This window comes from Mustela nivalis (genome assembly GCF_964662115.1).
Source record: "Mustela nivalis genome assembly, chromosome: 4".
NCBI lineage: Eukaryota > Metazoa > Chordata > Mammalia > Carnivora > Mustelidae > Mustela > Mustela nivalis.
This window is the reverse complement of record NC_139023.1, coordinates 126,258,288-126,330,376: the sequence shown is the minus strand read 5'-3', so window position 1 is coordinate 126,330,376 and position 72,089 is coordinate 126,258,288. Positions and strand designations below refer to the sequence as shown.

At 34.4% G+C, this 72,089-nt stretch overlaps 1 pseudogene across 1 annotated transcript; it reads left to right on the top strand.

Annotated features, from left to right (window-relative positions):
• Positions 1-51,891: 51,891 nt before the first annotated feature.
• LOC309863899 (cell cycle progression protein 1-like) lies at positions 51,892-55,337 on the top strand (annotated as a pseudogene). Its single transcript has 4 exons — positions 51,892-52,313; positions 52,951-54,692; positions 54,889-55,008; positions 55,231-55,337. The product of its transcript is annotated as a cell cycle progression protein 1-like (transcript).
• Positions 55,338-72,089: the final 16,752 nt, after the last annotated feature.

Here is a 72,089-nt window from a genome sequence, read left to right as displayed (position 1 = left end):
TTTCTTGTTTTCATGGATTTTAAACCTGCTAGCATTTATGATATACTAGCATACATTATCTATAATTCGAGTGTGAAAGTGTCCATGAGCAGAAGATGTAAACATAAACAGCTGCAGATTGAAGGAGGTTTCTAGAATATGGTTATTTGGCACAAAAATAAAGAAAGAGAGAATTTTGGGGGGGGGGAGCTAGGAAGCAAATGATAGATCTGTAGCAATGAAATAGAGCCTTAAATCTGCATGACCTAAAAATACAGGAAAAAAATTAGAAGACTGAGTTTCAATTAGTGGCTGGCTGAGTGTGTTTTGATGACTGCTTGCTATGGTCTCTGCATTGTTCTGGGGGAATGGAAACAGGTGCTAGGTTACTAAGGTGTATTTTTTTTACACTGATTACAAATATATTTTTTGAAAAGCAATGGAGTACAGTAAAACTGAAATAATGTTTATTCTGTCATAGTAGTTTAGTCTGCCAATCAAATAAAAAAGACTTATTCACAGGATAATACATTCCTTTCAAGAATCCATTTAACTCAAAAAGTAACAGCTTTTTTCTTGGTATCATTCCTGTGTCTGTAGAAAATTGGTTTTGATAACAAGAGATAGCTAGTATAGGTTTTAGTTCCAAAAACCATGAAAATATTCTGATTGTCTTGGGATCCACACTGGAATACAATTCTAGTAAAGCTAAGTAAACTGAGATTAAATGACGTATTTTCTGAAAAATTAACACAAACACACAACTCTTAGGTTCACCAACAAATAATAGGCTATTTTCTATGCCAAGACAAGCAGATGAAAAAATATTTATCATCTTTTTATCTCTTTCCTATTACCATCCTCACATGTCCACTTCTCACACCGTATTTGTCCACCACGGATGAGGCAAGTACTTACACACATGTCTCATATGTTGCCTATAATAAAAGCAGTTAGAATTTCAACAGTTAGAATAAAGCCATGGCTTAGGCATGACTGGGCCCATGTTACCTTTAGTTACTAGCTATAAGTAAAGATCCACGGTAATGATTGTGCTGGTTTAAGTTGCAAGAGTGGATTGCTATTTACAGGTATTTTCTTTTTTTTTTTTTTTTAACTTTTTATTTTTTATAAACATATATTTTTATCCCCAGGGGTACAGGTCTGTGAATCACCAGGTTTACACACTTCACAGCACTCACCAAAGCACATACCCTCCCCAATGTCCATAATCCCACCCCCTTCTCCCAAACCCACTCCCCCCAGCAACCCTCAGTTTGTTAAGTGGGTAGGAGAAGAATAAATGAAACAAGATGGGATTGGGAGGGAGACAAACCATAAGTGACTCTTAATCTTACAGGTATTTTCTAATCGGATTCTCTCAGGCATGAGATATAGATGAGGAAGAATGTTTTGTATATCATACTTGTAAAGATAAGAAAACAGTATATTCAGTTTGCTGCCCATGTTCAATCATCAAATCAGTAATAGACATGGGCTTAAAGGAAGATCTAACCTCTCCAAGCACTGGACTTTATGACATCACACTGTTATGTATTCTCTCCCTCTAACTTGTAACACATTGTAATTATATTATTTGTAAATATTTTTGAATGCTATGAGTCAAAATAAAGAATTAGGCCAAGGTGGATAAATAAATAGTAACTTGTAGCTAACATTATCTCATTGGAAAATTGTCGTTGTTCATAACGGCAGCAATTCTGTTTTTGATGAAGTTACTATGGTTCTTTTATTTTGCATAGTCTCAGAGTTTATTTCCAAACAAATGGCCAGCCTTAGCACCTGCTTATTCTGCACAACATATTGTTAAATAAGCTTTCTCAATTTCTAACTATGTTCTAATAATGAAACTTGGGGAATTAGCTAGTATCTAGTGATTAATCTAAGGTCATTCTGTAGGTAAATTGAGATTTTAAAAAATCCCAGAACTTCTACTATAGTGCCTAGTTCCTGAATCACATTTCCTTTTGCTACATTACTTAACTGGGCAAAGAGCTGTGTTTTTTGAATGAAAGATCATGCTGTTTTGTGATGCTCAGCATTTGTAATTAATGCACAAATCATTGCCAGTATATATTTTGATAAAGATTATTTTAATGGGACCAATGAAACAATTAAACCTTGATTTTACTAAGTGCAGTCTATATGTTGGCTACTTGAAAATTAATGTAAAAAGAATCATCAGTACTTGAGTTTCCAATTTTCCACATGCATAGTTATAACATTTTGAACTAAGCTACTTGGCAAAATATTTCTTTGGAAACATTTCTTCTTCTTAATGAAGATAGGAGAGCAGATTATGTTCTTAATGAGAAATAGTTAGGTTGATGTGTTTGGATGGCATTTATTAAACTAGACCATTTAGACAATCTTACTTTATATGATCTACTTAAACATTAGAAGAAATTTTAAGCTATGTAACAGTACTCAAAATAATAAAAAAGGTTCAAGATGCCTGTTAATTCAATCTGCATAACCTAAAAATACAGGAAAAAAATTAGAAGACTGTGAATATGTTGGAATCTTAAATATATATATTTTTGCTTTAGAACTTATTTTGATTAAGAAGACAGTTCTTTTTTAAAATTTTTTAAAATTTACTTTAATTTAATTTCTTTTCAATGTTTCAGTTAAGAAGACATTTCTTTTTAATTCTTTTTTTGTTTGTTTCAAGAGAAAAAAATTATATTGAGAGAGGGGCTCATTTCAGGAATACAACTATTATTTAATATGTTTTGTACCAAAAGAAAACAGATGCCTTTTTTTCATCTGCCATATGAGAATTATAATGTTTGATCAATCCTTTCCTTTCTAAATATTAGTGAATATTTCTCAGATATATCCAGGTGAATTTAATTCACATAATCCCACTCTCAGTGAATAATTAACAAATAAAAAGAACATTTTAAATGAAATGACATAAGGGAGAAAACTTATCTTATACTTTAAAAGCATAAATATTTGAATTTTAATTGAGGAATTACTGGGAATCTTGATGGCCCATGCTACTTTTTGTCTTAGATTCAAGGCATAGTGTTAGAGAAGTAACTGAAGGTAAAATCAAGGTGTTGGAAGGTGCTAAGTCAGACTTGCAAGGGGGTGAATCCAAATGAGTACTAAAATAATTAAACTTATGAATCAAGATCATTTTTAATTATTATTAACTTTTTTTAAACCTCTGTTAACCACTATAATTGCCCTATATATAGTAACATGGAAGTATTGACCAAGTCCTCATTCCTACAGAATTCCCAGTGTGATATTAATACATACTGGGAAACATGGGTAGGGAGTAATGTTGTAATAATGTCAGATATATATTAAATATATTAATATTATAATACATTAACCTATAATATATATTATATTATTATGTAATATTATATATAATTTATATATTATATATCTTTATATATAACATATAATAAAAACCTTAGATATGCATGTTAACTACAATGGTTATAGATTACTTCTTTAATTGACATTTTGAAACATGAGTTTAACAGTAATATAAGCTGTTATGTGTCAGATCTTCATGATTTAAATTCCTACCCCCCTACAGTTGAAAACAATCATTTATTTATTTATTTATAACATTTTTTAAAAAATTAATTTCAAGTTTTCATTTAAATTCCAGTTAGTTAAAATATAGTCTAATACTAATTTTAGGAGAAGTTAGTAATTGGCCTGTGCTCATCATGATAAGTGCCCTCTTTAATACCCATCACCCATTTACCCCATCCTCTCCACCCATCTCCCCTCCAACAACTCTCCGTTTATTCTCTATCCTTAAGAGTTTCTTTCCTTTTTTTTTTTAAAGATTTTATTTATTTATTTATAGATATAGATCACAAGTAGGTAGAGAGGCAGGCAGAGAGAGAGGGGAAACAGGCTGCCTCCTGAACAGAGAGCCAGATGCAGGGCTCAATCCCAGGACCCTGAGATCATGACTTGAGTGGAAGGCAAAGACTTTAATCCACTGAGCCACCCAGGCACCCCTCCTTAGGAGTTTCTTAGGGGCACTTGGTTGGTTCAGTTGGTTAAGTGTTCAACTCTTGATCTCAGCTCAGGTCTTCATCTCAGAGTTGTGAGTTCAAGCCCCATGTTGGGTATGGAGCTTACCAAAAAAAAAAAAAAAAAAAAAGAGAGAGAGAGAGAGAGTTTCTTATGGTTTGCTTCCCTCTCTTTTTTTTTTCCCCCTTCCCCTATGTTAATCCATTTTGTTTTTTATACTCTACATATGGGTGAAATCATATGCCATTTGTCTTTCTCTGACTGACTTGTTTTGCTTAGCATAATACACTTGAGCTCCATCCATATCATGAGAACAATCATTTAATTACAAGTATTTACTTTAAGTCATATTTTCCAATATTTTTCAAGCTATTCTCATTCAGTCAGTATTTCTGTTTAAGTTTTTGAAAGTGTAACTGAACACTTTAAGAGCAGGCCAAATAAATACATAGTGATATGGCAAGCAGGGAAGAAATAAATCCAAGTCACTTTCACCCATCCAATCACCCACCAGAAGATGAATTATAGCAACAAAAACAACAAAAAAAATGTGTTTCACCATTGGGTGATAAAAAAAGAAATATGAAGGTAACAGAATAATTGGTCTTAGGACAATTTTATAACAGCCACTTTTTTCCCTACCAGTTTTCCCCCTTTGTTCTCCCTGTCAGTTCTGCTGGGCAACTACATCACAGTTGCAAATAAATATGTAACCAAAGGTGATCAGGAATTGTTAGAATTGTAGGTTAAAATAAGGAGTCATCCATTATATAAGTTCCTGGATGCCATTATTCTATTATCTCAGTGGCAAATTGTTTTGGTTTAGAATAGTTATAAGTTAGCTGTTCTTATTGTGTTCACTGTTTGCTACTGAACACCAACTGCAGAGTGCTGATCTGAACCTTGTCTCCATGGAACAGGAGAGGTATCAGAATGTAAACGAGGCAAGAGGAGGGCACCTTGGGGATGTAGAGGCTATAGGGATTAGCACTGAACACAAATCATAGCTCCTCAGTAAATAAGCTTCATGGTTTTAATTTAGGGCACTGATCACTGGGGAGCCTCAAATACTGGTGAAGTGATAGTATTTAGAAGTGACAGGACTAAGGAAAATGGCTGGAATCTCTGTCTTATATTTATTCCAGTGGTTTTTTTTGTTTGTTTGTTTTGTTGTTATTGTTGTTTTTGTTTTCTGAAATCCTCTAAAGAATCTTCAAGAGGAGATTATGTAAATTCTTTTTTATTTTTAGTCTGTTGTTTTAAATAAAAGTGAGTAGGATGTGAGTGGATAAAGTATGTTGGAAAGCAGAAGTATTTTTTTTTTACTCACTAAAGTGTGGTGATAGGTCTGGGAGAAATTGCTAAATATGAGACAAATATGTATTATTTATAAGTACATTGGAAAAGTGCATTGGCCAGGATATTACGAGTAAAGGTATTATGCTTACCTGTCCCTGGTAAGCAGCTATGAAACTTGATAAAAAAAAAAACAAACATATATATATATGTATTTTTTATCAAGTATATATATATATATATACACTTGATAAAATATATATGTATATATACACATACACACATATACATATATATGTGATAAAATATATACACATATATATTTTTTATCAAGTGTATATATATATGTGTATATATATATATATCTGCAATCCTTTCAGGTATTAGAAAGCACTCTGATGTGATCCTTGAGAGAGTAATAGGTGAGCTACACAGTTACTTCAGTTTCCTGCCCAGAACATATTTCAGACCTTGCACAGGGGACTGGATCCCAAGCAGAGAGTAGCAGAATTTCTGGAAAGAGGAAGCAGAGATCAGATATTAGGGTTACTGAGGTGTCTGGATCTGTGGGACAGGGTAGCAAAGATGAGTTAACTCTGCAAGAAAAAGAGCCCAGATGTCTGAAAAGGTGTTTCCTTGAGTGTTTGGCCAAATACTAAACTATATACCCAGTCAGGGTAAGAGTCCATGAGGCCAGGAGGAAACAAACAAACCACTCTAGAGGTCTCTGAGATGAATGGAGATCTTAGAAGTTAAACAGTGCTGGAAAATTCCAGTCAGAATGGAGAGATCTTGGGTAACATTTCAAATATTCAAAAAGCTTCTAGAAGAAAGGAGGGCTACTTTAGCCCAAAGGTACAGTCTACTCTAGACTTGTCCTTACAAAATTTAAAACTTAAACCTGTGTGGTTTTTTTTTTTTTTTTTGGTCATCTATATGTTTTATTTTTAACACATACAAAATTTATAAATAGTTTAATTGAATACATTTCTTAATTACTTAAAGCATAATTCATTCTATGGTTAACCAACTTATATACAAATATAGTCCTTTCTTATATGATATTTTTTTAAAATTTTTTATTTTTTATAAACATATATTTTTATCCCCAGGGGTACAGGTCTGTGAATCACCAGGTTTATATGATATTTTTTAAAGCAAAACAAATACCTTAGTTTTGATAGATTAAAAAAAAAAAAAACAGTTTAGGGAGAGGAGGAAAGATGGCAGAGAAGTAGGAGACTGAAATATTATTAAGTCCCAGGAGTTCAGCTAGATACTTATCAAACCATCCTGAACACCTACAAATTCAACAGAAGATAGAAGAGAAGAGCAGCAATTCTAGGAACAGAAAATGAACCACTTTCTAGAAAGTAGGATGTGTGGAGAAGTGAATCTGAAGCAACAGGAAAAGAGACTGCGGGTGGAGGGGCCGGCTCCTGGCAACTGAGAAAGCAGCAGAGCAAAAAATCAGAACTTTTATAAGTCCGCTCCACTGATGGACATTGCTCCAGAAGCAAAATAGGGGGTGGAGCCCTTGCAGGGCAGTGTGGACTCAGGATTCACAGGGTCACAGAAAGTCTGGGTGTGTCTGAGTGTGGCAAAGCTGCCAGGTATTGGAGTGAGGAAGATGATTGCAAAGATGGAGTCAAGGAGGGGATTCTCAGCTCAGGGTTACTTTAAGCCATGATCTGAGGCACCATCAGACCACTGCTCTTCAAGCAGGGGCCCCACAAGTGGCAGATCCAGAGAGACACCCTCCTTCCTCCTTTGGGATGAGCAGTGTGGGAGCATGCAGCAGGAATCTGCAAATGGGGCCATGTGCCAGAGATAGAAATGCCAGGTCACACGCTGGGTGGGCATAGAGTGTAACAGGAGACCAGGGAGACAGGAGGGATTGACTGCTTTTCTCTGAAGGTACACTAAAGAGTGAGGCCCTGAGCTCTCAGCTCCTAAAGGGTTGGAGATTGGGAGGCCACCATCCTCATTCTTGTCCTCAAGAGCTGCATGGAAAACATTCAGGGAACAAAAGCTACCAAAGCGAACCTGAGCAGATTACTAAGCCTAGCCCCTGGCAAGGGCAGTGCAATTCTGTAACAAGCAAAGACACTTGAGAATGTCTGCAACAAGCCCCTCCCCCAGAGTATCAGCAAGAACATCCAGCCAAGACCCAGTTCATTTATCAATGAGAACTGTTGAACTCCAGAGCTAGGGGAAAGCAACACATAGAATTCATGGTGTTTTCCCCATGATCATTTAGTCTTTCAAAGTTAACTTTTTAAAATTTTATCTTTTTTTATTTAAAAAGAAATTTCCTCTTTCCTATTTTAACTTTTTTTTTTTTAAGATTTTATTTATTTATTTAACAGAGATCACAAGTAGGCAGAGAGGCAGGCAGAGAGAGAGATGGGGGAAACAGGTTCCCTGCAGAGCAGAGAGACCAAGGCAGGACTTGATCCCAGGACTCTGAGATCATGACCTGAGCTGAAAGCAGAGGCTTAACCCACTGAGCCACCCAGACACCCCTATTTTAACTTTTTAGAAAATATTTTATCTTATCCATACCTTTGAAAAAAATCTTTTGAAATTTTCATTATTATATTATATTTTCATTATTGTAGTCATATTCTATCCTTTCACTGCATTTAACCTTATTTTTTGTATAAATATAGGTTTTTTTCCTTAAAATTTTGGGATATAATTTCTTCTAATACATCAAAATATACCCTGAATCTAGTGATGGCTTTGTTCTAGTCTCCAGCCAGATCACATTCTCCCTTTTTTTTTTTCTCTTTTTCCAACCAATGTCTTATCTTACCAGTTCCTTTTTTAGAATATTTTAAATTTTCATCTTTACAGTCATATTCGATCCCCTCATGGTATTTACCCTTATTTTTGTATATATATAAGTTTTTTTCTTTAAAGTTTTGGGAGTAGTTTCTTCTAAGAGACCAGAATACACCCAAAATGAAGTGGGTGGCTCTGTTCTATTCTCCAGTCTAATATATACATATATTTTCATTCTTTATTTTTTATTTTTTAATTTTTTTCCCCTTTTCCTCTCCTCCCAGTTTCAGGTCTCTTCTGAAATGATTAGCATATATTTTTCTGGGGTCTTTACCACTCTTTTAATTTTATTCCCTAATTCATCTATTCTTCCCTGGATAAAAAGACAAGGCAGAAAAACTCACCTCACAAAAAAGAACAAGAAGCAGTACTGACATCTAGGGACTTAATCAATACAGACATTAGTAATATGTCAGAACTAGAGTTCAGAATGATGATTATCATTGTAGGTGTAGATGGGATTGAAAAAAGCATGGAAGATATTAAAAAATCTCTTTCTGGAGAAATAAAATCACTTTCTGGAGAAATAAAAGAACTAAAATCTAACAAAGTTGAAATAAAAAAGCTATTAATGAGGTGCAATAAAAAATGGAGGCTGTTACTGCTAGGATAAATGAGGCAGAAGAGAGAATTAGTGATAGAGAAGACAAAATGATGGAGAATAAAGAAGCTGAGCAAAAGAGAGACAAAGAATTACTGGACTAGGAGGGGAAAATTCTAGAAATAAGTGATACCATAAGACAAAATATTTATAGGAGCAATATTCGCAATAGCCAAACTATGGAAATTACATAGATTTTCATCAACAGATGAATGGATAAAGAAGTGGTGATATATATATATACATATATATATATACACTATTTGCAACAACACGGATAGAACTAGAGGGTATTATGCTGAGAGAAATAAGTCAATCAGAGTAATACAATTATCATATGATCTCTCTGACATGAGGAATTTGAGAGGCAGGGTGGGGGTTTGTGTGGGGTAGGGAAGGAAAAATGAAACAAGGAGGGAGACAAACCATAAAAGACTCTTAATCTCATGAAAAAAACTGAAGATTTCTGGGGGGTGGGGAAGTAGGGATAGGGTGGCTGGGTTATTGGGCATTGGAAAGGGTATGTGCTATGGTGAGTGCTGTGAAATGTGTAATCCTGATGATTCACAGACCTGAACCCCTGGGTCAAATGATACATTGTATGCTAATTTAAAAAAAACGGTTTACATATGATCATCAAGGACAATAATTTTACCAAAAATGGAAATCAATCTTTTCTTGAGGTCTTCAAAGAATTACCTTTCAATCCTGATTTGTCTGTATAATTGAATAATACATGCGCCTTTTTCAGATTTGATATAAATATCAGTAAAAAGTCATCAGTAAATGCACTCATTGCTGGAACAAAACTCAACATGCACTAAAAGGGAGAAGAAAAAAACCAGTTCTAAACAGGGCATCATCAGGTAGAGCATAGAGAGTATAATCGATGATATTATAATAGTGGTGTATGGTGACAGATGGTAGCTACACTTGTGGTTAGCATAGCCTAATTTACAGACTCGTTGAATCATTATGTTGTACACCTGAAACTACTGTAATATTGTGTGTTAACTATACTACAACTAAAATAAATAGAGTAATATCCACAAGTCCATCACACAATAAAAAATAACAGACACACAAATAAGGAAGAAAATATGATCTCCACAATGCAATGAATAGAGGGACACCCAGGTGGCTCATTTGGTTAAGTGGCCGACCCTTGATTTTGGCTCAGGTCATGATCTCAATATCCTCAGACTGAGGTGACAAGGAGTCTGCTTAGGATTCTCTTTCCTTTTCCCTCTGTTCCTTCCTCTGCTCATGTTCTATTCCTCTCCAAAATAAATAAATAAAAATCCTTTTAAAAATGCAGTTAATAGAAGCAAACCTAGAGATGACAAAAATGTTAAATCAGCTACTATAAAAATTTCAATATTTTAAAGGAAAAGATGGACATAATAGACAAAGAGATGAGGGATGTCATTAGAAAAATATACACAGGGATGCCTGGGTGGTTCAGTCCATTAAGCCTTTGCCTTTGGCTCAGATCATGGTCCCAGCATCCTGGGACTGAGTTCCACATCCAGCTCCTTGTTCAGCAGGGAGCCTGCTTCTCCTTCTGCCTGCTACTCCCCCAGCTTGTCCTCTCTCTCTGGCACATACATAAATAAATTCTTTTTTAAAAGTGACACAAAAAGGAAAAAATGCAAATTCTAAAGCTATGACACAGCAATATAAGAATTTAAAATAAATCACTAGATAGCCTTAATAGAAGTTTGGACACTGCAGAAGATAAAGTAACTTGAAGACTGACTGATCAATAGAAATTATTGAAACTGCAACACTAAGAGGGAAAAAAAAGAAGGAACCTCAGTAATGTGTGGAATAATATTGAGTGGTCTAGCAATAAGTAATTAGCATCTCAGAAAACAATTAAAGAGAAGTTGAAACAAAAATTATGTGAAGATATGAGTGTCGAAATGTTCCAAATTTGAATGAAAATATGCTCAATATCTCCCAGACAAGATTAAAAAAAAAAGAACAGTCAGTTACATTATAGTCAAATTATTGGAAATCAAAAGTTAAGAAAATTGCATCAAAAAGATAAAAAATACCCGGTAATAAATATAATCAAGGAGGTGAAAACTATATAACATTGATTAAATAAATTGAAGAAACACAAATAACATTAATTCTTCCAAATAATATTACTAGCATAATTAATATTATTAAAATGTTTATACTACTAAAAGTCATCTACAGATTAAATGCAATCCCCATCAAAATACTAATGATATTTTTCATAGAAATAGAGCAAACAATTCTAAAATTCATATGGTATCACAAAAGACACAAAAAGCGAAATTAATCTTGAACTAAAAGAACAAAACTCAGGCATTATGCTTTCTGATTTCAAGTTATATTACAAAGCTGTAGTAATCAAAACTGTATGGTGTTAGCTGGAAACAGACACTGAGGTCAATGGAACAAAATAGAGAGCCCAGAAATAAAATTGTGCATATACGGTCAATTAATTTGCAACAGAGAAGCTAAGAATATACAATGGGGAAAGGACAGTCTCTTCAATAAACAGTGTTGGGAAAACTGGAGAGCCATATGCAAAAGAATGAAACTAGACCACTATCTTACACCATACACAGAAATCAACTCAAAATGGATTAAAGACTTAAATGTAATACCTCAAACCATAACATTCCTAGAAGAAAACATAGGAAAAAACTCCTTGATATCAGTCCTAGTGACAATTTTTTGGTTGTGACAGCAAAGGCAACAAAAGTGGAACTACATCAAAGTAAAAAGTTTTGCACAGCAGAGGAAGTCAATAATATGAGAAGGCAACTTACAGAATGGGAGATAGTTTCTTAAGACATATATCTGACGTAGGGTTAATAATTAAAAGAAAGAATTCCTACAACTCAGTAGCAAAACACATAATTCCATTAACAAATGGGCAAAGGATCTGAATAGGCATTTTTTTCCCAAAGAATACACAGGTACCAATAGGTACATAAAAAAGTGCTCAACACCATTAATCATCAAGTAAATGCAAATCAAAACCACAATAAGTTATTACTTCATACCTGTTATGATGGCTTTTATTTTAAATTCAATAGATAAAAAGTGTTGGTAAAGGTGTGGAGAAAGGTAACCTTTGCATTATTGGTATAAATTGGTAAATTAGTGCAGCCATTATTAGAAACAGTATGGAGGTTTCTCAAAAAATTAAAATGGAACTCCCATATAGTCTAACAATCTCACTTCCATGTATATACCCAAAGGAAGCAAAATCAGAATTGCAGAGCGAACTGTCTGTACTCCCAGGTTTATTGCAGTAATCACAGTACATAAGATATGAAAACAATTGAAATGTTTGTCATGAGTAAATTAAAAAAATGTGGTATATGTATAGAATGGAATACTATTCAGCCACAAAAGAAGGAAATCTTGCCATTCATGACACCATGGATGAAACTGGAAGACATTGTGGTAAGTGAAATAAGCCAGACATGAAAAGACAAATATTGCATGATCTTGCTTGTATGTGGAATCTGAAAGAGTTGAACTCAGTAAGAGAAAATAGAATGGTGGTTATCTGGAGCTAGGGCATGGGGGAAAGAAGGGGATTTTGACCATGGTACAGGCTTTCACTTATAAAATGAATAAAGTTCTGGATACTTATATACCAATATACAATATGATAACTATAGTTAATAATTTATTAACTAATAATTAATAATTTATTTTTAATTGAAATTTGCTAAATGAATAGATTCACGTGTTCTCACCACACACACATATATTCAAAGGTAACTATATGATGTGATGGATATGGTAATTAGGTTGATTGTCATTTCACATCCACTGTATATTTATACCAAAACATCATGTGATCCATGTTAAATATATATAATTTTGGTAATTAATACTGCAATAAAGCTGGAAATGATTATGTGTACATAAAGACACTAATAGAATAGAAATGAAAGGGTAATATATATATATATATATATATATATATATATATATATATACACATACACATGCACCTTAATCATAAGACACCTGAGGTAGCTATATTAATATCAGGTAAAATAGATTTTAAGAGAAGAGTTTTACCAGGCATAAAATGACATTTCATAGTGGTAAAGTTTCATCAGAAGACATAACTGCTTTGAAGAAAAGCTAAGAATTACTTTAGTAATACAAGAAAAAAAACAGGATATTTTGTTTCTTTTGTTATTAATACTCGGAATTATTTCTCAGACAACCTATACTTACAATTATATATCAGTTTTAGTAACTGCCTAAGCTTTCTTTTATGATTTTTATGATTATGGCACACATCTTGGTCTGCATACTAGTCATTTCCCCTGTCTTCCTTGCTCTCTGAACCTTAATTTTGTTTGGATGGCAATATGGCCCATCCCAGAGGATAAATCATGATGAGACTATCACTCAGAGCAATCTATTTCCATTTTTTAAATGAAGGGGAGTAGATATGACCTTTTTTCTCTTATGGCAAATAGAATTTAAAAAAAAATATGTTACTGTGAAAATTTATCATTACATATAAGGGAGTCCTGTATAGAGAAAACTTTTCTGTTCTATGCCTTTCACTCCTATTTGGGGGTACTTGTTTAATGACATATTCAGAATCGCAACAGACATTATGAGGCATTGGTGAAGGCATTGACAGATATCTGAGTGGAACAACAACAACAACAACTACAAAACAAAGAAAAAGCTGTGGGGTCTTTAGTGAATGAACTAAACTTTAAATGACCTATTTCCAGACATTTTGTGGTATGAAATTATTAAATGGCTTCCTCGTTTAACTAACTAATTCTTGAGAATTCTGTTACCTTCAGCAAAGAACTTAATAATATTTAAGAATAACATTAATAGGGCTCCATGAGATATCCAGTTATATTTTGGGCTGTAAGCAACATGAAGAGTCTAGGGAGATAATATATCTAGATATTTCATATCCCATCCAAAGTTGAAAAGGCTGTTAAATAAACATGAGGGTTTTTTTTTTTAACTTTAAAAATATACTTCATGTATAATACTTAATCCACTAAATATTCTTACTAGTACATTTTGAAAAGATTGTATTTATTTACTTGAGAGTGAGAGTGTGAGAGCAGTAGCAGGGGAGTGGGCAGAAGGAGAGGAAGAGGGACAAACTTCCCACGGAGCCTGGAGTCCCAGGCAGGGCTTAATCCCAGGACCCTGACTGAGATCATGACCTGAGACTAAGTCAGAGGCTTAACTGAGTGAGCCACCCAGGCATCTCAAACAGTATTTTTTTTTTTTAAATGCCATATATTCATTGAATTAGTTATAAAAAAATTCCCTAGTTTTTGTGCCTTTTATAGCATAATATTTTCAGAATAATTTTGGCTTTTGTATTTATTGGCTACTTTTATATTATGTTATATTATTTTATGTTATATTAGTTATATTATATTGGGATTTTTATAAGATAAGATTAAACAGGTTATTTATATCAACTAGACTAACATGTAACTTGTTAAAGACTGATGGCATAATGTGTCTAATATTGCTCTCTTTTTAACTGATCCTCAAATGGTGGATTTCTTATTATAGTATGTTCAACTGCCTTTTTTGAAGGCCTTTCTCTGTTCTCTTAAACAAATACTTAATATTTTAACTACTATCTGCATTATTTTGTACCATATAAACTCCATGCTCAGTTATTTTCAATGAATTTTCAAAAAACTAAAAAAGAACTACTTTCATTTTCTTTCCTTCTTAAATTTTATTATAGTATATAAAGCTTTGATATATTATTTTATATTTTTATACTGATAAAGATATAACACAAATAAAAAAGTCCCAAAGTCTATATTAATTCATCCATTCCTTCTTTCCTGTATTTGTTGATTTTTGTTAATTTTATTTGACAAATATTTACTGAATGCTTATTATATTTAGTGTCCAGTGAAAACATTACAGATACTATGGTGATTTCTCATATACCATAGCTTACTTTTATGGAGAAAATGAATTAAAACAGCTATAACTCATAAGTTAGTAAACTAAGTTAGTTATTTAATAAATTAGTGAAGTTAGTAATTTAAATACTGTGAAAGAAGTGTGTGCATGGCCTATGGTAAGATTAAGGATAAACATCTGATTTAGTATTTCTGAGGTTAAGAGTAGGAAAGATACAAATTATTTCTTCCAGTGACATTTTACCTTTATTTTATAGGGAATTAATGAAAAAATGTTCAAAGGTTGCATTAGATCATTACTATCCCATAGAATGGTGTCTGTGATGGTGAAAATATTCTATACATGCAACATCTAATGAAGCATACACTAGCCACATGTGGCTAATAAGCACTTTAATTGCAGCTAGTGTGACTGAGGGATTGAATTTTAAACTTTAAGTTAAATTTATATAGCCACATGTGGCTAGTAACCATCATGCTAGACCGTGAAGATCTTGAAGAGGAAAATGCATAGAAAGAGGCATATAAGTTTGAGTTTTTTTGATTTAGGTATGATGTGATAAGATGCTTCAGGAAAAGAGGGTCATTCTTCAAGTTATACATGATCATAAAACTATGTAAGAGAGCTTGAATTTTTACATCCTAAAGGCAATAGGCCCATGAGAGTCTTTTATGGGAATGGTAAAAGCCAAGTTTCAAAACACCATTATGACAGCAGAGGAGGGAAGGATTGAAGTCCAAACACTGGAGATAGTCACCACTAAGACGAATACACAGACTATATTATGGGGGTAAGAAGGAACTAAAACAGAGACAGTGAAACAGAGTTTGGGGGAGCACAGGGGAGGGGAACTGAATATATTCAATTGATATTTGAGAGTGAAATTGGTAAGACTCAGGGATATAGTAAATGTCAATAGTCAGAGAGAGGACATTACTAAGGATGACCGGGTTTTGTGTTCAGGTGAAGGCGTGTTAAACTTTACTTAGATTGGGGCTGAAATGTATCGGAACTTTAGAATAGGATTAACCTCCTACAATATTAATTAACATTTTTGGCTGGCTCTGAAAAATGATGGAAGGCCCAGAACTTAGTACTATCCTTCTCCCCATGCTTTTCAATTGGTGATCTTACCTATCACGTGGCTTTATAAGCTGATAACTGTTAAATGTATACTTCTACCTTGAAAACTCCACTGATCTCCAAACTCACATGCTGGTTGTCTCTTGATATTCTAATTGGATGGGCAAATTCTTGATGACCACCACCTCAATGTATTTCTCCAGGCAACATCATTTCATTCAGATGCTCAAACCCAAAACCTGGAACTCATCCTTGATTCATATATTTCTTAACCTATTATATCCAAGCTATTGGTAGGATATTTCAGTTCTGTTCAAAAAAAGATTCAGTATCTGCCTACTTTTCTATAACTTCACTGATGTTTCCCAATTTTAAGCATCAGTTCTTAAATGAATTGTCATCATATCCTCCTACCTGGACTTCTAACACTTCTTCCCACCCTTATACAGTCTGTTCTTCAGCAAGTAAGCAAGAGAAATATCAAAACAAATCTAATCATTAACATTTACATGAACTAGCCTTCCTTTGGCTTCCAGTTACACACTGAGAAGGAATTCCCATCTCTACATAGTTCTACCACTCTCCCTCTTTATGTACAAGCTTGCTAGGCTTCTTTAGGTTTCTCCGTTTTTCCATATCGCCAAATTCATTGTTCCATTAAGGCCTTTACACTTGCTAATTCTTTTACTTGGAATGCTTTGCCTGTCATTATTTTCTTGATCAATAACTACTTATCATGAAAATATCAGCTCAGTTTTGCCTTTTCTGATAGAGTGACTAGTCTGGTTTAGTCATGGGGACATAATAGTGTGTTGGTTTACTTGTCATAGCACTTAAAACAAAATTCTTATATTCATTTATTTGTTTATTTACTCTTTCTCCTCATTAATGTGTAATAACTGTGTAATAACTGTGAATATATATGTAGTATATATATTAAATAATATAAATTATATTCTATATAATACATATATATATATACACAAACATGCCAATTTATAGGTTCATTTTCTAATCAACATGAAATTAGAACAAATGACGTCCAAGGTTTTCAGTGTCATTTCATACAGATCATCATGATGTACATTCAAACATTTCATCTTACAAGAGAAAAGATATTTCCTATAACTAGTATACTCATGTATCAATATTCTGCTTCTCTTTTCTCTGGTCATGGCCAAAATGACGATTGTACTTTTCTGAACCATACTTCCATATATTTTCCAGGTTCCATTTTTCATCTTTCTTTAAAATATCATGAAATTAAGTGGTGGTGCTCGTTCAAATATCTACTTTCCTTTTCCAAGAAATAACAGGTCAGGTCTCAATATAAACTGATACAATCATTGTAATTCTTAGACAGCAGTCTTATTTCCCTGTTTTCAAGTCTTGAGGGATGCTTTATTATCAACTATATGAACTATAAATATCAATCTGAAAGGCATTTGAATATATAGATTTGGAGTTCAGGAGGGAGGAGTAATGAAAAGGAGCCTTTGGGAATTACTGATACACCTGTCAATTGTTCCTACACTTGTGTCATTACCAGAATCATCTCAACATTTTTTAAAATATAGATTCCAAGAGCTTGTTATAGATACTGTGATTCAGTGGATCTAAGTCAGGAACTGATAATTTATATTTTTATATATTAAAAAAGAAATGCATGTAAATAAGGAGAAATAAACAGGTTGGAGAGGTGGTATCAGGATTTAAGGGAAACAGCTGAACTTTAGAATAGCCTTTGAGGGGATTTGGGCAAGAAACTTGACCACATATAAGGGAAGGTATAACTTGTCAAAATTCTGAACCACTTCTCTAGGAAAAAAAAGTCTAAATTTTGAATGATTTTTCAAATACTTCCAGAAGTAAATATGAACATGTATTCCTAAATACAATTAGTCACAAATTTTCTGTTATTTTTATACATGTATTTGAACAATAAGCTCAAAGAAATATATACTATTTTAAAAAGTAGAGATTCTTGCCTTAAAATGGAATAAGTTAAATTTAAATAAGCCAACTTACACTTTATATTCATTAGAGAAGCTGATTATGTAGGAATATTTTCTTAAGCATCATTTTGTAAAGCAAAAAAAAAAATCTTATAGTCTAAATAATCACCATTTAATGCATTTTTATCAATGTGGCTTTTCTATAGTGAGCATATGTTTTTAAGTAGGTCATACATACCTGCCATGGAAAATGTTAACTAAAAGAAGCTATGGTTTTGTGTATGTGTTTGCATACTAATTTACCATTTATGTTTCTAGTATACAGAAGAACAGAAAAGTATATAAGGTCACATAATCTTATCTCCAATGTCATGAAAAACAGCATTTCTGATAGAAAAGTTATAGCACGTATTTTTAGATATAATTTGCATTCAACCCACATGAAAGCTGTAGAAATCCGCTCCATTTGAAAATTAATTATTCCTGTCCTCAATATCGCCTTTGACAAGGTAAGAAACAGTTGGATTCATTCTAATTTGCTTCAAGTAGTGGTAATTAGAGAGGGTGTGAAGAACAGCTCTCCACTCAATTCTCTCTAATTATTATAAGACACATAATAAACCTCTTAGAAAAGCAAATGCTTTGAGTCCATTACCTCCACCTCTCTAGAAGTATAAGGTAACACATTCTTTATCTCTTCTGGCCTTATTTAAATAGAAATATGGTGAAGAGTCATTGCAGATTTTCATGGGAAATCATTTTTGAATGTTTTTAATGTTAAGAGAGGGAGCCGACTAAAATTCTCTGAAATTTTTCACAAATTTTGCTATCACATCATATCCTCTTTATCTTGTGTTATTAGAGTAGCCTTGTGTTCATTCCTCATGGATTTAATTTGGTTTCTCTTCAGTAGCCTAGCTTATTGAGATATCCATGAATCTGGATTGTTCTCATCATTGTCATGCCCAATTTTCAGACATTTGCAGATACGAGAAGCATATCTTGAACATCTTCACACTTTTTTCACTTCAATAGCACAGAAAAAGTCCAAGCTCTATAATGCTTTACTGGATTTCCCTTTATGTTGACCAGGTGTTAATAGCCAATTTTTACTGGTGTCAGTTGCACGATGTGGTTCAGTTTCACCTAATTGTAGTGTGATTATTCCCTATTTTATTGAAGCTTATATTCTAGAAGAGTCACAGCATGTTTCCAGAGTTTTCTTGTGATCTTTAGAACTGGCAAAGTCCCCAGGCAAGAACTGAAAAGGCAGAGAATAAAGTTGGGATAAGGCATGACTGGGAACCAGGTTTTAGATTCCAATATGTATGATCTTACACAATGGAGTTGTGGAAGGAAAAGTACGTTTCCTCCTAGAATTAGGTAAATGTGTTTAGCCAAAATAGTGGTTTTCCAAAGATGTTGGTGCACTAACTTCTGTTACCTGTGAATATGTTAACTTCCATACCAAAAGGAAATTTGAAGATAAAATTGGGGTTGTATACTTTAAAGTGGGGAAATTATCCTGGATAATTGGGACGGGCTTATTCTAATTACATGAACCTGCAGAAACAGAGAACAATCGTTAGCTGGAAGAAGGCAGAAATGGTATAAGAAGTGGTATCAGAGAGATTCTGAGCATAAAAAGTATTGATGTGCCATTTCAGGCTGAGATGTAGGGAATCACTTGCAAGAATGGAAGAAAGGTTTACAGTTTGTGTAATCTATGTAGCGACAATAGAAAATTAATACAGTAATTAATATCTTTAATAATTTTGATGTGAAGTTTAGTTAATTTTATGTAAGCAAAATGACAATATTGATTTCTTAAAGTAAAGCTTTTACTGAAGCACATAAAAATTTATTGATTGTTGTTTTTATGTTACATATTTACTAACCTTAAACTGAATTTTTACCTCTGATCAACACTAAATATGGGCAATATTTGCAAGCTTCAATTTTTTTTTAAAGATTTTATTTATTTATTTGACAGAGAGAGAGATCACAAATAGGCAGAGAGACAGACAGAGAGAGAGATGAGGAGAAGCAGGCTCCCTGCTGAACAGAGAGCCCCATGCGGGACTCGATCCCAGGCCCCTGGGATCATGACCTGAGCCGAAGGTAGAGGCTTAACCCACTGAGCCACCCAGGCACTCCCAATTTTATGGGAAAATGTTTTCACTGATATTATATCAATTGTTATAGAAATTGAAGAATGAGAATGGGATACTTTGGTTTCATCATGATTAGGAGAGTTTTCTTAAAAAAGTGACCAGTTGTAGTTAAAAGTGTTCTTCCTTTGGGGTGCCTGTGTGGCTCAGTCGGTTAAGCTTCCAACTCTTGAATTCAGCTCAGGTCAGGATCTCAGAATAGTGAGATCGAGTCCTGTCTTTGGCTCAGAGTGGAGCCTGTGAAAGATTCTCTCTCCCTTTCTTTCTGTCTCTTCATTGAGTATCAGGACAGCTGGATTCCTTGATGACTGTGATTCACATCAACTAGTGTCCTTGAGCAACTCTTTTATCTCTCAGGAGGCCAGCTACATTGTAAAACAGGAGAATTTGTAAAAATGATCTGCAAGACCCTTATCAGCATTGAGAGCCTGTAGCTCTGGGAACACTGAAATCAAGGACAGGTTGGGACTGACAATAAGAAACTAAGAGGGGAAACTGTTCCTACTTTATCATCCTTAGAGAGTGGTTGTGAGGATAAAAATAATAACAACAAAAATATTTTCCCTTCCTACCTTCAGGTGTTTTCCATCTGGGATTAGATTTTAATTCATTTGGACTAGCCAGGTGCTCACTTACTGTCCCATTATCTTTCCTGGGCTTCAAGTCCCTCCATATGTTGTTTACTCCACCTTTCTGATATGAAAAATGTTTAACATTTGCTTAAAAGAACTGAAGCAAACACAAGTTTTGATATTTCCCTTGTGTCAGTCATCCATTAACATTTACTTTATTCTCAAATCAGTGAAATCTGTCCTTTTATTTTTCTATCTTCATATTGCTTTTAAAATCTTTTAAAGCATTTTATTGCATTTCTAAAAAATGCCTTTGTTTTATTCTGGAGATAACCTACTTGAATCAGGGACAACCGTCAATAATAACTTTTAGATAGATTATTTACAGCCTGTTTTTACAGTATGCCTAGTTTCACCTTATCATCAAATACATGTAGCTACAAAGGGAGCTGGCATTATATTTATGAAATGAAAACATGACCGGTATGTTAAGTTAAAGAAATGGAAATAAAATTAAATTACCTCAAATGTCTGAATCACTTCAAATTTTGAAAATTAAACTACTATAGAATTTTATCGATTAAATTAACATATCTTGTACAATGTAATAGATTGCCTACAGAGATCTGGGAAATACTGTTAGACTTATTTAATTATATAGCTCCTTAAGGTTGAGATATTCTGTTGCAGGAAGTGTGTAGATTAGGATACACAGAGACCTAAGGAACTGGATTTTTTTAAAAATCTGGATTATAGTGGCCATGTTTATAAAATGTTATTTTTTTCTCAGAATCTTGTTTCTTGGGAAGTGTATGTATGTGAACTTTGAGCTAAATGTGTGGTGTGTTCCTCCTATAGCCTTCTGGCTGTTTAAAACATGACAAAGACCCTCCCTTAATACCACTTAGCACAAAAGCAAGCCATATTAAGGGAGAGTCTTCCCCATGTTTTTAACACTAGGCTATGGTCAGGATTCTATAGCTGCATACACTACTTCCTTATTCATTCCCAGCGGCTGACTTGGGCTTTTATTTGACGTAAATTTTCCTAAACTTCCTGCCAGAAAACCTTTACATGAACCCTAACGACTCTTCCATATATGTGGACAAGCATCCCTTCCACACCCCCACTAACCTGTGTTTTGGAACTTCTCTTCTCACCTCTCGCTATTAGTTACTCTCCTTTCCCTAAGTTTTCCTTTTCTACCTCTTATTTGGATTTTTTTCTCAGACATTTAAACATGCTTAAGTTTCTCACATCTTAAAAAGTCACTTCATTTCAGCTACTTCTTATTTCTCTCCTGATGTCCCCAATACCCCAATTTGGTGTGTACTTTCTATCTTTCTATTTCCTGTTCTTCCTCAATCCACTTAATTATGACTTCTAATATCACCAGTCCCTTTCTAAGGGGTTAAATGCACTGGAAATCTTCTCAGAACTCATTTTATTTGACCTCTCATTGGCACAGGACCCTGAGGTAACTCATTCCTTATTGAAACTCTCTTCCCTTTTCCCAGCACTCTATCACCTGGTTTTATATTATCTAACTGGCTGTCTTGTCTCTTTTGATGGTGAATGCTCTTCTGGTACTCAGGTATTGAAATCTCTCAGAGCTGTGTTCTGTACTCTCTATACTTTTCTTCCTATGTATTCTCCCTACTTCAGACTTCAGTGACATGTACAGAATTTCCACATTCTGTACATGTCACATGGGACATGTACAGAATTTCCATATTCTGTACATGTCACATGGATGCTTGAAACAGATGTCAAATTCAGAATGTTCATGATGAAACCATACCCTTTCATCCTGCATCTGGTCCTTGACTGTGCTTTTCTACCTCAGACAATCACATCACAAGCCATCCAGTTAGGCAAGCCAGAAACCCTAGTTATTTTTGGTGCATCCCTTTGTCTCACATCCTGTGTGTTTTTTCCCTCCTGAATTTATTTTTGAATCTGTAATTCTCTATAATTCTACCAAAATGCATCCTAGTCCAAGCCTCCATCTTCTTTCTCCTGAATGACTATTTTGGCCTCCTGACAGGTAGCCCGGCAACCATCCTGTCCACCTTCCAATTCTTTTATGTATTTCAGTCACAGTACATTTTCAAAATACACATTTTGCCACTTTGGATCATAAACCTGGTGATTCACAGACCTGTACCCCTGGGGATAAAAATATATGTTTATAAAAAATAAAAAGTTAAAAAAAAAAAAAAAAAAAAAAAAAAAAAACTCTTTACTTATTCTTCATAGCAGGGTAAAAAATCCACAATTTTAAATAAAATTAAAGCAGATATCTCTTTATGGCCTGGTCCTTGCTTACTATGTAGGTTTTATCTCATATGATTCTATCTACTCTTTCTTTCCATACCAGATTTTTTCCATTTTTTCACTACTGGAATGTTACAATTTTCCTATAATACCAACAGTATCACTGAGCACATTGTTTCTCTGACGGTTGCTTTTTTCTTCCTCTCATCCTCAGTGGTAACTCCTTACCCTTCAGCTCTGACATAAAAATGGAATCATATTTTTTTTGTGTGTGTTTTTTCCCCCTCATTTGGTGTGGCAGCTAAACTTAGCTTGTACTTACGCAATGATTAATGTGACACTGGAATCACTTCTTCATCCCACTGGACTGTCAAGCCCACAGAAGTTGAAAATATATCAACTTTTGCTTATAACTGAATCTGTTGTTTCTAGGTACTCAATACAAGTTTTTATACTGATTGACTGATTCTTGCCATCCTTAAATTATAACCAAAATTTAAACTTCTCCATATCTCTGGAGTACCCACAATTATATTTTTAAGCTTTCTTACCCACCATTCTCACAGTACTAACTCTTCACTCCTCCTTGTCAATGCTCCCTCATTAGCTTACATTTCCAATACATATTCTTATACTCTTTACCCTTTTGAGAAATTTATTCTATTTGCCTTATTGCTACTTCTTTTGCATCTAGGAACTGGAATCTATGAATAATTTTAATACAATTAAGATAGTCAGGTCTAAAACATTGATTTTGTAGGCCTCGATAAGATTCTCTGTACTTTTGGTTAAAGATAACAAACTACATCACCTTCTTGTCTTTTCCATTGTTGTCATCTGTTGCCCTCCATGTCATTCTCCAACATTCTCCTAAGACTTTGAATTCCATTAATTTATACATTCATTTAAAATAACTGATGAGTTCTTCTCATGCTCTGGACTCTAAGGGCAAACTATTAAACACATAAAAGGCCTTATGTCATCTGGAGATTCTGTTAGCTGGGACATAAAAGGCCTACCTGTTATATGGCAGTGAGGTGTAGGAGAGAGAACATATGGTCAACAGATAAGAAAATTGATTAATGGGTTATTTTCAGATGGTCAGGAAACTAAGAGGGAAAATAATGCAAGATAGTTTAGAAGAGACTGAGGGAGATATGTCGTTTAGATTATTTGTATGGTTGGGAAAACCTGTGAGGAGGTACATGGAAATCTAATATCCTTGGGGCTAACAGTTTTCACAGTTGCATTGTAGAAGTGTAAATTTTAAAGCCCGAGTCCCAGCTAACAGAATCTCCAGATGACATAAGGAGTGAGTCTAGAGTATACCTCTGATTATAGAGTTTCTGATGTTAACATGTATTTGTCTTCTTTCCCGCTCCCCAACCACTATACAAAGAGATACACAAACTAGATGATTTCACCCTTCCCTATGTTTTTGCCTCTTTGAAATGATCTAAACCATGGGGGAAGGAGAAGAAACCAGAGGAAAGCTAAGATGGTTCAGTCTAAGCTCACTAGCTCAAGACAGTGATCTGAAAAGAACCAGGTGGCATTCTAGAAATCTTTCCCTATCTATTCCTCTTCTAAACTGCCTGCCTTTTATTCTGTTTCTAGCACCCCATCCTCACCCCATTCACAAGAGGAATACCACCAACTTCTGGCTCTTCAAAAGAGTTTCCTCTAACTTCATCGTGTGTGTGTGTGTGTGTGTGTGTGTGTGTGTGCACCAGCTTGTAGTTCACTCTCTAGTTAAAAAAAAAAAAAAAAAAAAAAACTAAGAGTTACCTAATTCCACATGAAAAACAGCACAAAACAAAACAAAAACCCTTCTTAGTCCTATTTTTACTTGACCTTGACGTCTTTGTAAGGTTTGAGTCTGCTGACCATGTTACCACTTCTTAGGACTCTCCTATTCATAAAAATTCTGCTGGCCCATTATCGTTTGATCGATGTTTCTAGATAAAACTCAGTGTCTTAAATATTAGCACGTGAGACCCTTTTAGTTCTCTCCACCATGGGTGACACATTCACCACCATGCTGGTACCCAAGGCACAAACTTGCCTGAATCATTAGTCACCAATATGTGACTTGTGTCAGTCTCTTTCTTGGTTGTCATTTGTATCACATGCTCTTCCTTCTGCTTGGATTATCCCTCTTCCCCACCCCTCTCTTTCCCATCTCCTCAGCAAACTCTTTTGTGGGGAAAAAGAAAAGACAAAAAAAGAAAGCAAAATAATATTTGTATTGTCTGCATCATCTAGCATGCCAGAACTCTTTCTTCTGTTCTCACATTTTGACTTCACCTTTTTTTGGTGTGTTGCTCTAGTGTTTACATCTCGTCTTGTGATTCTATGATTAAACTGTGAGCTCTTGAATGTCATGGGCTTTGTTCCTTCAATAATTTGGGGTATATATTGCTTAGTTAATAAACATCTAATCAGTTTAGATAAATCCCATTACATTAATAATTTGAGGAACAATAAATATTTGTCACATGCAAGGTTCATATAGAAATAATAAATTGATAAAATAATTCACATAGAAAAAAATAATGTGGTTTCTTTTTGTGGTTGTTAAATTTCCACTTTGAAGACAACAATATTGCCAACTTGCTATAGATTAGAGACAAAATTTTTGAATTTTTCAGAAACATAAATAATGTTAGAACAAAAAATAGATATCATTGTAAGGCATTTGTTTATTTGTTTATTTTTTATTTTTTTTAGTTTTTATTTTAACTTATTTATTTGACAGACAGAGATCACAAATAGGCAGTGAAGCAGACAGAGAGAGAAGAGGAAGCAGGCTCCCTGTTGAGCAGAGAGCCCAATGCAGGGTTCAATCCCAGGACCCTGGGATCATGAATTGAGCCAAAGGCAGAGGCTTTAAACCACTGAGCCACCCAGGTGCCCCGGCATTTGTTAATTTTTACAAAAAATGTTTCTTATGCACATGGATTTTATAATGGCATATTATAAATAGTCTTTAAATACAAATGTTCCTTGACTTACAGTGGGGTAAAGTCCTGATAAACCTACTGTAAATTGAAATATAAGTCAAAAGTGCATTTAAGATTATGCTGAGTGAAATAAGTCAAGCAGAGAGAGTCAATTATCATATGGTTTCACTTATTTGTGGAGCGTAACAAAAAGCATGGAGGACATGGGGAGTTAGAGGGAAGGGGGCTGGGGTAAATTGGAAGGGGAGGTGAATCATGAGAGACTATGGACTCTGAAAAACAATCTGAGGGTTTTGAAGGGGCGGGGGGTGGGAGGCCGGGGTACCAGGTGGTGGGTATTATAGAGGGCACGGACTGCATGGAGTGCTCGGTGTGGTGAAAAAGTAATGATACTGTTATGCTGAAAATAAATAAATGAAAAAAAAAATAAAAATGACCTTGAAAACAAAACAAAACAAAAAAAGTGCATTTAATATGCCTAACCTACTAAATATCATAGTTCAGCCTAATCTTCCTTATATGAGCTCAGAACACTTCCATTAGGGACTAATGGAAGTCCCTAATGGAAGTTTTAGTTGGGCAAAGTTACCCACCACAAGCCTATTGAATAGAGTTAAAGGGTTGAATATCTTATGTAATTTTTTAAATACTGTACTGAAGGTGAGAAACAGAATGGTTGTGTTTGTGCAGAAGGGCTGTTTAAGTGTATTGCTTATCCTCACAATCATGTGGTTGACTGGGAGCTGCCACTGCCCAGAATCACAAGACAGTATTGTAGTGTGTATCACAAGCCTGGAAAAACATCAAGATTCAAAATTCAAAGCACAGTTTCTACTGAATGTGTATTGCTTTTGCATCATCATAAAGTAAAAAAAAGAAATGTAAACTGAGTAACAGTTAAGTCAGAAACTGTAGTCTCCGTTAGATGAAGTTTGAGCATATTTGTGTAATTGAACAAAAGAGAAGAATCCACCAAAAATAAACATATCTGACTTTCAGCTACCTCTTAACTCTTTGAAAAAATCTCAAAAGCAATTTAGAGGAAGATAAGGTGCCGATAATACTGCAAACGAGGTCATTCATTCCTACACAATTAAACTATTTTTCAAGTGCTTTTGTGTTTGAAAAATGAAGTTGATTAAAAGAAAGTCTTTCCTGGAGGCAAACTAACTAGAACATTCCTTATCTCTATACCAAGGTGGTTGATACACTACTGTTACAGGGACTATTAAGGAGGCTTCAAGTCCAAACAAACAAAAAGATCACTGACCATTATGGTAATCCTTTCCCTCTATCAGCTTGATGTAATAATTTTTTTGTTATTTTCCTAAGGTTTATGAAATATTAATGCTTGCCAGTACCAGTCTAAGTAAGAGGCTCTGCACACATCATTTTTTTAAATAAGAGGTAATTTCCCTTTCATTAATGCGAAAAAGAATTAACTACATTTTATAATTGATTCAGGATTAATCAGTCATATTCTCTAATAGACATTTATTTTGATAAGAAGGTAAAAAAATTTAACCTGGACTAATTCCCTCTTCATCTGATATGCACTCTCATCATGTCAGTGAACTTAGCTATTTTGAATCCATGAAACTACTCCCACTTCAGTTTCTATTACTTTTCTGCATATTTGACAATTAATACTTTATTTCTTACTGTTACCTACGGCTGCACTAATTTTCTTGCAGATGAGGTTTGTCAGTCGCATTCTATTTTTATCCCACTGGAGAGGGACTTACTGGTGTTTCATTTGACAAGCTTCCTGATCCTCAGCACGGTCCCAAGGTGGTTTATGTGAAGACAGTTACAAAAGCAAACTCATTTTAAATCTGCATCCTGTTACAAAGCAATGGTTATTGCTAGAATTTTAAGGGTTCATTTTCAAATACTTGCCCCGGAAGGATATGAAGTCTATGTGGTTATGCTGATTTTGAAGGGCTGGGGATGTTACTGAATGATGGTGTAGTTTTTGCATCAGAAATGAACCCTCATAAATCCTATTTGTCTAATTTATCTGTGCGGCTTTTCTGCTCAGCTTCAGTTAATATAATTAAATTCTTATCTAATTATAATGCAAGCAATCTGACTGCCAGAACTAAGACTGTGTCAGCATTTTCTTTGGAAACTTCTAATCTCAAAGGCTTGGAATAAACCAACCCCAGGAATTATATTGGCTGATACACCTTAGAATGCTAATTCTCACAGACAAAGTGAGTTGTGTGCTGCTTCTTATTTGGAAACATAAATAAGCCTTTACTGAGGTTGTTTTAAATACCTCAAGACAAGCTTATGTATGAGAAATAGAATTATTTTTATGGCAAGATTTCTCATGAGAGGCTGTTTTCATTTTTAAATCTGAAAGATACCATCAATTATTTCTCTAATGTTAACACACAACATTCTCCTTCCTATTGCTCCCTATGTCTCATTCAGATCTTTCATGTCTTTTCAATAGAAGTTCTATGCAAATTTCTGGGCTGGGTGTGGGGAGGGCATTTCTAACTGTAATGTGCAATAAAATTACAAGTAAATTTTTCGTAATCCAAAAGGGCAGGTTTTTGTTAGTTGGTCTAATGTCATCTGTGAAAGTTGTGACCATATTGTGAACTATATAAATTGTGCCATTTGAACTTCCATGAATTACTCAAAATTCTCTGATTATTTTTGTTGTGATATATTTAACAAAACAATGCACAAATCTTACGTGGTCAGTACAAGGAGTTTTATAATAACATATACCCTATAACCACCACTTACAGCAAGATTAAGGACTTTTCTTTCCCTTCATTAAGTTCCCTGATGCCCCTTACCAGGCAATTATTCTCCAATGATCCTTCAACCATTATCTAATTTCTCTTCAGTTAGAATAGTTTGTTTGTTTTATAAGTTTTAGAAAAATAAAATCACATAGGAAGTACTCTTTTGTGCCTAGCTTTTTTGTTTCTAGCAAGTCATTGTGCTTGTCATTCCTTTTATTACTGAATAATATGCTATCTTACACATACAATCCTTCTCTTGGATGTAGGTATAAGATTAACTTTATAGATAAGTATCAAACAGTTCTCCATAAAGGTTGAACATTTTATTCTCCCAAAAATAGTGTAGGAAAGTACTAGTTGATAGTTGGTTTTGTCAGTCTTTTAGATTTTAGTCATTCTGGTTGATATGTATCTGTATCTCATTGTGGTTACAATTTATATTTTCCTGGGAACTGATGACATTAAAAACCTTTGTATCTATTTATTGTCCATTCATAGATATTCTCTTAAAAGTGTTTATTTAAGTATTTTGCTCAATTTTTGTCACATTAATTTTTAAATTATTAATTAGTGCTTTTTCTAATTTCTGGAAATAAGTGCTTTGTTAGACATATGTATTATAAATATTTTTTGCATATTCTGGCTTGCATATTATTTTCTCTTCATGAGCAGAGCAGAAATTTTTAAATTTTAAACATTTGTAATCTATCAATTTTTTTTTCTTCTGGAATTTTAATTTTTTTGTTGTTGTTATCAGTCTTAGAACTCCTTCTTTATCTTCCCTTAGGTTGTGAAAATTACCAGTTTTCTTCTAGAAGATTTATAGTTTTATGTTTAAGTCCAAGATCCATCTTGGTCTAATCTTTGTGGATGAATAAGGTGAGAATAAGGTTCATCTTCCTGGTCCCTATCAATATCCAGTTGTTCTAAGAACATCTGTTAAAAAGATTCCTTTAGCCTATGAATGGACTTAAATCATTTGTCCAGGGTATATTTGGACTCTTTTTTTCCTTTACACTGATCTATTTCCCTTTCTTTATGCCAGTAAAACCTTCTGTCTTCACAATATTCATAGTAGTAATTCTTGAAATCAGGTATTTCAAATCCTTTAAATTTGATCTTTTTTTTTTTTTCTTTTCAAACTTCTGGTTATTCAGATTGTTTTGGCTGTTCAAAGCCCTTTTCTTCCATTTAAAAAAATAAAGTGTTTTAGAATACTCTAATCAATTAAAAAAAACACTCATTAGGATTTTAAGTGAGACTGATACTAATCTGTAGATCATCTGGGGAAGATTTGACCTCAGTGATAGTTAATTTAATGTGTCAACCTGGCTAGACTACACTGCCCAGTTATTTGGTCAAACACTGTTTGAGATACTGCTGAGAAGGTGAGAAGGTATTTGTGGGTATGATTAACATTTAAAATCAGTTAATTTTAAAAGCAAGTCAGAGTATTCTCCTTAATGTAAGTGGGCCTTATCCAATTTATATGTGGGTCTTAAGAGCAAAGTCTGAGATTTTCCATAGAAGAAGGAATTTGCCTTAATATTGCAACATAGAAATCTTGTTTAACTTTCTAGCCTTCTGACCTTCCCTACGAATTCCAGACATAAGAGCCCTAATACCAAGGGAGCCATTTCTTCAAAATAAATCTCTTGCATATACACAAACAAATACATATATGCATACATAAACATGCATATATATATATAAATACATATATATATACATGTGAATATATACATATATTTGTGGGTGTATATATCTGTATGCATATATATATTACACACACACATACATATATATATGGTTGGGTTTTTTTCCTCTGGAGAACCCTGAATAAATTGATGCTTGAATTTTCTTTATGTATTTTCTTTATTTAATTTAATTTTTTTTTTTTTAAGAGAGAGAGAGAGCACATGCATGAGCAAGGGAACGGCAGAGAGATTGGGAGGGAGAGAATTCCAAGCAGGCTCCACTGCCAGTGCAGACCCAACATGGGGCTCAGTCTCACAATCCTGAGATCATGACCCCGAGAACATTACCTGAGGCAAAATCAAAAGTCAGAGGCTTAACCAACTGAGCCATCTAGGCACCACTTGAATTTTAATTTTTGATTGTGTGTTAAAGAGATAGTCAAATGGTTTTATGTAATGACATTTTTCCTTTGGTCATACTGTTTTCGATTAGTTACAATAATCTGTAGATTGTTTTGAACTTCCTATGTATCTTACTTACCGTTTGCAAATACGAAGAGTTTTACCCCCCAAAAATGTTATGCTTTTTATTATTAGGCTTTATTCTACTCATTAGAGTTTTTCTATTTATGTTCATGAGTTACTGTTGTTTTTAAGCATTGTTTTTCTTTGATTTTTGTATTGGAATAATGAGTACTAATAAAAGTACATCTCTACTCAAAGAAAATGGACACTATATCTCAAGTATTTGTATAATTCACTGATGCAACTATGATTGTCTGCATTGTTCTTTGTTTGAAAAGCATTTTAATTTATATTCAAAAATTATAATAAATGCAGAATTATTTCAATTTTTAAAACTTTGACAGCTTTTTAAATTAATGTTTTTCAAGAATTTCCCATTTTATTACCATAACATTGCTCAGAATATTTCTTTATTAATTTTTTAATATCTGTCTTACTACTGGCTATTCTTGCTAAGAGTTTATCAGTATTTTTTAATTTTTTCAAAGAAAAACATTTGTCTTTGTTAGTTTTCCCTATTTTTATTTATTTTCTATTTCATTCATCTTTCATTTACTTTTATAATTTTGCTATTTTGCTTTATCTTCTTAATATGGAACCTTGAATCTTTGACTTTTTTATTCTAAAATACATTTTCTTAGTATGAGCAATGTAAAACTCTACATTTTACTGTAAAAGTATCATTGGCTATATTCTACAATATTATATTGTTCCTTCATTATCATCCAGTTCAAAATATTTTCAAATTTTACTCATAATTTCTTTTTTCTTTTTTTTTAATGTATGGATTTAAAGTGTGTTATTAATTTCCAGTTTGGGGGAATTTCTCTTAGATATCTTCTTGCTATTGATTTTTAATTAAATTCCCTATGGATACAGAACATAATCTGTGTAAGTTCACTCCATTTTAATTTTATTGAGATGTATTTTATGGTCCAATATTTAAATTATATTGGTAAATGTTCTATGTGAACTTGAAAAAAAATATTTATTTCCCAGATTTTCAGTTGTAATATTCTATAGATGTAAATTAGTTCAACTTGTATACTGCTATTTATTTTTTTAATATTTATTTATTTATTTATTTGCTGCATTTTGTCTGATTTTGCTATCAATTTCTGATGGAAAAATGTGAAAATGTTCTATTATTATTGTGGGTTCTTTTGAATTTCTCCCTGAAGTTTTCTCAATTTTGCTTCATGTAACTTGAATCTCTTTGGTTGGCTAGTACATATTTAACAATGTTATGTATTTTTAATGAATTGATTTTTTTTATCATTATGACATGCCTTCTTTTATTTGTCTTGATGTCTATTTTGCCTTTTATTGATACAACATTAATTTTCTTAAACTACGAATTTGCCTTTGTTTGTCTTTGCCCATACTTTTAGTTTCAAGGTGTACGTGACTTTTTAATTAAAAAAGTGGACTCTTGCAAATTGTATAAACTATAATCTTGCTTTTTCTATAATCCAATTTGACAATCTTTTACTTTCAAATAGAGTGTCAGTCCATTTATCTTTAATGTAGTTTTTGACATGGTCCAGTTTAAGTATTCCGTCATGATAGGTATTTTATAATTAGCCTATTTATTACTCTTCTTATGCTTCTCAATTTCTGCTTTATTTCAGTAAATTTTCAGAAAATAAAAATATTCTATTTTATTTCCTACATTGGTGTTTTTAACTATGCCTCTTTGTATTAGCTTTTATTGGTTGCTCTAGAGTACAATGTGAAAACCTATACAATTACATTTACCATTCAACCAGAACCCTTGTTTCTGTTGGCATAAATTTTACTACTGTATATGCTAAAATCCCAAAATAAATTGTTTTCTTTTTTTCTAGAGTACCTAATAGTATCAATAGTTTTTAAAGATAGCTAATAAAAAATGTGAATATATGTCACATGCTATGTATGTATATGTGACATAATATATTTATATATATTTATGTGTACACATTAAACCTTTTAACTTTACTATCTGATTATTGTTGGCAGTAATTTGGTTATATATATATTTTTAAGATTTTTATTTATTTATCAGAGAGAGAGAGGGGGAGAGAGCGAGCACAGGCAGACAGAATGGCAGACAGAGTCAGAGGGAGAAGCAGGCTCCCTGCTGAGCAAGGAGCCCGATGCGGGACTCGATCCCAGGACGCTGGGATCATGACCTGAGCCGAAGGCAGCTGCTTAACCAACTGAGCCACCCAGTTGCCCCTAATTTGGTTATATTTTTAACAAACTTAATTGGACTTTTACTACTTTAGCTATCAAAATAATAAACATGTTTCATGCAAAAGCTTTTTAAAAAGCATTATTCCGTACTGATCTGCTATTTGTACAAGATTTAAAATGACAATATCCTTATTATAAATAAATACATTTGTCAATATTTTCATTTTCATTTTTATTGTGTAATCATTTGTGATTTCATGTGGGGTTCTGCCTGTTCTTTGCTTATGAGGTTATTATTGTTGGTTTGGCTTTTCAATATGCCTTCCAAACTCCTTCTATCTATACTCCAAACCCTTTTTCTTCTGGAGACCAGAAAGTTTAAACTATATTTCTTAGGCTCCCTTGCAGCTAGAGTTCTCTCTGAAACTTAGACTCTACTGTCTCTGATGTATACTTAATAGATTTGGATTTGGAACTGAGTCATAATGAGGAAAGACATAGAATGTGGAGATCTGTTTTGCTGCTGTGAGGCACAGTAGAGGTATCACTGTCCAGGAGGAGGCAGGTACACAGCCAACTTCCAAATTTAGTCAGCAGCTTCCTAATCCAGCAGCCTTTGGATCAAGGCAGGAGCAGTGTAGTTCTGAAGCCAATTGCTTCTTAATTCAATAGCTGTCACAAGTAGCTGCTTTCTTGGCAGCAAAGTTTGACACTGCATGGTATTCTTAATAACTAATTTTAGAGTCCATATCTGTAGCACTTTTGAAGGATCTATAACCATATACTATTTCCTTCACATTGCTGCGATGGATTCTATTCTGTTTAGCAAAATCCTGACCATTACTTGCAATTGGGAATTTCTTCTATATGCAACCAGTTAGGAGTTAAACAATACTAACAAAATTATACTGAATTCAAATACTTTAGAGACATTTTTAAAATGCTACTAGAGGCATGAAACTGAAAAAGAAAATGAGGAATTAAATTTGATGGAAATAACATGAATTAAACACATATTGCTTTATATACGAACGGAGTTATATAGTATTCTATATCACAGGTAGCAAAAAAGAAAAATTAGGGAAGTTGAAATGCTTTCATTTGTTTTATTTGATGAAACATCTTCCCTTAATTGGGTATATCAAATAACTATTGTAAGCCTAAAAGATTGAATAAAATATTTTACCTGCTAAGTCAATAAGGGAAAAAAAAAAAAAGGAGGCGTTAGATGTTAAAGCACTGAAAGGCAGCTATGACCAGACAACCCTGAAGTCTGGACCTGCTAAGTGATTCTCCTGGGGTACAGGCAGTCTCTTCATGCAATATCACAGTAAACACCATAAATGTGTGATGGTTATTTTTTTACTAGTTTTTTGCTTGGTAGGATCTAGATCACTAAGGGATATGTAGGTTGTTGGAAATTTGTGAAGATCTGGGAAGCCATTCGTTTCTCTGTATTTTCTCCTGCTTTATATAAAACTCTTTATAAATTATCATGTATCATTTGCCCAGAACTGTATGTGTCGGTATCTTTCTATCATTATCGCTGTCTGATTATGTATCAGTCCAGCAGAAGACTATATTTCAAATGGGAAAATGATATAAATTTTTTCCAGTTAAAAAATTTGCATTTCATACTTCTTAAAGTTTGCCAATTTTTATATTTATTGCCATATTTTCTATATTATTAATTTCTATTGAATATCTACATTCTGTTTGTATTTTCTTCCTTTGTTGAAGAAATTTGTGCTCAACCAAAATCATGTTTCATTGAGGTCACTAGCATGAATGATTATCTTTAGTGTTCTGTATTTCTTCAGTTATAATGAACATTGTATTATGCATTAGAGACTTTTGCCCTTATATCCTTTATATTCAGTTATATATACATATACATGTGTATATATATATACACAGAGACACAGTTATGTATACACACACACACAAATAGTTTCATCTAATACCTTAAGAGTTACTTTCCTATATTCATATTGATTTTTATTATGTGCATTTCTTTAAAATTGCCTATAGATCTATTGCTCTTCTTTCAGGTTTTGGATAGCATTGAAGATAGATAAACAACTTTTGACTTTGCTTGTAGAACTGCTCCCGTTATATCTGGACTCTACATTATCTATATCTTCCCTATGCTGAATGACTGAATGAGTTCCCTCAAAATTCATATATTGAAATCTACTGCTCAATGTAATAGTGTTAGGAAGTGGGAACTCTGGGAGCTGGATAGGTCACAGTGGAGCTCTCATGAATGGGACTAGGGCCCTTTATAAATGAGGTCCTACAGAACTCCTTAGCATCTTTTCCCATTTGAGTACAGTTATAAGATGGCCATCTAGTGAGTCCTCATCACACACCAAATCTGTGGGTTCCATGACCTTAGACATCTCAATCTCCAGAATTAAATTTGTGAGAATTAGGGCACCTGGGTGGCTCAGTGAGTTGAGCCTCTGTCTTTTGCTTAGGTTGTGATCCCGAGGTCATGGGATCTAGCCCCACCTCAGGCTCTCTGCTCGGCAGGGAGCCTGCTTTCCCCATTCTCTCTGGCTGCTGCTCTGCCTACTTGTGATCCCTTTCTTTCTGTCAAATAAATGAATAAAATCTTTAAAAAAAATGTGTGAGAACATTTGTCTGTGGTTTATAAGCTATTCAGTTTGTGGCATTTTGTTACAGCAGTCCAAACAGACTGATAGCAGACAACCTAAAGTCTTTGAGGTATGTGGTGAAGATTGAGTCAGACTAATCCTGAAGACATACCTCTTTAGGTATACTACAATTTATAAAAATTTTTATGTTGATGAGTGCTTATGTTGTCCATTCATTTTAATAGTTAAATGTTATCCCATAATGGGTATTTTCTTACTCAATATTGGTGTTTACATTTCTTATTTTTACAAACAAAACTTCAATAAACTTTTTGTACATATGTCATAGACAACATAAGCAGAATTTTTTTCTGTGGTATACACATTTAAGTAGAATTGCTAGGTTGTAAAGGATGTGTATCTTCAATGTTACTAGTTTGTGACAATGTCTCTTTAGAACGGTTTTACCACCTTTAGAACGGTTTTACCACTTTATACTTTCATATGCAATGTGTGTTCCCACTAGTACTTTGAAGGGTTTCTTTCAATCACACTTTTGTTTTAATTTGTAATTCTCCAGTGAAGTTGATAATCTTCTTATGTTTATTTACCATAGCTTTTTCTATAAAATGTTTACTCAAGATTTTTGTCCCCCCTCCCCTTTTTGGTTGTTCTTTTTTTTTTTTTTTTGGACTGATTTGAAAAAATTCCTTATGCACTGGATATTATTCTTTTGTTAGTTTTTTTTTTTAATTGCAAAATCTCCTCTAAATCTGTCGCTTAACATTATACTTTGTTTTAGATATCTTCTGTAATACAGACACTTTTATTGCAAGACAGTGTAGTTTATAATTTGTAGATTATGTGTTTTAATAAAGAAATAATTTTCTGTCCTAAATTCACACAGACATGTTTTTTATTCTAAACATTTTTAAAGTGGGTAGGAGAAGAATAAATGAAACAAGATGGGATTGGGAGGGAGACAAACCATAAGTGACTCTTAATCTCACAAAACAAACTGAGGATTGCTGGGGGGAGGGGGTTTGGGAGAAGGGGGTGGGATTATGGACATTGGGGAGGGTATGTGCTTGGGTGAGTGCTGTGAAGTGTGTAAACCTGGTGATTCACACACCTGTACCCCTGGGGATAAAAATATATGTTTATAAAAAATAAAAAATTAATTTAAAAAAATGAAACAAACAAACAAACAAACAAAACAGATAACCATTTATCTCTGACTATTATTGCATAATACCTGTTTTATCCACTGATTTTACTGCCACTTTTGTTATACTCCAAGTGTGGATATTCTCTATATGTGTAGGTATTTCCTTTTTCAAGTTTTTAAACTTTAAGATATTTGCATTTAAGTTCATGAATAAGATTGGCATGGAATTTTCTTTACTAAAGCTCCTTTTGTTTGTTTTTCTGTGATGGCCACACATCCAGACATGATGTCAGATCACTGAGATAAGGACTAAACATTAGGAATGAAAGAGAAGTGATCTGGAACATGGCTACTCCCAGGCTCTGAACTGCCTGAACTTTAACATTAGAGAGCAGTATAGTTCGATTTTGCTTGAACCCTATTTGGAGGATCTATTTTTGGCTGAAAATCTATTCTTAAATGCTCTTAGATATATTCTATATTTTCTTGAGCTGACCTTCATATTTTTGTGTAAAACATATTCATTTTTAAAGTTTCTAATTTATTCCTATGAGGTTGTTCAGAATAATCTCTTATGATCTGTAAAATGCTCTTTAATTATATGATATTTTGCATATCTTATGTTACTTGTGAATTTGTCTTTTTTCTTAATCAGCTTTGGTTTTTAAAGATTTTATTTATTTATTTATTTATTTTTGAGAGAGAGAAAGATAAAGTTAGGGGAAGAGGAAAGGAAGAGGAAGAAGCAGATTCTGCACTGAGGTTATCAAAGGATTATAGACCTTAGGGAAGGAAAGAGACTACTTATTTTATTTTATTTTATTTTATTTTATTTATTTGACAGAGAGAAATCACAAGTAGGCAGAGAGGCAGGTAGAGAGAGAGGGGAGAAGCAGGCTCCCCAATGAGCAGAGAGCCCTATGCGGGGCTTGATTCCAAGATCCTGAGATCATGACCTGAGCCAAAGGCAGAGACTTTAGCCCACTGAGCCACCCAGACACACCAAGAGACCACTTTTAATGGATTTCCCTGGGGAGATATGTTTTCATCATGTCCTTTATTTAGTAACTATTTAAATGGCTTTTGAAGAATATTTGGGTCCTTTTTCTGTAAAAACTCTTTTCCTGTATATTTCCGATGAGATGAAGATATGTGATTTCACTAAGAGATCTGCTTGGGAGCAGACTGCAATAATAATCAAGTGCTGATGAGTACATTAGATATATGTATTGGCTCTCTGAACCTTTGAGAGATAATAATGAATAAGAATCTTGCAGTGGAACCCTGAATCTTTATTTTAGCACGTTTCCCTAGGTTATTCTGATACACAGCCAATATATCCTTCCCACTGTCTTGAAACAGTAAAGTGTTTTGCTTGTAACAGGTAGACATTTGTGTGGGATAAATGGAGTTTAACTATTTTCTGACCACATGCAAAATGGAGTTTTTTTTTTTTTTAAAAAAGGTTTATTTATAATCTAAGGTGCTAAATGAAATCCTAAAAGATTCAGAGTTTTGCTTCATTATGTTATCTGGGCACAAGTATCTGGGTAAGCCCTTGTCTAGTCACAGGAAGAAAAGATGGTTTCTGAAAACCAGTTAATTTGCAAATATAATGCATTTTAAATTTACAAGGAAGAAACTCTTTTGGTATATTTGATGGATTTTAAATGTCTCAAACTTCAAGTTACTTTATAAACATGATTTTGATTTTGTTAACAGTGTGGCAGTGTTAACTCAAGGAGTGTAAGATTTGAATGACATTTGTGAGATCATTCATTTGCTGCCAAACTCTTCATAATTCATGCTCATTTTCAGTAGTCTATTATCTCTACCTCAGAGTCCTACAGAAGTGATGTACTTATTCTCAAGGGAGAGGTGTTACTTCCATTTGATCATACTAATGAGATTCCACATAGTGGCGAACAGCCCTTGTTCATGTTGCAGAGCTGATCCTGCTGATTAAATCCCCTTCAGAGGCACTCCATAAATTAAGCCACATATCAGTGCCCCTGATCACCACAGCTCTTGTTCTCTCACACTAATTCTGTGATGCTGGGGAGCTCAAACACATTTCATGTTTTTCAATTTCTTTATTTCCATAATGCAGAATTTGGAGAGTATGAAAATCACATATAACACACTTCAAATTATATTAACACTTAAAACTCTCTGGGATATGGTGGGCATTTATCATGTGTTTGATGAACTGGTATCTTTTGATCGCCCTTCCAATGTGGCACGATCAGTCCCTTGTTCTCAAATTAGAAGGTAGAGCACTTTTTCTCAGCATCCCTACTGTCTACATGGTTTTGTCATTCAAAAGTTAGATAGAGTTTGGGGACCCCATACACTCAAAGGTCTGAGCTGTAATTCTTGTGCTTAGTGACAGTGGCAATGATGTTCTCACTGAAGCAACTTCCATGTTGTAATTGCTGGTCCAAACTGCAGGGACTGGCTCTCCAACCTTCTTGGAGATCATGTTACCTTCCTAATATCCTTTAATAATGTATTATATGTTATTTAAAATGGATTTTCAACTCTGAAACAAAAAACTCTGAACTTGCATATTCTCTCATACTTGCTAACCGTGTTCTGGACATTTTGATTTTCTTTTTGTCTTTCCAAAAATTCCATTTATCCTCACCTTGGGGTTTCTTAATTCGAAGTTCCTTCTGCCCCAAATACAGATATACTCAGAGTTGGCATTTTCATCTTTAAAGTTCTGCTCTAACACCATCCTTTCAAAGAAGCCATCCTGGTCATTCTTGGTCGATCTAGTGGTCTCTACTATGTCCCTTGTTTAGTTGGTTAAAGTATCTTTATGACTTCCTTACAACATGAGTACAGATACCTAGTTTGTTTTATTTACTAAAATGTTCTCAGAATCTGAAATAAAGCCTGGAAAATAGCATTCATTTTTTTTTTTTTTTTATGAATGAATGGATGAATGAATGAAAGAATGAATAAATGAATACACCTAATGTATTATTGCATTTTAAAGAGTTTTTTAAGGACAGAATAAAGAATCATAGGTTTGTATTTTGTATTTTTTTTAAAGATTTTATTTATTTATTTTACAGAGAGAAATCACAAGTAGATGGAGAGGCAGGCAGAGAGAGAGAAAGAGAGGGAAGCAGGCTCCCTGCTGAGCAGAGAGCCCGATGCGGGACTCGATCCCAGGACCCTGAGATCATGACCTGAGCTGAAGGCAGCGGCTTAACCCACTGAGCCACCCAGGCGCCCCTGTATTTTGTATTTTGTAGGAGAAAGAACTGAGAAACTCAAAGGAGAATCAAGCTAGAGGTAGAGAGAATATGGAGAAAAGTGGGACTTTTTCAAAGGGAAAAAATGGCAAATTCCAAAAGAAAACAAAAGTATAGTAATTTGAGATTATCATATGTACATTCCTAGCAGCTATGTACTCAGAACCTCATGAGAAACCTTAATGGGTAAAAGAAAATCTAAGTCTAAGATGTCCCTGCTATTTCAATGCTCTGGAGTAGTTAGGGGAAAAGGACAATTTTAGAAACAGAAAAGGGAAAGACAGAAAAACATGAGTGATACAGTCCTGACATGATTGAAAATAAGTTTCCCTAAAAGCTTACATTGCTCTGAGTGAAAAATCTGAATTTGGGGATAGGTTCTCCATAATCAGAAATAATTGTTTAGGATTTGTGTTCTAAAACTCATTCCTATGAAACAGGTGGTGAAACACTAATAATTTTTGAGAGAAAATGAACCCTTAAACTTCAATATGTAATAGCAGGATACTAATATCTAATATTGACAAACTTGCAAATTGTACCTTATCAATCACTTTTCTAATTAGTGGGTAGACATCTTGAAACACTGTAATCATTTAGATTGTCAGACAGTCATCTACAGTTACTCCTTATGTCCTAAAAAAAAAAAAAAAAAAAAGGAAAAGAAAAGAAAAAGAAAAAGAAAAGAAAGAATAATTATGCTAAGATAACAGCTATAGTTTTGATGATTGTAGATCATAGTTAATTGGGTAATGGGCATGATTTAGTTCTATTGCTTATCCAGTCAAAACAATTATGATCATATTACCCATTATACGATTAGCATATATTTTTCTCAAAATAATGTTTTTCTCTCGAAAATAATCTTAGCGTATAATATAAATAAATACATAAAATTTATTTTTCAAGAGGAATTACATTTCACAGATTTCATTTTAATTCACTTAAAAGATATTCAGAATTACAACATGCTAAATGAATACACACTCACTAACATATGTAATAAAATTTATTTATATAGTGTGTCAATAACATAGGCATTTATTGAACTCATATTATGTGCAGGGAGCTCTTACCAGGGCTTTACATATATTAACATGTTTAATCCTCATAATTTTCTTTTGAGACAAGTTCTTTATTATCCCCATGTTACATATGAGAAACATGGTTTTTAGAAAGATCAAATAACTTATTCAGACTTAAACAATGAATTAATGACTGGGTCAGAATTTTCACTCAGGACTCCTCTACCAAGTGTATGTCCTTAACCAGAGAACAATACTGCCTTGGTGGTGGGAACAATAGGAGTTTGAGTTAGCCCAACTTAGACTTTGTGCACAAATTTCAGTCGTGACTGTGACTTGAAGACTATTCCTCAACCTCTCTCAAATTTAAAATCTTCATTTGTAATAAATAAGCAAATAATCATTAAACAAATAAAAATCATGAAACCAGTCCATAAAAATACCTCTTGAGAGGGTTTGAAACTAATGTAGTGTTTGAAGGTAAGGTAGTGTGTAATGCGGTCCTTGGATATCAGTGGTACTTTTATTCTGATGTTAAATAATTACCAAAATAAACTAGAAATTTTTTCTCTTGCTATTTTGTCCATTTTGCAATTTGAATGGAAGAGGGTTGTTTTGGAAGGTCCACCCCAACTCCTGGCCCCGACACACACCAAAATGGATGTGGTTGTCAGGCTAGTGCACACAGTGGAAGCTCTTATTTCCTCCTATTCTAGAAGTATGAACATTATCACTCCCAGTTTTGTGATTTGCCTCTGCCATTGTGTTTACCTCTTAGCTTATTTTTAAATGAAATATTTAAGAAAAAGAACCTCTCCTACCTGGTATATCTGTTTCTTTTGTTTTAAAGATTTTATGTATGTATTTATTTATTTAAAAGAGAGAGAGGGGAGAGAGTGAGTGAGCCCAGGGAAGGGAAGGGCAGAGAGGATGAGAGTGAGGGAGAGAACCTCAATCAGACTCTGCACTGAGTGAGGGAGCTTGAGGCGGGGCTCAAGGTGGGGTTTGATCTCAAGACTGAGATCATGACCCTGAGATCATGGCCTGGATTGAAACCAGGAGTTGGAGACTTAACCAACTGAGCCACCCAGGCCCCTGCCTGCTATACTTGCTTCTTAACGTTAATGCTGGTGGTTGTAATTATATGTCTCAAAGACATATTTAGGTCTTTCTTTCTCTCTTTCTTTTTTTTTCTTTCTCTTTTTTTTTTTTTTCTTTTCATTTGGGTACAATTTTCTTTTAATTTATTGATTTCAGGCTTCTGAATGATGGTAATAAATTTTCAAATGTAAAAGCAGACTTCTAATAGAACTATTATTGTATGGCTTTCAGAAATGCACAAAAAGCCCCCAGTTGGGGATTCTTTTAGTTTAACAAATAAAATCATTTTAAATCTCCCAATAGTGACGTTTTCTCTCTTTGATTCATATTATGGGAAGTAATTTGTAGAACTGGAAGTATTTGCCTAAATCAAGATTTATACTACTTCTGAAAAAAAGACCATGAAGCTTTAGATTTAAGAAGCTTGTAGAATATCATTCTTTCCCTATTACTACTGATTACTATGGCTTACTTCCATTTTTAATATTCAAGCATAGATCATGCAATTAAAATGACCATTAATAGCTGACCACACCACATTACTGAGACAACTAGAAACAGAGGCCATTTAAATAAATCTAACATTAAAAAAGACTGGCTTATATAGGTTCTAGTTTGAGATAAAGTAGTATATCTCATACCATTTCCAGTGAGATGTCTGAGACTTGAATTGTCAAGAAATAGTAGCCTTTTTATACATAGGTGTGATATCAAGGTGTCTTATCTAGTGTGACATAAGGAGAGCTATGAGATAATTTCTCACGCTTTTTTTTTGTTGTTGTTAACCTTACTTTCTTGCAATGTTTGCTTCATTTTAGTACATTTCCTTAACCAACCAAGAGAAATATATTTGTATTAACAAATATGTTGTGGGTGTACAAATAAAATTAAATAAGTTACACCTGAGGGACTCAGTTGGCTAAGCACCTGCCTTTGGCTCAGGTAATGAGTCCAGGGTCCTGGAATTGAGTCCTGCATATGGCTCCCTCCTTTGTGAGGCATCTGCTTCTCCCTCTGCCTTTACTTCCCTCTGTCTCTCTGCCTTTTATGAAAATAAATAAAATCTTAAAAAAAAAAGATTAAGTAAGTTACTAGTTAACTATGGCATAATCTGTTGTTTTGTTGAGAAAAACAGCATTTCTTAAACATACGCTCTAGTGAAAAAGAGAAGAGTTAGAAGCAAATTGAAATTTGGGAGTGATTTTGTGATATTATGAGAAGAGTTCTTAGAAACAGAAGAACAATGAGAAAACTGAGGTATTAAAAAGACAATTGTGGGGAGGAGTCAAGATGGTGGAGAAGTAGCAGGCTGAGACTACTTCAGCTAGCCGGAGATCAGCTAGATAGCTTATCTAAAGATTGCAAACACCTGAAAATCCATCGGCAGATCGAAGAGAAGAAGAAGAGCAATTCTGGAAACAGAAAAACAACCACTTTCTGAAAGGTGTTTTCTTTTTTTTAAATTCTTTTCTTTTTTGTTTCTTTTTTCTTTTTTTTTTTTTCCTTCTTCCTTTTTGAACCTCTTTTTATCCCCTTTCTCCCCCCTCACGATTTTGGATCTCTTCTAATTTGGTTAAAGCATATTTTCCTGGGGTTGTTGCCACCCTTTTAGTATTTTACTTGCCCCTTCATATACTCTTATCTGGACAAAATGACAAGACGGAAAAATTCAACACAAAAAAAAGAACATGAGGCAGTACCGAAGGCTAGGGACCTAATCAATACAGACATTGGTAATATGTCAGATCTAGACTTCAGAATGACAATTCTCAAGGTTCTAGCCGGGCTCGAAAAAGGCATGGAAGATATTAGAGAAACCCTCTTGAGAGATATAAAAGCCCTTTTTGGAGAAATAAAAGAACTAAAATCTAACCAAGTTGAAATCAAAAAAGCTATTAATGAGGTGCAATCAAAAATGGAGGCTCTCACTGCTAGGATAAATGAGGCAGAAGAAAGAATTAGTGATATAGAAGACCAAATGATAGAGAATAAAGAAGCTGAGCAAAAGAGGGACAAACAGCTACTGGACCATGAGGGGAGAATTCGAGAGATAAGTGACACCATAAGACGAAACAACATTAGAATAATTGGGATTCCAGAAGAAGAAGAGAGAGAGCGGGGAGCAGAAGGTATACTAGAGAGAATTATTGGGGAGAATTTCCCCAATATGGCAAAGGGAACGAGCATCAAAATTCAGGAGGTTCAGAGAACGCCCCTCAAAATCAATAAGAATAGGCCCACACCCCGTCACCTAATAGTAAAATTTACAAGTCTCAGTGACAAAGAGAAAATCCTGAAAGCAGCCCGGGAAAAGAAGTCTGTAACATACAATGGTAAAAATATTAGATTGGCAGCTGACTTAGCCACAGAGACCTGGCAGGCCAGAAAGAGCTGGCATGATATTTTCAGAGCACTAAAGGAGAAAAACATGCAGCCAAGAATACTATATCCAGCTAGGCTATCATTGAAAATAGAAGGAGAGATTAAAAGCTTCCAAGACAAACAAAAACTGAAAGAATTTGCAAACACCAAACCAGCTCTACAGGAAATCTTGAAAGGGGTCCTCTAAGCAAAGAGAGAGCCTACAAGTGGTAGATCAGAAAGGAACAGAGACCATATACAGTAACAGTCACCTTACAGGCAATACAATGGCCCTAAATTCATATCTCTCAATAGTTACCCTGAATGTTAATGGGCTAAATGCCCCTGTCAAAAGACACAGGGTATCAGGATGGATAAAAAAACAAAACCCATCTATATGTTGCCTCCAAGAAACTCATTTTAAGCCCGAAGACACCTCCAGATTTAAAGTGAGGGGGTGGAAAAGAATTTACCTAGCTAATGGACAAAAGCAGGAGTGGCAATCCTTATATCAGATCAGTTAGATTTTAAGCAAAAGACTATAATAAGAGATGAGGAAGGACACTATATCATACTCAAAGGATGTGTTCAACAAGAAGATTTAACAATTTTAAATATCTATGCCCCCAACGTGGGAGCAGCCAACTATATAAACCAATTAATAACAAAATCAAAGAAACACATCAACAATAATACAATAATAGTAGGGGACTTTAACACTCCCCTCACTGAAATGGACAGATCATCCAAGCAAAAGATCAGCAAGGAAATAAAGGCCTTAAACGACACACTGGACCAGATGGACATCACAGATATATTCAGAACATTTCATCCCAAAGCAACAGAATACACATTCTTTTCTAGTGCACATGGAACATTCTCCAGAATAGATCACATCCTCGGTCCTAAATCGGGACTCAACCGGTATCAAAAGATTGGGATCATTCCCTGCATATTTTCAGACCACAATGCTCTAAAGCTAGAACTCAACCACAAAAGGAAGTTTGAAAAGAACCCAAATACATGGAGACTAAACAGTATCCTTCTAAAGAATGAATGGGTCAACCGGGAAATTAAAGAAGAATTGAAAAAAATCATGGAAACAAATGATAATGAAAATACAACGGTCCAAAATCTGTGGGACACAACAAAGGCAGTCCTGAGAGGTAAATATATAGTGGTACAAGCCTTTCTCAAGAAACAAGAAAGGTCTGAGGTACACAACCTAACCCTACACCTAAAGGAGCTGGAGAAAGAACAAGAAAGAAACCCTAAGCCCAGCAGGAGAAGAGAAATCATAAAGATCAGAGCAGAAATCAATGAAATAGAAACCAAAAAAACAATAGAACAAATCAACGAAACTAGGAGCTGGTTCTTTGAAAGAATTAATAAAATTGATAAACCCCTGGCCCGACTTATCAAAAAGAAAAGAGAATGGACCCAAATAAATAAAATCATGAACAAAAGAGGAGAGATCACAACTAACACCAAAGAAATACAAACTATTATAAGAACATACTATGAGCAACTCTACACCAATAAATTTGACAATCTGGAAGAAATGGATGCATTCCTAGAAACATATAAACTACCACAACTGAACCAGGAAGAAATAGAAAGCCTGAACAGACCCATAACCAGTAAGGAGATTGAAACAGTCATTAAAAATCTCCAAACAAACAAAAGCCCAGGGCCAGACGGCTTCCTGGGGGAATTCTACCAAACATTTAAAGAAGAACTAATTCCTATTCTCCTAAAACTGTTCCAAAAAATAGAAATGGAAGGAATACTTCCAAACTCATTTTATGAGGCCAGCATCACCTTGATCCCAAAACCAGACAAGGATCCCACCAAAAAAGAGAGCTATAGACCAATATCCTTGATGAACACAGATGCGAAAATACTCAACAAAATACTAGCCAATAGGATTCAACAGTACATTAAAAAGATTATTCACCACGACCAAGTGGGATTTATTCCAGGACTGCAAGGTTGGTTCAACATCCGCAAATCAGTCAATGTGATACAACACATCAATAAAAGAAAGAACAAGAACCATATGATACTCTCAATAGATGCTGAAAAAGCATTTGACAAAGTACAGCATCCCTTCCTGATCAAAACTCTTCAAAGTGTAGGGATAGAGGGCACATACCTCAAAATCATCAAAGCCATCTATGAAAAACCCACCGCAAATATCATTCTCAATGGAGAAAAACTGAAAGCTTTTCTGCTAAGGTCAGGAACACGGCAGGGATGTCCATTATCACCACTGCTATTCAACATAGTACTAGAGGTCCTAGCCTCAGCAATCAGACAACAAAAGGAAAATAAAGGCATCCAAATCAGCAAAGAAGAAGTCAAATTATCACTCTTCACAGATGATATGATACTATAGGTGGAAAACCCAAAAGACTCCACTCCAAAACTGCTAGAACTTATACAGGAATTCAGTAAAGTGTCAGGATATAAAATCAATGCACAGAAAGCAGTTGCATTTCTCTACACCAACAGCAAGACAGAAGAAAGGGAAATTAAGGAGTCAATCCCATTTACAATTGCACCCAAAACCATAAGATACCTAGGAATAAACCTAACCAAAGAGGCACAGAATCTATACTCAGAAAACAATAATGTACTCATGAAAGAAATTGAGGAAGACACAAAGAAATGGAAAAATGTTCCATGCTCCTGGATTGGAAGAACAAATATTGTGAAAATGTCTATGCTACCTAAAGCAATCTATACATTTAATGCAATTCCTATCAAAGTACCATCCATCTTTTTCAAAGAAATGGAACAAATAATTCTAAAATTTATATGGAACCAGAAAAGACCTCGAATAGCCAAAGGGATATTGAAAAAGAAAGCCAACGTTGGTGGCATTACAATTCCGGACTTTAAGCTCTATTACAAAGCTGTCATCATCAAGACAGCATGGTACTGGCACCAAAACAGACACATAGATCAATGGAACAGAATAGAGAGCCCAGAAATAGACCCTCAACTCTATGGTCAACGAATCTTCGACAAAGCAGGAAAGAATGTCCAATGGAAAAAAGACAGCCTCTTCAATAAATGGTGCTGGGAAAAATGGATAGCCACATGCAGAAAAATGAAATTGGACCATTTCCTTACACCACACACAAAAATAGACTCAAAATGGATGAAGGACCTCAATGTGCGAAAGGAATCCATCAAAATCCTTGAGGAGAACACAGGCAGCAACCTCTTCGACCTCAGCCGCAGCAACATCTTCCTAGGAACAACGCCAAAGGCAAGGGAAGCAAGGGCAAAAATGAACTATTGGGATTTCATCAAGATCAAAAGCTTTTGCACAGCAAAGGAAACAGTTAACAAAATCAAAAGACAACTGACAGAATGGGAGAAGATATTTGCAAACGACATATCAGATAAAGGACTAGTGTCCAGAATCTATAAAGAACTTAGCAAACTCAACACCCAAAGAACAAATAATCCAATCAAGAAATGGGCAGAGGACATGAACAGACATTTCTGCAAAGAAGTCATCCAGATGGCCAACAGACACATGAAAAAGTACTCCATATCACTCGGCCATCAGGGAAATACAAATCAAAACCACAAATCGATATCACCTCACACCAGTCAGAATGGCTAAAATCAACAAGTCAGGAAATGACAGATGCTGGCGAGGATGCGGAGAAAGGGGAACCCTCCTACACTGTTGGTGGGTATGCAAGCTGGTGCAACCTCTCTGGAAAACAGCATGGAGGTTCCTCAAAATGTTGAAAATAGAACTGCCCTATGACCCAGCAATTGCACTATTGGGTATTTACCCTAAAGATACAAACGTAGTGATCCAAAGGAGCACGTGTACCCGAATGTTTATAGCAGCAATGTCCACAATAGCCAAACTATGGAAAGAACCTAGATGTCCATCAACAGATGAATGGATCAAGAAGATGTGGTATATATACACAATAGAATACTATGCAGCCATCAAAAGAAATGAAATCTTGCCATTTGTGACAACATGGATGGAACTAGAGCGTATCATGCTTAGTGAAATAAGTCAAGCGGAGAAAGACAACTATCATATGATCTCCCTGATATGAGGAAGTGGTGATGCAACATGGGGGCTTAAGTGTGTACGAGAAGAATAAATGAAAGAAAATGGGATTGGGAGGGAGACAAAGCACAAGTGACTCTTAATCTCACAAAACAAACTGAGGGTTGCTGGGGGGAGGGGGTTTGGGAGAAGGGGGTGAGATTATGGACATTGGGGAGGGTATGTGCTTTGGTGAGTGCTGTGAAGTGTGTAAACCTGGTGATTCACAGACCTGTGGGGATAAAAATATATGTTTATAAAAAATAAAAACTTATATAAAGCAAAAAAAAAAAAAAAAAAAGACAATTGTGGCAACAAGCACCAGCAGAATGGCTTAAAAGGGGAATTAACTAAATATATATCTAAATTTCTTCTTGGGCTCTCTGTTCTGTTCCATGCATTCATTTTTTGTATCTTTTGCCAATATCATATTGTAAGAATACTTATTTTTTTAAAAAATAACTCTTGAAATGAGGTAATACAAGTCCTCTAATGGGTAAGTATGTTGTCAATTATCCAATGAAATGTTTTGTCCCTCTTTTATTGGCCCTTTGTCTTTTTACTATTATAGTTCTATATATTTTCTGAACAAAAGTTATTTGTTGGTTATACAAATTGCAAATATCTTATTCCTACTCCTTGATTTGCCTATTCATTTTTTTAAATGACATCTTCAGAGAGAGAGTTTTTTTGTTTTTTTGTTTTTTGTTTTTGGCAAAGTTCAATTTACCAACTTTGTTCTTTTCTGGTTACCATTTTATATCTCTAAAAAAGCTTTACCTTCCTGAATGGCTTGAAGATATTCTCCTATCACTTCTTTCAGATAATTTATAGTTTTAGTTTTTGCATTTAAACCTACAACCACCTTGAATCAATTATTTACTGAAAAGAAATGAAAACATACATCAACATAAAATCTTTGACAAGAATATTCACAGTATCCTTATTTATAATAACCCCATGATAGAAACCATATTACTATGAAGAAGAAATGGATAAACAAATCCTACTGTAGTCATTCAATGGAATACTACTGAGCAATGATGTACTCATAACCTGGATGAATCTCATAAATATTACGGTGCACAAAAAAAACCAGACACAAAAGAATACATTTCTATAATTCTATATATATGAAATCCAAGAACAAACAGAATACTTTTGAGGTCATTAAATGAAAGTGGTTAACTTTGTTACCCACGGTGATGATAAAGTGGATTTTTACTGTCTGATAATGAGCAGGAACAACTTTCTAAGATGATGGAAAAGTTCTGTACCTTGTTTTGGATGGTGATTATAGAATGTATGCAGCTGTCAAAACCTATCAAAAGGAACACTTAAAATCTGTACATTTTATTGTATGTACTACGCTGAGTGAAATAAGTCAAGCAGATAAAGTCAATTATCATATGGTTTCACTTACTTGTGGAGCATAAAAAATAACACAGAGGACATTGGGAGATGGAAAGAAAAGTGAGCTGGGGAAAATCAGAGGGCAAGAAGAACCATGAGAGAATGTGGACTCTGAGAAACAAACTAAGGGTTTTGAGGGGATGAGGGTATGGGGATAGGTGAGCCTGGTGGTGAATATTAAGGAAGTCTCGTATTACATGGAGCACTAGGTGTGGTACGTAAGCAATGAATCTTGGACCAGTGAAACACAATTAAATTAAATTAAAAATAAATACATAAATAAAATAAGTTTTCTACTTCCCCCAAAATAAAAACAAATAAAAACAATATTTTTTTAAAAATAGAGTGAGAAGGGCGTTAAAAGGAATAATGGCATTTTATCAATGACAGCTATAAAGTAAACAGTCATTTAATAAATCGTGTCCTCTTGGAGTGGTACTGTCTACAAACTGGCTATGTCCAGTGGCCAAATTCCAGGAGAAGTTTTACCCTGACTTGATGTAATATACAAGCAGCCATTTAGCAATGGCCATTATTTTGTGCTTGCTTACCTTGTTTAAAGCATTTTGCAGGTATTATTTCAATTAATTAATCATTAGAGGCCACAGTAATTTTTATTATCAGCAGACTACACAGCTTTTCTTTGCCCCTTGCTAATGAGGTCAGTAACATGAGCCTATGACTTTAAAATGGTGAAAATTCATCTAAAACCCATGTATGTATGAAGACATGATAAGGTAGGAAATATTCCTAAACTGGCAAAGTGATAATGTCAAGTTGTTTTAATGCCCAGAGCTACCTCTAGGGAAATGTTTTAATAGAGAAATTTATCTTCAGTATCTCAGGAACCCTTTTTCTCATAAAATCATATCGCTTTAATAAAAAATCACATTTTCACTGCAGTCCTAAACACTCCATTTCACCTCATGGGGCTTACCTAGACCTCCTTTTTGTGTCCAGTACATATTTCTCATGTTTCTATGCACTTTACTTATACTGTATCATTCATTCCTCACAGTAAGTTTGTAAGGTAAGTACACTTCTCTCTTTATTTGACCTAAGATGAAACTGATACACAAATATGAAGTAACTTCCCAGAAACCATATAGCTTATAAATAAGATTCAGTAGTGGAGGCAATGCAGTTTGATACCAGAGCCTGCCCCCTTCATCACCATACTATGTGTATCTCTCATATATCCCTTCATTCTTATACTACTTACCTCTAAAACTTATGGGTTTGGGGGCACCTGGGTGGCTGAGCCAGTTAAGTGTCTGCCTTTGCCTCAGGTCATGATCCCAGAGTCCTGGGATTTAGCCCCACATTGGGCTCCCTGCTCTCTTCTCCCTCTTCCTCTGCCCCTCTTCCTGCTCATGCTCTCATTCTCCTTCTACTCTCAAATAAATAAATAAATAAATAAATAAATAAATAAATAAAATCAATCTTAAAAATTAAAAAAAATATATGGGTCTAAATTGTCTCTTACAAAAACTCTAATTTCTTGAGAATTGCACTCTTCCTTACTCCACAGAAATACAAGGTGACATCCAGATACCCACCAGCTAGTAGAGGAGGTGATTTAATTCATCAAGTCCCTTTATTCCTTTTAACGCCCTTCTCACTCTATTTTATTCATAGACAACCATTTTCTCTAACTATTGATTCAACATGTATTTATTAAACACTTTCTCTGTATTAGGACTACTTGTTGACCTTGAGGGTTCAGATACTCTGGGAAGATAGTCTCAAATTCAAACATTTCAGGAGGGGTAATATTCTCTGATGCTGGTGTTGCTGCTCTGCTGGAAACAATTCAGTGTTCTCACCTTAAAAACTGATACCACCAATATTGTCTTCCACTAACAGAACAGGATATGAAATATAAAGACTGGGGTACTTTCTGCAGGCTGGGACCACTGCCTCTGTGACAGCCAACAGACTCAGGTGGACATGGTACTGCCCATTCAGAATTGAAAAATGTCAGAAAATTCCAGTGACAGTGATTCGTCTTGTGGTTGGACTGTCATCAATCATGAGGGGTCTGATAAAGAGATAGTGAATTCTGAACATGGTGCAGCCAGTGACAGCTGTGAACTTGCTCCAGAATGCACATCTTTAGAGCAAGAGGGGCTCTAAGTACTGCAGTCAGAGCAGGGGGAGAGTAGCCAAAACGGCAAATGTGAATGGAAGAAACTGCTTATGCAGCTTTGGAGGAAATAAAATCAGCACTTGAGAAAGAAGAAAAAAAGTCATCTGAAGACAATGTCTATTTTGGAACTGTCTGTCATGATTCTGGTATTATAAACCTTGAGCCATGTAAGTTAAGAAGATATTTGAAATCAAGAAGCTATAATTGTTGAGGAAGCTCAGAGTCCAGAAGACTTTCACATGGGCTGTAGGTGCCTAGGTGTCTCAGTCATTTGAACCACCAACTCTTGGTTTGGCTCAGGTCATGATCTCAGCATCCTGGGATGGAGACTTTGTGGGACTCCCAGCTCAGTGCAGAGTCTCCTGGAGATTCTCTCCTTCTCACTCTCACGCCCTTTTTCCTGCTCATGCTCTCTCTTTCTCACTCTCTCTAAAACAAACAAACAAACAAACAATTTTTTTTTTAAAAAAAGGGCTTTTCAAATGAAACCTTGCCATTTGCGACAACATGGATGGAACTAGAGCGTATCATGCTTAGCGAAATAAGTCAAGCAGAGAAAGACAGCTATCATATGATCTCCCTGATATGAGGAAGTGGTGATGCAACATGGGGGCTTAAGTGGGTAGGAGAAGAATCAATGAAACAAGATGGGATTGGGAGGGAGACAAACCATAAGTGACTCTTAATCTCACAAAACAAACTGAGGGTTGCTGGGGGGAGGGAGGTTGGGAGAAGGGGGTGGGATTATGGACATTGGGGAGGGTATGTGCTTTGGTGAGTGCTGTGAAGTGTGTAAACCTGGTGATTCACAGACCTGTACCCCTGGGGATAAAAATACATGTTTATAAAAAATAAAAAATTTAAAAAAAGGGCTTTTCTTCTTGCAGCCAGTATACCTTGTGCCAGTCAGAAACTGTATTTTCATTTTCATCCCAGACTAGTGATGATCAATCAAGTAGTGATGAAACCAGTCTTCACCCTAGTCCTGCCTTTAGACCATGCCATGCTAGGAAGCAGACTTTCTAGTTCAGAATCTGAGAAACAGATACTTTCTGAACAAAAAACCGAACTTCTAGGGAGTTGTATAAACGCCAATTCAGCAGTGGTCTCAATAAGTGTGTTATATTTGCTTTGGTGATGGCAATTGGCATGGGATTTAAATATTTCTATGGCACAATTCATATTCAGAAGCGACCACAGTCAGAAAGATACATGAAGATGAACTGAATGAATGATTATCTTTTCGATGTCAACAGGAACAAGAATCTTTCATAGATTGTAAGTCATTGAAGGGAAATCTTGCAAGACGTTGAGACCTAACTGAAGAAGAAAAGTTGTCCTTTGAAACTCAGAAAAAGAATATTGATACAGAAAATCAGGATTTAGACATACCTCTGGAAAAGGAAGAAAAAGGCTTTTTCTTCATTACAGGAAGAGTTAAGGAAACTAAGAGAACAGATTAGGATATTAAAAGATACAGAAAATCAGAAACTTAAACAGCATCTGGAAGAAAAAAAGCTGAAGACACACAGCTTCCTTAATCAAAGGGAGGTTCTTTTCGCAGATGCAAAGGTGCTAATGGAGGAACAGGAGAGAGAATGACTAATAACCATGGCTTTAAAGGTGGAACTCCAGCAGTAGAGTTCAGTGAGTCATATGGCAACCCAGATTCTCCCAATGTATTGACTGAAAAAAAGGAAAATAGAAATCTTATGGAAAGACTCACTGAGCTGGAGCAGAAGCTAAACTTTGAGCGGTTGTGTTCTGATTTGTGGAAAAGACTATATATTGAAGCAAAAGGTCAAAATGTAAAACAAGAAACTAATGGGGGGAAAAAGAGAGTAGAGGAAACTACAGGGCTAAAAATAAGATGAATGAAATATTTTGGGGTTCAGTTAAGAAAACATTTGATGTCATGAAGAATTCCGCCACGGAGTTTGTGAAGAATCATAGAGAAAAAAAATTAAACAGGCTAAAGAAGCTGTGAAATAAAATCTGTAAAAAAAAAATTCAGATTCAGTTAAATCCATTTTCAGGCACTTCAAAGATATGCCAAGAATATCTTTGATGAAGAGGCCAATAAAAGATTTGGTGACACAGAAATAAAATCAGCTAAAAGAAAAACCTAACAAAAGTCTTTAGTGAATATTTACACCCTCAGTATAAGGCACATACAAAAAACCAGAGTAATAGAGGCCTATTATGCAAAGAAAGGGAAAGAAAGAAAAACCAACTCACTGAAGAATTTAGAAAAAATACAAACTGACATAAATGCAGTCCTGAGCATGACTGTAGTGAAAATGAGGATTCCTTCAGGTATTGTTCTGGTGTGTTTGAATGTGCTCAATTGGAATTCAAAAACCTTTTTAATATGGAAGTGTCAGATCCAGTAAGGATAGATGAATTCAAACAATTAATTGAAATGTATTTATTGGAAAAACTGCCTAGTTTTCGTCATTGGAAAGAATTTGATCAATTCATCCATAAACTTTTCCTAAAGGGTGTCTTTACACATGATCAGAAGCTCTTCTCTGACTTTGGTAATGATGTTAAGGGTTATCTTAAAGACATGAAGAAATATCAAGTAGATACCAATGGGGAATTTGAAAAGTTCGATGGATACATATATGTAGACACTTCATTTTTTTTTAAGATTTATTTATTTATTTGAGAGAAAGAGAGCATGAGAGGGGAGAGGTCAGAGGGAGAAGCAGACTCTTTTCCAAGCAGGGAGCCCAATGTGGGACTCTACCCTGGGATTCCAGGATCATGACCTGAGCTGAAGCAGTTGCTTAACCAACTGAGCTACCCAGGCACCCCTATATAGACACTTCTTTGGTCACACTCTTTTCCCTCCATATGGACCCAGTCAACCAGATGAAAAGCAATGTATGGTAAATATTGAAAACTCAAGGCATGGAAAACAAGAGCAAAAGCACCCTCAGGGGGTGCTTGGGTGGCTCAGTGTGTTAAAGCTTCTCCTTCGGCTCAGGTCATGATCCCAGGGTTCTGGGATCAAGCCCCACATCGGGCTCTCTGCCCATCGGGGAGACTGCTTCCTCCTCTCTCTCTGCCTGCCTCTCTGCCTGCCTCTCTGCCTACTTGTGATCTCTTTCTGTCAAATAAATAAATAAAAATCTTTAAAAACAAAAAAAAAGCACCCTCAGCCACAATCTTATAAAAGAGAAGGTAAATGGCATAAATATGGTCACACAAATGGAAGACACATGGCAAATTTGAAATAGAATTGGGACAGTTACCTTTTGACTTCTAAATTTTGATCATCATGATAAAGTTAAATTAAAAAATAGTAACAGAAACATGGATACTTTCTGCAATGTTAGGTGCTAAAATTAAAATGCAAATATCAAGATAATGTCTTTTTATCATTTCTAAGTTTCAATTCGATGACTTCATATTATTGCTCAGACCTATCAAGCAAAAGCTTACTAAAACACTTTCCTGTAGCTTTCCTGAATTTTTTTTGGCACTGGAAGTGTTCAACTCTAAGTTTTAAGGAAGCCGGGTGTGCAGCAGATTTTGTGTGTGAAATGAGTCTTTTTTTCAATACATGAGCTTAAAGCAAACTCAAATCATATGACAAAGTGCAATTAACATTGATAGTTTTGTTAAATTTTCAGGAGAGCTTGAAAAAAGTACATTGTGATGGAATTTCATTTTTAACATTTTATAATCTTACACTTGCTTCCTGTCTTTTTTTGGGTTCAAGAGATGATTGACTTGTGAAGAATTTGCTGCCTTTTAAGGAGCTTGCTGACTTGTTCTCTTGTGAAATTTCTTGCACATTTGAAAACTACACTATGAGGAAAACTAAAAGTCTATATTTAAAATCTGGCATTAGTATTAATATATGATTTTATACTTTGTGATATTTTTTAGACATTTCCTCAGTAGTGATATTTGGTAAAGCAGTTCAGTGGTTTTTGCTAGTATTTATACAGACATTTTTATGCAGCATCTGAAAATTTCTACATAGCAATGTCTATTTCTCTAAGAAAAATTTAAACACTATTCAGAATTTCATCTCCTGTTGAGTTTCCCTTTTAATTTCCATTCATAGACATACATGTGACTTCCAGTTCTACCTTCTGGCAAGTGAGTGTAGAAGAACACAGCGGTTCTCTCATAGTTGCTTGAAACTAGAAAAGCACTTATTTTCTAGGAGTAAATACACATCTAAGTAATAAAGGGTACATTTTGCTGAAAAAAAAGAAACTTTCTCTGTCTATTCTTTTTTTTTTTTTTTTTGCAGTTTTTTTTTTTTAAATATTTTAACTTTTTATTTTTTATAAACATATATTTTTATCCCCAGGGGTACAGGTCTGTGAATCACCAGGTTTACACACTTCACAGCACTCACCAAAGCACATACCCTCCCCAATGTCCATAATCCCACCCCCTTCTCCCAAACCCCCTCCCCCCAGCAACCCTCAGTTTGTTTTATGAGATGAAGAGTCACTTATGGTTTGTCTCCCTCCCAATCCCATCTTGTTTCATTTATTCTTCTCCTACCCACTTTGCTTAGCGAAATAAGTCAAGCAGAGAAAGATAACTATCATATGATCTCTCTGTCTATTCTTATGTCTATTTTTCCTATTATGGCTGTAACAAACTACCACAAATTTGTTAGCTTAAAAAGAAAAAAAAATAAAATTTGTTACCTTACAGTTCTGGAGTGCCAAACAGAGTCTGAAGTGGGTTTCACTAGGTTAAAATCAAGGTGTTGACAGATCTGCATTCTTTCTGGAGGTTCTAGGGGAGGATCTATTCCCTCGAATTTTCTAGTAGCTGCCTGCACTCTTAGCTAGTAGCCTATTCTGCATTCAAAAGTCAGCTGAATCAATATATTTTGCACTTGAAACTATTATAATACTGTATGTTAAATGTGCTGGAATTAAAGTAAAACAGGAAATGAACAAACAAAATCCCAGAAGCCAGCAGTGCATAGTGTCTTTACATTTCCCTCTGACCTCCTGCTTCCCTTCCTTTCAATTTGTAAGGACCCCTGAGATTTCTTTAGGCCCTCTGGATAATCCTGGATTCTCTCTCCATCTCAAGATTCTTACTTGAATCGCAGCTGTAGAGTCCTTTTTGCCATGTAAAGTAACATATGCATGGGTTCTAGGGAGTAGGACATGGACATCTTAGAGCAGGGAACATTTTTTACCTATCACATTATAGGAATATTTTCTTACAGTTATGTATTCCATAAAAACTCTCTATATTGGAAATATAGCTCTCCATGAATCATATAATTAATAGCCAGTGTATATGTTATGCTTGAAGTAAATTACTTTTTAGACTTCTCCAAAAGTATCTTAGAAGAAAAATAATATGCTGTAAACATTCTTAAATGATACAAAAATCACTGCACAGAATGTCTAGATAATATATTAAACATATACACAGTAGATAAGCATATATTTTAATAGCCTCTTCTCTCTCCTTCCTCCCTCCCTCTTCCCATTCTGGTCCTTCTCCTCTTTCTGCTTCTCTGTATTCCTGTAACTGTTCTTTTCTTGTTCCCTTCCCCTCTTCTTACCACCCCTCCCCCTTCCCTTTCCCCTTCACTCCCACTCTGGCTCTTCTCTTTCCTTCTCCTCCAATCCTGTTTGTCTTTCAATCACACATGCATGCACACACATCTAAATCATCTCTACTTATTACTAACAGCAAATGCAGAATGTTAAAGAAAATATCTAATTCAGAAGTATATTGTGCTTAGTCTTAAATAAAAACCACTCATATAAGGAGACAAATATTTAAAATATCCAGGGGATTACTTGAGGGGTGTGAAGTATCTATCCCTGGAGAAATATTCTCATAGTTTAAGCTAAATTTATGGCAGGAATTTGACAAGTTGGCTGGATCCTCTGGTGCCTTTGGGGCATAAAGCAATGTGCTGGATTTGGCAGATGAGTCAGAAAGCAAGAATTCATATGGAACTTGCTTCTGAGAAGGAAAAAAAAATCTCTTTAATGAGTGCTTTGGAAAGTTTCCTTGAGCTATAACCTTGGTAGATGTTGGGTTTGGGATCATTAACCACCCAAGATAAACACAGTCCATGGGAGGTAATGTTCTTGCCATATGTGGGTTGCAAATGGACTAGTTGTTTACAATAGCTGCAGTATAATGAGAACAAAGTTAAGTAGTGATGAGTCAACTATGCAAGCCTTTTCCTCTAAAAGTGCAAGGACAAATAACATCAATTTCCAAATTTGAAAATTACTCAAAAATATACAATTTATTCAATTCAATAATTCAATTCGTGAATTATTTAGAATGATTAGCAGAAAGAATGATAGGGTTAAATTTCCAAATCTACTGCTTATTAGCTGAGAGACTTTGCTTAATAAATTACTTCAACCTCAACATGTTTCAAGTTTTTTAACTTTTAGAATGAGGAGGATAATACATGTGCCCAACCTACATTGCAGTGCTGTGATGGAGATTATAGTGACTTGAAAGAATACTTGGGAAATCATTCAGCAGTATTAATCTCATGCAATAAAATTGTATACCAGCTTTATTAAATATTCATACTTGTAAAACATTTATAACAATGCCTGACAAGTGAGTTTATTAATTATTACCAAATGCTAATTCAAGATATGAAATGTAATAACAAACGAAGCTTCAGATTTTTAGTCTCTTTTTGTCAACTTTAGAATAACTAGTATCCAGTTACAGTGTGGAATTCAAAGAGTTATGACACATGTATACACTGTAAAATTACTCTCCTGATCAAGATAAATAATATTTGCCTCATCTTTAAAAGTTTCCTTATACATGTTAGTGGTATGAATATAGATTATTTTGAACTTTTTAGAATTTCATATAAATGCAGTCACGAAGTATATACTCTATGATGTCTAGCTCCTTTTCCTCAGCATAACATTTCTGACTTTTTCCAGCACAATACAGTTGTATGTTTCCTTGGTTCCTTTTTGTAACCATAGTATTCTATTTTGCTATGTATAATAATATCCATTTCCTTGTTAATCAATGTTTGAACTGCTTTCAGTTTTTAACTATTATAAATAAAGTTACTATGAGCATTTGTTTTTTGAGGGAGAGAGAAAGCATCTGCATGAGTGAGGTTGGAGTGGTGGGCAGAGGAAAAGAGAGAATCTTAAGCAGGCTCCATATTTAGTACAGAGCCCAACACGAGGCTTGATCTTACAAACCTGAGATCAGGACTGGAGCCAAAATCAAGAGTTGGACCTTTAACTGACTGAGCCATCCAGGGGTCCTGCTATGAGCATTTTTATATGTATTTGTGAGGACATAAGTTTTCATTTCTCTTGGATGAATCTCAAGAAGTGAAATTCTGGGTCATATGTAAATGTATGTTTCTCTTTATGAAAAACTCCCCAATTGTTTTTGCAAAATGGTTGGATCATTATATTTCCCCACCAACTATGTAGTTTTTTCCACGTAGCTGACAACACTCATTCTCATCATTTTTCATTGTAGTCATTTGTATGCATGTAATTGCATTTCATTAAGTTTTACTTTGCTTTTCCAACTAATGATGTTTATTAACATTTTGCTTATCTTAGAAATTATTTTTGAAACTAATATTACACTGTATGTTAACTAATTGGAATTTAAATAAAAACTTGAAGAATTATTCTTAAATTTTTACTAAATTTTAAAACTGTATTATTGATTGAGTTTTAAAGTTCTTTATACATTCTAGATACAAGTGTGTCTGTATGTGTTTTTATATGTATATGTGTGTGTATATATATATATGTAGCCCTTCCTAATTTCTGATTGTGTCATTAAGCTTATTTTAAGAAGGGTAATTTTTTATTTTGATAGAGTTCAGTTTATTATTATTTTTCTTTTTGTATCATGCTTCTGATACCCTATCTAAGAAATTTTTGGTTATCTATTATTTTTAAAATGTTTTCTTTTTTTACCTAGAAATTTTTTTCAAAATAATTTTTGGGTATCATGTGAATGAATTTAAGTTTTTTTTTTTATGGTACAGATGTCCTGTTGTTGAAGCCTCATTTTTTTTTTCTTTTTATTTTCTTGGAAAAATACATTTCTTCTTTAATTATATTTCTTTTTTGTTGTTTTTTGCTTTTTAAACTTTTATTTTAATTCCAGTTAGTTAGAATACACTGTTATATTCGTCTCAGGTGTACAATATAAGGATTCAACAATTCTGTACCTTCACCTGGTGCTCATCAGGACAAGGGCAGTCCTTCATCCCCATCACCTATTTTGCCCATATTCTCACACACCTGCCTTCTAATAACTGTTGGATTTCTCTGCAGTTAAGAGTTTGTTTCTTTCCTTTTTTTTAATTTTTAATTTTTTATTGTTTATAAACATACAATATATTTTTATCCCCAGGGGCACAGGTCTGTGAATTGCCAGGTTTACACACTTCACAGCAAAGAGTCTGTTTCTTGATTTGTCTCTCTGCCCCTCTCTTTTTTCCCCTTTGCTCATTTGCTTTGTTTCGTAAATTCTACACAGGACTGAAATATGGTACTTGTCCTTCTCTGATATTTCGTTTAGCAATATATACTCTAGCTCCACCATGTCATTGCAAATGGCAAGATTTCATTCTTTTTTTATGGCTGAATAATATTCAATTGTATATATGAACCACATTTTCTTTTTTTTTTTTTATTTTAAAGTTTTTATTTATTTATTTATTTGTCAGAGAGAGAGAGAGAGGGCGAGAGAGAGGGAGAACACAAGCAGGCAGAGCAGCAGGCAGAGGCAGGGAGAAGCAGGCTCCCTGCTGAGCAAGAAGCCCGATGCGGAACTGGATAGCAGGACTCTGGGAACATGACCTGAGCCGAAGGCAGTGGCCTAACCAACTGAGCCACCCAGGCGTCCCCTGAACCACCTTTTCTTTATACATTCATCAACAGACGGACATTGGGGTTGCTTCCATAATTTGGCTATTATAAATAATAGTGCTATAAACATAAGGGTGCATGTATCCCTTTGAATTAGTGTCTGGGTATTCTTTGACTAAATACTCAGTAGTACAATTGCTAGATCATAAGGTAATTCTGTTTTTACTTTTTTGGGGAGCCTCTATACTATTTTCCAGAATGAATACACCAGTTTACATTCCCACTAACAGTGTGAGAAGGTTCCTTTTTCTCCAATCCTCAGCAACACCTTGTTGTTTTTTGTGCTGTTGATTTTGGCCATTCTGACAGGTGTGGGGTGACAGCTCATCATGGTTTTGATTTGTATTTCCTGACCATGAGAGATAATTCAGCATCTTTTCATGTATCAGCCATCTGGATATGTTCTTTGGAGTAGTATCTATCCACATATCTTCTGCCCATTTTTAATTGGGTTATTTGTTTCTTGGGTGTTGAGTTTATAAGTTCCTTATATATTTTGGATACTAATCCTTTATCAGATACGTAGTTGCAAATATCTTCTCCCATTGTACAGGATACCTTTTATTTTGTTCATTGTTTCTTTCATTATGCAAAAGGTTTTTATTCTGATATAGTTCCAACAATTTATTTTTGCTTTTTTTCCCCTCTGTTCCCAGGAGACATATGTAGAAATGTTGCTATGACTGATGTCAAATAAGTGAATGCCTGTGTTCTCTTACAGAATTTTTATGGTTTCAGATCTCACATTTAGGTCTTTAATCCATTTTGAATTTATTTTTGTGTATGTTTTAGGAAAATGGTCCTGTTTACTTTTTTGCATGTAGCTGCCCAGTTTTCCCAACACCATTTGTTGAAGAGACTGTCTTTTTCTCCTTGGATATTTTTTCTGCTATTTTTTTTTTAAGGATTTTATTTGTTTATTTATTTGTCAGAGATAGCGTGAGCAGTCACAAGCAGGCAGAGTGGCAGACAGAGGCAGAGAGAGAAGCAGGCTACCTGCTGAGCAGGCAGTCTGATGCAGGAAAGCCATCCTAGGACCCTGGGATCATGACCCAACTGAAGGCAGTGGCTTAATGACAGAGCCACCCAGGCGTCCCTATTTTTTCTGCTTTGCCAAAGATTAATTGACCATATAATTTTAGGTTTATTTCTGTGTGAAAAATTCTTTTCTTTGATCTGTGTATCTATTTTTGAGCAAGTACCATATTATTTTGACTACTACAGCTTTGTAAAGTAACTTGAAGTTTGGAATTGTGAGGCCTACATCTTTGCTTTTGTCAAGAATACTTTTGCTATTCAGAGTCTTTTATGGCTCCATTCAAATTTTATGATTATTTGTTCTAATTCTGTGAGGAATCCTGTTGGTATTTTCGTAGGGATTGCATTAAGTATATAGATTGTTTTGGGTAGTATAGACATTTTAACAATATTTGTTCTTCCAATCCATGAGCATGGAATGTCTTACCATTTCTTCCTGTCATCTTTAATTTCTTTCATCAGTGTTTTATAGTTTTCAGAGTACAGGTATTTCACTATTTTGGTTAGTTTTATTCCTAAGTATCTTATCATTTGGGGTGTAATTGTAGATGGGATTGTTTTCTTGATTTTTCTTTCTACTGCTTCATTATTGGCATGTATGAATGCAAGAGATTTCTCTATTGATTTTGTGTTCTGCAAATTTACTGATTTATCAGTTCTAGCAGTTCTTTTTTGGTGGAGTCTTTTGGGTGTTCTATCTAGAGTATTATGTCATGTCTAGAGTATCCGTGTCTTGTTTTTAAGCTTGGGATTAAAACTCTCAGTTTTTCCCCATTGAGGATGATGTTAGCTGTGGATTTTTCATATATTACCTTTATCTTGTTGAGATATGTTCCTTTAAACTTACTTTGTTGAGGGTTTTTATCATAAATGGATGTTGTACTTTGTCAAATGCTTTTTCTGCATTTATTGAAATGATTACATGGTTTTTACCCTTTCTCTGATTGATGTGAAGTATCACTTTGATTTGTGAATATTGGACCACCTTGCAATCTAGAAATAAATCCCACTTGATTACTATGAATGTTTTTTAAAATGTATTGTTGGGTTCAATTTGCTAGTATCTTATTGATAATTTTTCATCGATGTTCATGGATATTAGCCTTTAGGTTTTGTTGTTGTTGTTTGTTTTGTTTTGTTTTTTTACTCATGTCTTTATCTCATTTTGGTATCAAGGTAATGCTGTCCTCATAGAATGACTGGAAAGTTTTGTTTCCTTTTCTATTTTGGAATAGTTGCAGAACAATAGGTATTAACTCTTCTTTAAATGTTTGGAAGAATTCACCTGTGAGGCCATCTGTCCTGAAGTTTTGTTTGTTGGAGTTTTTGGATTTCTGGTTCAATGTCTTTGCTGGTTATTGGTCTGTTTAAATTTTCTATTTCTTCCTGATTCAGTTTGTGAGTTAATATGTTTCTAGGCATGTATCCATTTCTTGTTGGTTGTCCAATTTGTTAGCATATGTTTTTTCATAATATTCTCCCATAATTGTATCTTTGTAGTGTTGGTTGTTATTTTTCCTCTCTTATTTGTGATTTTATTTATTTGAGTCCTTTGTCCTTTCTTCGTGATAAATTTGGAATGAGGTTTGTCAATTTTATTGTTTTTTTCGAAGAACCAACTCCTAGTTTTGCTGATCTGTTCTATTAGTGTTTCTTTCTTTTTTTTTTTTTTTAGTTTCTATATAATTTATTTCTGCCTTTTATTTCTGCTTTAAGACTTTTTCTTTATCATTGTATTTTTCAATATAGTGACATGCCTTTGGTGTGGATATGCCTTTGTTGATTTTAATGGGAGTTCTCTGGATCTAAACACGTATTTCCTTCCCCAAATTAGGGATGTTTCAGCTATTATTTCTTCAAATAAATTTTCTGCGTTCATTTCTCTTCTTTTTCTGGGACTCCTATAATATGAATGCTATTATATTTGAATATATACATGAATGTTATTGTATTTATGGAGTCACTGAGTTCCCTAAATCTATTTTTATTTTGCATAATTCTTTTTTCCTCTCTTTTGTTCAGCTTAACTACTTTCTATACTGTCTTCTAGATCATTAATCCATTCCTCTGCTCCTTCAACCTGCTGTTCATTCCATCAAATGTGTTTCTCATTTTGTTCATTGAGCCCTTTATCTCTGCTATGTTATTCCATGTCTCTGTGTTAAGAGTCTCACTCAGCCTTCCACGCTTTCCACAAGTCCACTGAGTATCCTTATAATCGTTGCTTTAAATTCTCTATCAGGCATGTTACTTATATCTGTTTTGCTTAGGTCTCTGGCTGTGGCATTGTCCTGTTCTTTCATTTGGGATAAATTTCTCTGTCTCCTCATTTTTTCTAAGTCTCTGTGCCTGTTTCTCTGTCTTAGGAAAATCAGCAACATCTCTTATAAGGGTAATGGCTTAATGAAGAAGAGGTCATGTAGTGTCCTGTGTTCTCTAGGGCCTAGTACATCCAGGAGAGTCTCCAATGTGTGCTGCATATTGTCTGCTATTTTCATCCTGTGGGTTTTATCCTTCAGGCCAGTCTCCTGCAGAGGCTTTCTTTGCCTGTTGTGGGAGTATTTCATCCTTGGCCTGAATGTGGTGTGTTTTAACTAAGTGTTAAACTATGTTTTAACTATAGTGAGGGGGTGGGGGTTCTTGTAAGCAAATTAGGGAGCATAAGGAGTGTCTAGGCAGTGCTGAGCTGGTTCCTGCAGGTGGCACTGTGCTTATGCTGAGGGGTTGAGGGGCAGGTAAGGGAAATAGTGCTGGCCAATTCCTTTGTTCCTGAAGGGGTCTCTCTGTGAACGGTATCTCTCTGGGATGTCCTCTGAGATGACCAAATAACCTTGGCATTGCATGCTTCAGGTGCAATTCAGAGCACTGTTTCCATGCCTTATGTTCATAGTTATTTGCCTGTCTTTTTTCCAAGAGCAGCATAGCGCCCTCCAGGCTCTATCCTATTGGTTGCAAGAACTCATGAAATTCAGCCCCTCACATTTTCCAAGCCAGTTGCTATGGAAATTCATTTCCCTGTGCACTCTCCTGTATGCTAGTCTGTTTTTCATCTTCTCTCTGAAACTATGGCTCCCTTCCCCCTGCAGTGGCCATGATCTGTTTCTCTGCCATTCCTGCATCTCTGCACCTCTTACCTTCTTCAACATGGCCTCTTCTCTCTCTACCTTTAATTGTGGAGTTTGTTCTGCCAGTCTTCAGGTCAATTTCTGGAATTTTTAGGATGACTTGATAGTTATCTCGTTGTATTAGCGAGTCAAGATGAGTCTAGGGTTCTCCTACTCTGCCACCATCTTCCAACCTCCTTTTGAAGTCTCATTTCTTGAAATAATTTCCTTTCATCTCTGAATTACCTTTACCCATTTCTCAGAATTCAATAGGCTGTTTATTTCTGGAGTTTCAGTTCTGTTCTATTGAGCTATATGTTTGTCTCTTTGTCAAATGTATACTATCTTGGTTATTGTAATTTTCTAATAAGATTTGAAATAAGGTAATGCAATTTTTCTATCTTCTTTTTTTTTTTTTTCAAGATTGCTTTGGCTATTTTAGGTCATTTGTGTTTCCATGTGGGTTTTATAATGAGAGTAAAAATTTATAAAAATATTTGCTGTATTATATTTGTGTTGCATTTGTAGATTAACCTAGGATAAATTGGTATCTTAACAATATTGAAGTATTTTTAATTCATAATTGTGGTTTATAGCTTCATCTACTTAAGATTCTCTTTTATTTCTTTCAGTATAATTTTTAGCTTTGAACTTATTTTGTTAAAATATTTCTAAGCATTTCATATTATTTGGTTGCTTTTTTAAACTAAATTGAATTTTTTATTTTATTTTATTTTATTTTTTAAGATTTTTATTTATTTATTTGACAGAGAGAGATCACAAGTAGGCAGAGGCAGGCAGAGAGAGAGAGAGGAGGAAGCCGACTCCCTGCTGAGCAGAGAGCCCGATGTGGGACTCGATCCCAGGACCCTGAGATCATGACCTGAGCCGAAGGCAGTGGCTTAACCCACTGAGCCACCCAGGCGCCCGAATTTTTTATTTTATTTAGAACTTTTGTTGCTCTCATATAGAAATTTCTATATATTAATTTTTTACATTATGGTCTTGCTAAATACATTTATTATTTTTAGTACTTTTTAATAGATATCTTAGGCTTTTGTTTATAATACAATCATGCATTTATGAAAAAAGACCATTTTGCATTTTCCTTCTAATCTGTAAAAATTTTTTATGTCTTTTGCTATTCTTACTACACTGGCTAGGACCTCCAGTATATGATCAACATTGATGGCAAGTGTGGACATCTTAGTCCTGTTTCCGGTCTCAGGGTGAAAGCATTCAGTCTTCTATCACTATGTACCATGGGAGCTGTAATTTTCTTTATTAATTATCTTAGGGAAATGCTTCTCTGTCTAGTCTGTTCTGGTTTTTTATCACGAGTAATGTCTTTTACAAAACAATTCTTTACATTTATTTACATTATCATGTGTTTTTCCCCTGCTCTATTCTATTATTAAAATAAATGACATTGATTAATTTTTCTGAATGTGTTAAGTCTACCTGACCTATCTGAGGTAAATCTGACAACATAGCTGTATATTACCCTTTCTGCATATGATTATAATCTATTTATGAATAGTTTTTGAAGAAAGTATGTGTGTATATTCAAGAGGGATATTGGTCTAATTTTTTGTCTTTTTTTGTAATATCACATTGATATCATTTTTTTTAATCAGATAGAAACGAAAAGAAGGAGTATGCATAGGAATAGAAAGGATCCAGGATCATGCAAAGTATTATCATAAAATTCCCACAATACAGAAAATTTTTATGTATCTCTCTCAATAGATTTTAATCCACTTCAAGAATAAATTTCTTACTCATCTCACAGCTAAGTTGAAGGCTTTGATACTAATTTGCTAAATGAGGCTATTGTTTCATACATAGGCTTTTTCTTCCTTTCTTTTTTTTAAATTTATTTATTTGACAGAGAGAGAGAGAGAGATTAAGATCACAAGTAGGCAGAGAGGCAGGCAGAAAGAGAGAGGGGGAAGCAGGCTCCTTGCTGAGCAGAGAGCGTGATGTGGAGCTCAATCCCAGGACCCCAAGATCATGACCTGAGCTGAAGGCAGAGGCTTAACCCACTGAGCCACCTGGGTGCCCCACTTTTTCCTCCTCTATATCTTCTTATCCATTGGTATTGAACTTGATCATGTGATTTGCCCTGATCAATAGAATATGGAGAGAGTGAGGAGGCTGAGGCCATTTTTAAGTCTAGGTCTTAAGAAGCCCTGCATTTTTCTGTTTGCTCATTTGAATGTTTCCAGTCTTGGCATTGGGAGAAGAACATACCTTAGACAGCTGCTACTCCTCCAGCCTAAGCCCAGAGTGAAATATTGGGAGCAGACCTGAGTTTAACTTGTATCCCAAAAGCAGAGCTGTTCCAGATAACACGAAGCCTCATGAACAAGTTTCTGTGCACAAATGCTGACTCCACATATACAGTATATTTAATAAAAAGATCAGCTAGGAGTAAAAAGAATTGAACTAAGACTTCATAGTTTGAGATTTGAGAATGTCTAAGCTAACTACTTGCTAATACTTAAAAAGTCTTGCTCTTCAGAAGAACATAAAATAATCCAGGACCTCTAAAACATATCATCCATAAGGTCTCAGAATAATAATCACTAAACAGATAAAGAAACTGGAAAATATGACCTAGTATCAAGAGAAAGGGTGATCATTAGAGACTAACCCAGATGTTGGCATTAACATACAAGAATGTTAAAGAAGCTATCATAATTAACTACATTCAAAAACATAGAGTAAAATATGCTTCTAACAAAAGAGAAAATACAAAAATCTCAGCAAAGAAATAGTATCTCTTAAAAAGAACAAAATGAAAATTCTAGAACTGAGAGTATAATATCTGAATATATGTGAATACACACTTACACACATACACACACCTAGCTAGGTGTATAAACAATTTGGAAATGAGAAAAGAAATCTTAGTGAAGCTGAAGATAAGTGAATAGAAATAGTGAATAGAAAAGAGGAAAAGTTAAGATATGAAATGAATGATATCAATGAAATATATGAATTGATGTGTGATATGAAAACAACCCAGGGGCTGATGTGACGGTATCATGACCTCTGGCATATATATAATCAGGATTCTAGAAAAAGGAAAGAGAGCGACAAAAATGTTTGAAAATATAATGGTTGAAAATCTCTCTAATTTGATAAAAGATGCAAATATTTATATTCAAATTATATCATTCACCAAATTACAAGTGTGGTAATAGCAAGAAAAACAAAACAGAAAACAAAAAACAACCCTGCGCATCATTTTAAATTATTAAAAACCAAAGATAAAGAAATAATCATCATAATAACCATAAAAAATGATAAATTACACTCAGAAGAACATTTCCTTGAAATAACTTTGGTTTTTGCATAAGAAACAGTGGAGGCCAGAAAATAGTAGGAGAAACATAAAAATACTAAAACAAAAGAACTGTTTATTCAGAATTCTGCATCCTACAAAAATAACATTTAAGAATGAAGGCATAACAATGCTTTTAGATAAAAGAAAACTAAGAAATTTGTCATGAGCAGATCTCCATTAAAGAAATTCAGAACGAAGTACTTTATTTTTTTTTAATAGGATAATGCCTTTATATTTTTTTTCTTAAGATTTTATTTATTTATTTGATAGACAGAGATCACAAGTAGGCAGAGAGGCAGAGAGAGAAAGAGGAGGAAGCAGGCTCCTTGCTGAGCATAGAGCCTGATGCAGAGCTCGATCCCAGGACCCTGAGATCATGAGCGGAGCCAAAGGCAGATGCTTAACCCACTGAGCCACCCAGGTGCCCCAGAGGAAAGTACTTTAGACTGAAGGATGATTACAAAGGATGAAAACTTGAAACTTAAAATAAGAATGATGATTTGAGAGGCTTCTAGAGAACAGCAAAAACCATGAATAACTGAAATTAAAAAGGCCAGTCATGGGATGCCTGGATGACATGGTCAGTTGAGTGGTGGACTCTTGATTGTAGCTCAGGTCATGATCTCTGGGTTGTGGTATGGAGCCCTATGTGGCCTCTGTGCTCAGTGTGGATTCTCTCCCTCTTCCTCTACCTCTCCCCTGACTTGTATGTATTCTCTCGCTCTCTTGAAAAAAAATTATGAAAATTAAAAATAAATTAAAAAAAGAGGCCAGTAGAGGATTTAATCTTGGCAGTAATGATGAATAATACACTCTAAAATGAGAAAGTATGAAGATAGGAGAAAAAACATATAAAACTAAAAGCAGAATGACACAATCTAATTAAAGTAAAAATGTAGCTATCAAAACAGATATGGTCAACAGTCTTTTGTGGCAATTATGTAAGTTCATCTCAAAACACTGAATTGGGCAACACAACCTTTGCTCCTTGGGGAAATGCCGAGTTAGGTTCTTGCAAGTCTCTAATCACAACATCAACCAATACCTAACCTTGTTTTATGTTAGTTTTTGTTTAAAGACACCTCATTTAATATATATTTCTCATCAATAATTTACTATATGGCTTTTGAATGATTTAAGGCCAGGGACTGTGGAGGCCATTGAATTAAATAGGTTCATTTGCCAAAGTCCTTATGAAACAAGCCAGAGTCCAGTTTCATCAGTATTGAAAACTTACTCTTCCATGTAACCCTTTTTTACTTAACAAGTAATTTAAAATTTTCCCCCAGAGGCTCCTGACCTGCAGAATTCTCCAGCGAAACATGTGAGGCAGGCAGCGGTAGCCAAGAAGGATTTAACATTTTGTTGACCATGGGTCCACATTTACACCTCAAATTACACCTCAACACATTACACAACAATGCTATTTGCTATACTTAAAAAAAAAATTAAAAAAAAAAAAGTTCTGCTTTTATTTCATTAACCCACCTTTGAGCCACTTTTCATCTTATCCATAACTTCATCACACACTATAGATGTTACTTAAGCACTTTCTTGAGCGGCCTCATGTACAGATTTGCAAATTTTCTTTTTTTTTTTTTTCTGGTTTTGACATACTGTTGATTCATTAATACTGAACTTGCAGTCAACAGCACTGTACCTCATGCCTGAGTGAAGCTTATCTAACACATTTTTCCATAAGGCACATCATAGCCTTTTTGTACTCAGGACCACTAGACAGTGCTTTAGCACTATGCTTGGGGGCCATTTTAAACAGCTCAATCACCAAGAAAGAGCATGAAAATGAGAAAAACATGGCAATAAATAGACCATGAAAAGAACACTTGCTTACAGTGTGAGAGCTAAAACAAAAAGGCAGAGCATTGCCTTGTTAGATCTCAGTTAAAAATGTCAGTGACTCAAAAATGTTGCCACTATGCACATGTTCACAAATGACTGTGAAAACACCATTGTGTATTGGCTTGGGGGTTACAAATAAATTTTAGCAAGGGGGTGATTCACAATTATTGAATCCCAAAATAATGAGGATTGATTCTTCTTATACTTGCTTCTCAGGAAATTCTCTCCCTGTTGACAAATTTATCTCATAAAATAATTTAAAATCCAAATTGGTGAGGAATAACAAAGTGAATTATTTAGATGAATTCATGGTTAGTGGTAGAGCTAATAGATTCTGGAGCATTCTTTATAATCTTGGAGTTTGAAATAAAGATGGAAAGTAATAGTAACTAATTCTTATTGAGTATATTTGTGAAACTTTAGAAGGTAGGTACTAGCATTACACTTATTTTATAGACCAGAAAACTGAAGGACGGGAAGTTTTAGTAAGGTTATATTTTTTTAAAATTGTGTCAAGCTATTTTTCCCCAGTCAGGAAAGAGATAGTTCCTAATGTATCTTGTTCCACTTCATTTTAAAATTAAAGGTAGCTACTGCCTTTTTGAATATATGATTATTATCCCAAAATAAGAAAAAAGGAAAAAATTATATTTTATACATACATTCATATATAGTATTCACCCATGCATGTAAACAGAGATTTTAAAATTCATGTTTGTTTATTTTGTGGTATGATACTGTAATACCCTTTCTTTTCCAGAAATTTTAACTAAATCTGTTTGTGTAAAGACTGTTTGGGGGCAATCAAGGAAGCAAGGATGTGCTTCAGTTCTGATTTACTGTGAAGAAAAATGATGCCTGAGTAGAATTGAGTATTCAGTAAGAATGAGATCTTACAGTACAGAAAAGCCTCACAAGTCAAGTCTTTGAAATCTAATGATGAAGTGAATTTCTGGTCAAGGAATGGACTGGTTTTCATTAATAAATTTCATTCCATACTATACATGCTCTTTTTAAAAAATTGTGTTTTCATCTTAGTGATATTTCCCTGAAACTTGAGACACAGTAAACATAATCATTTCTGTCATATCTTTGGTAAGTTTTATCAGTGAAAAAAAATGAATTGTTTCAATTAACAATTAGCTGGTTATTAGTAAGGTGGAGTTATTACCTTTTTTTTTTAATTCAAACGTGTTTGTCAACTATTTATGGAAAAAAATCCTAAACAGGTCATATCTACACACAAATATAACTAAAATGTTAATATTGGAAGAAATATTAGATAATTTCTCAAATATAAAGCTAATTGCATATATGACAGTTTTTATACTTTTGATTCAGTTAGGAAAAAAAGATACATATCTAGGATTAAGTAAAATAACAATTCTCAGTCTAGAATAGTTGTTCTCAAACCATAATACATATCACAACCACCTGGAGGACTTTTAATAAATACAGTCTTTGGGTTCCCTTATTTAGAAAATCTAGTGTGTGACATAGTAATTTGTATTAAAATCTTCTCAGGTACTTTTAATGTGCTATGAAAATTGAAAACTACTATTCCAAACTATATCCATACCAACACATACAAATTTTGTTTATCAAAATCATTTAGAACAATCTTCTTAGTCTCTATTCTACAATTTTGTTTAGTTCGTTGGCAAGTCTATCACGGTTATTATAATTAATTACTACATTAAATTACATCTTTGGCTGACACTTTAGACATATTATTTCTACTTTTTTAAGAAGAAACATCCTGG